Source organism: Lotus japonicus, chromosome 3 (genome assembly GCF_012489685.1).
Source record: "Lotus japonicus ecotype B-129 chromosome 3, LjGifu_v1.2".
In the NCBI taxonomy this organism is placed as follows: Eukaryota; Viridiplantae; Streptophyta; class Magnoliopsida; order Fabales; family Fabaceae; genus Lotus; species Lotus japonicus.
This window is the reverse complement of record NC_080043.1, coordinates 58550418-58622075: the sequence shown is the minus strand read 5'-3', so window position 1 is coordinate 58622075 and position 71658 is coordinate 58550418. Positions and strand designations below refer to the sequence as shown.

The window sequence follows — 71658 nt, the reverse complement described above, 5'->3', positions numbered from 1 at the left end:
GCCCTAACCGTCTATGCCATACCCACTGCTCTTCATTAACAGACAGAAGTCACTTCACATTCTGAGCCTCCAACTCAGATAATCTGATCTTATAAATGTTGTTCTTCCTCTTGCTGTTAAACAGAACAGAGCCATCGATTTGACTTACAGCCCGGCAGGACTTTTGATTGAATATAACATCATAACCCTTGTCAGCTAATTGACTTATAGACAATAAGTTATGTGTTAAGCCGTCTACCAATAACACATTATCAATGCATGGACTACTATCTACACAAATAGTACCAGTACCAACAATTTTACCCTTTTCATTTCCTCCAAAGCCAACTTCGCCTCCAGGCTTAAGTTTTAGCTCTTGGAACATACGCCTTTCTCCCGTCATGTGACGCGAGCATCCACTGTCCAGATACCATGATTGGTGTTTCAGTGGAGCTATCAAGGATATCTGCAACATAGATAATCTTGTCCTTAGGTACCCACTTTCTGGGTCCTTTCTTGTTAGTTACCCCAGAGGTTCTGATCACCTTGGGTGTCTCAACATGATATTTTAAAGGAATATTTGCATGATATTTAGACATAGAGAAAGATCCCTTTTTAAGAGGGTTTTTAGCAACTTTAGCAGGTAAAGGATCAGGCAATATGCTACCAGAGGGAACAAAGCATTCATACAAGGATTTAGCTTTAGACACAGAGGGCTCATTTCTAATTGGTTTAGAATAGCCAATGCCATGCATTCCATTTCTGCTTACGCCATAGATCATTGAAGCCATTAAGCTTCTATCCACGCTTTTAGCTAGGAATCTTTGAAAAGACTTTTCATACTTAGACTCATTTCTACAATCAGAGGCATCACAAGCAACAATTTCTTCTAACTTAGCAATCTGGTTCTTGAGCACAGAGTTAGAATTGATCAAAGCATGATTATCATTTTTCAAATCAGAAATAATTTTCTCATGTTCAGAAGGAGTCTTGGAAACAGCAGATAAGTCATTTTTCAGCTTCTTATGCTTAGACAATAAGGAGTTATACTTATCCATGATATCAGACAATGCATGTTTCAGTTCAGAGGTAGAGAAAGAAGCGAATACCTCATTTACATCGTCTGAGTTAGGATCTCCTTCTGATTCTGAGTCAGAGTCAACAGCTCCCTTTGACTCTGCTTCTTTGTCTTTGACAATAGCCATGAGTCCTTGGACTTCACCATCAGAGTCAACATCCTCTGACTCTGATTCATCAAATGTCACCATCAGACTCTTCTTTGTCTTGAAGTGCTTCTTTGGCTTCTTGTCCTTCTTCAACTTTGGACAGTAACTTTTGTAGTGCCCTGATTCTTTGCACTCAAAGCATGTGACTTCCTTAAGTGAGGACTTCTTCTGACCTGAGGATTCAGACTTTCCTTTTGCCTTTCCAGAGCCTTTGTATTTGCTCTGCCTGTGCTTCCAGATGCGATTGAGTCTCTTGGAGATCAGAGTCAGCTCATCTTCATCAGAATCTTCTGATGCTTCTTCAGATTCCTCTTCTTCAGCTTGAAGAGCTTTTGACTTCTCAGCCTTAGCCTTTTCAGATTTAGATTTCAAGGCTATGGACTTTTTCCTCAGATCTTGCATCTCTGAGCGCTTCAGCTCATGGCATTTCAAAATGCTGATGAGTTCTTCTAAACTCATATTCTCAACATCTCTCGTGAGCTCTATTGAAGTCACTAAAGGCATCCAACTTTCAGGGAGACACCTGATGACCCTTATGACATGATCTTTTGTTGTGTAGCTCTTGTTGAGAGGTCGTATGCCAGCTACAAGCAACTGAAATCTGGAGAACATTTCTTCAATGGACTCATTTGGCTCCATGATGAAGGATTCATACTTTTGGATTAAAGACAATGCCTTTGATTCTTTGACTTTCTTGTTTCCTTCATGAGACATCTTCAGAGATTCGAAATTGCCTTTCGCAAACTCACGATCTGTAATCTTCTGGTACTCTTCATAGGAAATAGCACTTAGAAGAATTGCTCTTGCTTTGTGATGTTGTGAGTACAGCTTCTTTTGATCTGCAGTCATCTCTGACCTTGGGATCTTCTTGCCATCTGCATCAACTGGACGCTCGTAGCCATCCACAATAATATCCCAGAGATCTGCATCGAAACCCAGAAAGAAACTTTCCAGTCTATCTTTCCAATATTCGAACCTTTGACCGTCGAACATAGGAGGCTTTGCATTGTAACCATCTCTTTGAGTTTCACTGGTGGTGGCAGCCATTGTTTTTCACACCGGCCCGGATCACTGAACACTGTTAGGTGTGGTAATCAGAACTTGCGCTCTGATACCAATTGAAGGTATGAAAAACGGTAGAAAGGGGGGGTTTGAATAACGTTTTCAAGATAAAGCTTCCACCTTAAAGATTTTGACAAATCTTTCGAGAACTTAAGTGCTAAAGATAAGAGATAGAAAAGCACACAAGGATTTTATCCTGGTTCACTTGATAAATCACTCAAGCTACTCCGGTCCACCCGTTAAGGTGATTTCTTCCTTCTTAGAATGAAGGCAATCCACTAATCAGGTAAGAGTTACAACTGCACTTGAAACCTACAAGTGACTAACAATTACACTGACTTAGCTCACACTAAGATTCACTCTCTTAGTCTTCTCTAGGATCCGATCAACCTTGATCTCCTAAAGGAACTAAACAAACTGTTTATCAAAGAATTGTTTACAAGAGATTTGCTTCTAAAAAGCTAATAGTAAACTCAATGAATTTCAGATGAAAGAAAGCTTAGAAGAATTTGAATTTGTCTTGCGCGTATGTGAATGCTTCTAGCCGCTTCTTTCAGTCTTCAGCCTCTTTATATACTCCAAGGATTAGGGTTGAGCGTTGCATGGGAAATGCTACCGTTGGAGGGCAGTCCTGGAAAATCCAACTTCTGCTGTGTCTGAGACTGTTAGGTAGGTCGTCAGGAAGGTACAGTTGCTTTTGTACTTGGATAGCGACTTGACCTTTAAACCTAGGAGACTTCTGATCAGGAGAAAGCTTCATGTTGGAACTTGTGAAGCCGGTTGATCAGAGTCAGAGGGAAAGCCCAGATCCTCTGACCATTGTTTCTTCTGATTCTGAACTCAGAGGGAAGTACATGGTCTTCAGAGTATCTTGCTTCTGGACATCAGAATTTCACTAATCAGCTTCTGGATCTTCAGAGTCTTCTACACCATCAGAATATCTGAGCCTTCAGTGTTTCTTGGTTATCAGACTTTCTGGATCTTCAGAACTTCTAGTGACTGAGTCCACATCAGAGTTTGTATAACTTCAGAACTTCTGAAGCTTTTCCACTGTTCATACTGAACATGGTGAATGCGAAAGCGTTGCTTGGGTCGCTCTTTATACACAATGCTTCTGATTTGTGTGAGATTGAGTTGAGGTCAGAGCCTGTAAATAGCACACTCAGAAAAACACGTTAGAGTACCACAATTGTTCATATCAAAAGGTTAACTTGTAATCATCAAAACATAGAGTTGTACTACTAGATCAAAACTTGATCTTACACTTTGGTGCGTCTTCTTCCTCTTGTGGTTATCACGTGGATCATTTGGTTCACCTGATGGAGGAGGACATTCTTACCGACGTGGTTGAGGTGGATACGAGCTTGACTAGGGTTGTGAGCAGGACTATGAGGCGAGAGGTTCTGGACTTGGATGTGGAGGTGATCACTGTGGACTCCGACCCTGAGGATGACTACACCAGTGAGGAGGAGGAGGAGGGTTGGGAGACCCGCTTCCTTATGTGATTTGGGTAGGTGTCAATAGTTGTAGCTCTGATTCGTCATGTGTAGGTTGGGACAGGGTAGGTCCTCAACATATTACTTTTTGTGTGGTTCTCTGACATGGAGATCACGGGGAGTAGTCGGATGTTAGAAGATATGGAGGAGGTCGTTTTGGTCTGACTCTCCCACTTTTTGGAGGATTGTAATTATGATTCTTTCACACTGATCACTGAACTTGTACATATTTGCCTTCGGGCTCACTTTCTGTCATTTGCAGATACTTGTGACACTTTTGGTTACAGCGGGGGCTGTATATATATATTGTATATTAGTATATTGTATATATATATATTGTATATTAGTGTATATTGGAAAAGTCCTGTCCTTTAAAAAGAAAACGGAAAAAAAAATTACCTGCATTTTCCGCTTTATTCTATTTTTTGAGTTACTAAGTGACACCCGAAAGTCGGGATGTTACATTATTCAACATGAGGAGGATACAATCTTCCCTCTTTACTTGCAACATGAGGAATCGACTCCTCACCTCCTTTTCTCTAGCTCCTTTGCTTGGAATATCTGGATGGCTTGCTAGAAGTGGCTTGAGTTATCTACGGTTATCCTAGAAGATGGTAGGATGCACTTTCTTTAGCACATTTACTCTTGCTGGAATGTGAACCATAGAAAAGGGGACTGGGTGGTGTGGATTTCGATTGTATGGTTAATCTGGATACTCCGCAATGCTTGCGTTTTCAGAGCTGATGTTGCTAATATAGGCAATTTGCTAGACTTGATTCAATTGAGATCATGGAGTTGGATAAAGGGAAAGGTGAAGGGGTTCAATTTCTCTCTTTATGTGTGGCAGATGCAACCCTCGCACTTCATTTCTCAGTTGTAGTTGCCACCAACAGGAACGAATCGATTTGGGACTCCCTCTTAGGCAATCTGTGCTTTTTCTTCTCTTCGGGTTGTCCCTTGTTTTCTCCTTCATCCTCTGAAGCCGGTCTCTGTTTCTTGGTGGCAACTTCTTGGTCCTCCTCTACTTTTATTTTTGTGGAATATTTTGGCTAATAGACAAGGGTTTTGTGTTAGTCTTAGATACACAGTGGGTTACTTACTTTTCATTTATTGAACCCTTATTCTAGCTTGTAATTTTGCTTCAATTTCTTGTCAATGACTTTCATTGATGTTGTTTTGTGCCTCCCCTCTCATGTATTTGGGCATAGCACCCCTTATACTAAATCTTAATACAATTCTCTGGCTTATAAAAAAAAGTACCTGAGGTACCTTATAACTTAAAATATAAATCTTATTGAATTAATTTTCATTTTTATCCTAATTATCATGGGTGAATTCTGTTGTGCCCGCAATTTTTTTTGGGTGTGATACCCACATTAGATGATTCAGTAACTAATGACATGTTGTAATTGAATTTATAATTCTCAATGTTATAATTCTAGTCACAATAGTACTCTCATTCATTGGGCAACTCAATTGTCCCCCGACGACCTTTGTTTACGTCCACCATGACCTTGCAGAGGTTGCAGTGAATCTCGACCTTAACATTGAGTCTGAGCGACATGATTTCGATCAAGGGAGATGCTTAACACCTATCTAATTGACGCCATTAATCTTAAGGTACATTATTGAGAAAATACAATTGCTAACTCATGTGATAAATGATGCTTAACACCTATCTTCATCATTACCTTTTTATATTTATAAAAACATAAAACCCTAATTAATTTATTTTGAAATAATTACCATTCACTTTTATTATAAATATCAAACGAAAATAAATTAAAAATTAATATTAGATTTTTAAGAGGATAAATAATTCGAACTAACTTAAAACAGTTAAAAAATATTCAATTTTTTAATTAGATAATTTTTCAGGCTAGTTTGTTTGGTCTTGTGGTGAGGGGTGAAGCTTGGGGTTACTCAAATGTGCCATGTAAATAAAAATTTAACAAAGGGGTTGGGCCAGATACTAACTGAAATTCTGGAAACTCGTAGGACAGATGTTTTACCAGATGTGTAAGACATCTTGTACAACATTATACAAATCACAACAAATAATTAAGCTAGTACAAAAACAGAAACGCTGAAATCACACAAGAGATTGTTAACCCAGTTCGGTGCAATATCACCTACGTCTGGAGGGTTTTCACTAGAGAAAGATAATCCACTATTATAGAGAAATTGTACACAAAGGTCTCAAAAGAACTTCATCAGTTCAACTACCTTTTCTACCTATCTCTACCTGTGGCTTATTACTTAGTCTTCCCCCTCAGTATGAGAGCCCCTCTCACTTTCTCACTCTCAATCACTGCCACAGTGATTGAACTCTAACAAGAGTACAACGACAGATCTCAAGATCACACAACAAACAAAACTCTTAGCTCACAACAATGGCATAAAGCTGTTAAGAGCACACTCACTCTGAACTCAATAAACCCTGATACAAAACACAAGGTGAGAACCTAGCAACTAGGTATTGGGTCTTTATAAGTAATAGTCTTTCAGGCCTTGTCTTCGATGGGCTTGAAAGTACACAGAGTCCACACACAATCAGGAAGTTGTTTCAGAAACAAACTAATAACAAATCTGCACAGAATCTCCAAACCGTGAATTAAGGTGCAGACACAAACTTCCACAATTAACTCAAAATCAAACCTCTGTGAACCGGGTTTGATAACACTTAATATCTCCCTTGACGGTGCACAGAAGCTTCCAACTATTACCTAACTTGATCACAAAGTAATCAACACAAAGCTTCATAAAAACTGCCAAGTACAAAAACGTCTCCCAAGGACAAATGTCATAGCACGATGTCGCAACATCTTGTCCAACAACTTGGCACACACAAACATTAGCTAAAATGCAAACAACCATAACAAAGGAACAACACTAACCACTCACAGAAAGGCTTCAAATAATGGACTTCCCACAAACATACTTTTCCTTTTGGTTATACAAAATAATAGTATTATTGATGGGAGTTGTTATTGAAACCCCCCCCCCCCCCCCACACACACATCTATTCAAACTCAAGAAAAATCCAGAAACCCGAAAATACCTCTTTCGAACGCACTTTCAGAGTGCGTCTATGTCGCACTTTAAATCTCATTTCGTCAATGAATCTGAGATGCAATCTGCGAGTGTGTTGTTGACGCACTTTGAGAGTGTGTTTAAAACGCACCGGCCTTTGACCATAACTCAACAACCGGTAAAAGCCATTAATTCCTCATCACACGTTTATTCCCTGCATTTGTTATTTCCTATGTGATTTTGTTACTTCCTATGGTTGTTGGAGCTCTATAAATTGGATTCTCTAATTGGACTAGGCGAGACCCCAGGGTCCCTCGCCCAGGAGCGCCAGCTTAGGGCGACGGACGGACCAGGGATTTGGGCCTCCTCCCAGAGGCCCAACCGGCCCATTAGGAAGGGTTAGAGGCGCCAAGCCCAACTCCACATTTATAAATAGGAGATGAATACCAATTGTAAAGGAGGTTGGGCTCATTTTAGAAATAACAAGATTGAAATTCAGTTACTTTCTCTCTCTAAAGCGGTTACGCTCTCATTCTCTCTAGGAATCTCGCATCACTTTCCTTACACTCTAGGTACTATACCTCATCTCAATGTTCTTGGATAGAACTTTTGGCGCCGTCTGTGGGGAACGGTAGATTTCGATTCCCGGACTACGTGGATTGTGATCTGGTTAAGTGAAGTTCAATTTTTGGAGGAAATTCTTTTCGGCTTGTGGATTTTCGGTTCCCGATTCTTTGTTTGGATTCCCGGTCCGTTGATAGATCTTGATGAAGCCACGCCGCCAAGGGCGTAGTGAGGAAATGGAGCAGAAGCACGAATCCTCATCGCGCTGCAAAAGGATAGGAGACTGCGCCGCGAAAAAGCGCGACGGGCACAAGCTAGCGACATGAAACTGCAAAACGATTGATTGTAGGAAGAATTGGAGGCTGAAGCTGCTGCAAAAGTCGAGCCGTTCTCAGTAGCGGTGAGAGAGGTGACCCTACCGGATGGCATGAGAAACCTTGCGTTGGAAACGTACGATGGGCGAACCGATCCAAAAGACCATTTGTTTCAGTTCAATGAGAAGATGGCGGTGAACACGGCTTCTGACGCTGTGAAGTGTAGGATGCTTCCATTTATATTTCGAGGTGCGGCAATGGCTTGGTTTATGACTCTACCTCAAGGATCCATAGCGAAATTTCGCGACCTCTCGTCCAGATTCCTTGTCCAGTTCTCTGCAGGAATGATCGAAGATTTGTTCGATATTCGGCAGAGGGAGCGGGAAACCTTGAAGCAGTACATGGAGCGGTACAGTGCTGCGTCCACGAAGTTCGAGGAATTGGAGTCTCGAACGTGCGTGTGCGCTTTCAAAAGCGGTTTGATGGTAGGAAAGCTGAGCTGCGAGCTGAGTAGGAAACCAGCACGCTCGATGACGGAAGTCCGCGTTCGAGCAAGAAACTACATCCTAGAAGAGGAGGACGACGCATATAAGAGGAAACGCGTGAAGGTGGCAAAGGTGTCGCTGGCGAGGAAACGGATACAGGATAAGGAGGTAAGTAATGTGCGAAAGGTTAAGGAAGTTGGCCAATTCATTAAGAAGGTCAAGGGAAAGCTACTCTGTTCGGGAAGAGAGAGCATAGAGTGTAAGCGTCCTCGGCGGACAACTAACTCTCGCCGGCGACGGAGGCCGGGGTGGCACTCGAGTGAGGAATTGGCAAAGTCGCTCCAGGAAGCGACGGTTGCGGAAACGGGCGAGGATGGCAAATACAGAATCGATCCTTGGCACGGGGTAAAGGACCGATCCCGGTGGTGTGAATATCACAACTTGGAAGGCCATAACACCAGTGACTGCTTATCGCTGAAGGGCCAAGTTAGGCAGCTGATTAGGGCGAGGCAACCACGGGTGACAGGTCACGGATTAGACGGGGACCAACGTGATTGCCGAAGGCGAGCGCCAATCGCAGGTAAAGGGAAGATGAATACGGCGAGGGGAAAGGAAGCGGAGGAAGCTGTCAATGATAAAGGCGGGGCGTTAGTCAAAACGGCCAACACAATCGCAGGGGGCTTTGACGAGGGCGACAGCACATCGACGGCGAGGCGGAAGCAAGTAAGGGCGGTAGCATCGGCACAGGAGTATCCAGCTCCACTTGGGTGCCAACACCGGGATATAGTAATATCGTCAGCAGATTTTGAGGGAATCAAGGCCCACACAGATGATTCGTTGGTGGTAATGGTAAGAATTAATGGTTTTAATGTGCAGAGGGTGCTATTGGACCAAGGCAGCTCAGCGGATATCATCTACGGAGACGTATTTGGACAGTTGGGGTTAACAGACAAGGATTTGATGCCATATACAGGAAACCTGGTAGGTTTTTCGGGAAAGCAAGTTCGGGTGCGCGGCTATGTGGATTTGGACACAGCCTTTGGAGTGGGCGAGGACGCTGAGCTTCTAAGGGTAAGATATCTAGTCTTACAGGTTGTAGCAGCATATAACGTCATCATAGGACGAAACACTTTGAATCGCCTCCGTGCAGTGATATCAACGGCCCACCTAGCGGTAAAATATCCACTACTCTGCGGAAGGATAGGGAAAATAGCGGTAGATCAGAGGGGGGAGAAGAAATGCTACCGCAACTGCCTTGATTTGTATGGTAGAAAGGGAGCTAGCGACGGACACGGTGTTGTTTGTACTCCAATCGGACCAAGTTTTGGCAAACCTCCTGCCTCTTAGGACTCTCCGCCATGGCTTCCAGCGAAGCCTCCACCGCTCGAATAGCGGCATAATTGTCCAGCTCCCGCTAGAACAGATCTTGAAGCTCCTCCACACATATGAGGAATCCTCTGAGTTTGATGTCCATCTCTGGGTTTAGGCCCATGCCTAGTAACTGATTGGTCAGTTGATAGACGCTCGGATTCTCTGGATGTCTAACGTTGATAAAGAGATCCTCGTCAAATGCCTTCTTCCTCAGCTCACTGATGCAATTTTCGAAGGATGCCATTGTGATGCTCGAATTCAGAAACAGAATGAGATGTGAAGACTGTTATGGGTTAACTGCCATTGATACACTAAGTTAAGTTTCCAGGAGTTATTGCCAAAGCGGTTTCTCGAGGAGTTTTCCTTGAAAGATGAGGCAAATCGTAATAAAGTCATAAGTGCTCCTAGTCGGTGGTCAACGATAAACCTCCGTTGGAATTTAGAAGAAAGGCACTTAAGGGGCGGGGGTTGGGACTCTATAGGAAGGGTGACTGGCGTGACTCACAGTCTAAGAGTTTCCTCAGTATGATACGTGCGCCCAAGGCTCATAATGGGTACGGCGTTGGCGGAGAAGGAAGGCCTAAGCTCGATTGAAGTTAAAAAAAAAAGGGAAAAGAGAAACATAGCAAGGAAAAACACAAAGGGAACTTGGAATTTTCATTAACAAATAACGAGAAAATAGATCGTTATTACAAGATCGACTAAAAACTGCTAACATTCTTCGTTTCCCTCTACATCTTCTTCATTCAGGAAACGTTCGGCGACAAAGCCGGGAGGATCATCGGGACCGACCAATCCGGCGGGAGTCACCTTCTTGAATGCTCCCATCTGGCTGAGATCAATCTAGGGGTGAAGGCTTTGAACTTGGGTTTTGGCGAGGAAGAATCCACGACCACGCTCGAGGACAGCGGCGACAACGACATCTGACCTCATCTTCTCTTCTAAGGCCTTCGCCTCAAACTAGGCCTGGGCCTTTGCTGCAGACAGAGCCTCATTTTTCTTCGCCAGTTCGGCACGGAGGGTTTCAAGTTCCTCGCCCATTGAAGAAATGGCTTGATCCTTGGAGGCCACCAAATCTTCCTTCGCGTCGGACTCCAACTTCGCCTCCTGCTGGAGTTTTGCTAGGGTCCCTTCCAGTTCCGAAATCTTCTTGTCTCGAAACTCCAAGCTAATCTCAGCACGGTTAGTCTGCTTGGCCAGCTCTTTGGAAAACGAGGCTTCTTTGGCATTTAGCTGGGCAAGGAGCGCTTTGCGCTTCTCAATGAATTCAGCGTTGAGGGCATGGAGGCGCACCACCTCTGATCGCAACGCTCCGGCATCCCGGGCTGACCGCTTGTAGCAATGAAAAGCATGGAGCATTGTCGCCAACGCGCTTTCTGAAACTCTGTCCAAACCCTGCTGCTTGACCACTTCATCCATCCTCACAACTTGCGATGGCGTCAAAGATAGGGAATATGGCAATTCCTGGTTTGCAGAACCCGAGGGCGGGGCGGGATTATGACGCGACGGCGGTACACTAGCAGATGGCATTAAGTTTTGACCAGGAGACGGCAGGATAACCTTCGTACCAGGGAAAAGATCTGTCAACGGGATCACCCTGGGCGTTGGGCGAAGGAACTGGAGTCACCTTTGGAGGTCCGCCGGGCCGGTTCGCCTCGGAAGTCTCCTCAGATTTATAGAAAGCTCTAGAGGTAGCAGGAGTACTCTCCCCGCCAGAGGGTGAAGCGACAGTAACGAGGTGCGGTTTCTTGGGGGAAGGGCGAGGGGTCTCCTCACCGGGGAGCCACTTCCCACTCGCTTGGACCTTCGGCAAGGACGTCTTGTCGCCCTTCAGATTAACCTAAGCAGGAAATGAGACTTTTCTTTTCTTCCCAAAGACGTCCAGAAGACCTTCACTAGCGTGGCGCATTTTTCCTAAAGCAAAGAATAGCAAGGGTGAGTTAGCAGGAAATATGAAATACGAAGTACACAAGGGAAAAATTTACCAATCACATGAGCGCAGTCTAAAACCGGGAGTCTAGCCAGGAAGCTGATGACAACTTTGTCCTCGGGGGTTAGGGAATCCTCACGTGGGTCAACTACCTGGAGCACTTCTTGGGTCCAGTAGAAAGGGAATCGGGCGGTGTCGTCCCTCTGGGTTAAAACCTCGGGGTACTTATGGGACACCACGACCCTGAAGTACTTTCGGACCAGATCAACGGTGATGTTGGACCAAAAAAGGTTGAAGCGCTGACGTCCGGGTCTAGCTTCCAGGAAAACCTAGCTGCGTGGCGGCGATAGCTGGGCGGACGTGGGAGGGTTCAGGTTCTTGTTGGATCGCGTCGCAGATGATTTCAAAGCATCGCAGAAAGGCCCAACTGTTGGGGTGAAGTTGACTGGGAGCGACATTGATACTATGGAGCACGGAGCAAACAAAGGGAGAAAAAGGAAACCTGATTCCCAAACTTGTGAACATGTGCCCATACACATAGAAGAAGTGGGAATCACCCACATGATTGTCTTGAGGACGGAGCCAAGGGCGCTCAAAGGCTGAGCAAACTCCGTAGTACATAAGGTTGTCAAGGGGTTTCTCGTGACAAAGCCCACCGGATTCTGAAGAAATTTCACAAATGGATGACCACTCCTCCAAACTAGACGGTTGGTTAGGCATCGTCCCGGCGGGAAGGGCTCTTACTGCGGGAACTGGCAAGGACTCCCAGGTCCTCGTTCGGAAGGCAACAATGTATTTTTCCTCGAGCGGAGCTCCCCCGGGGGGGCGGGTCAACAGGAGGAACACACCGTAAAGGGGTGGCGACGGTGACGTTGCGATTGGAGTTTCTGGTTTAGCGTCTCGATGTCATTTCTAAAAGGGGATAGGAAGTAGAGGTTATTTTGACGCTGGGAAAGCTCGCCGGAAAAGAGGGCGGCGCGTGGGAAGTTGTGAAGGCAGAGGCAAGGATCTATGAAAGGGGGCTCGCGCGTGAAAAAGGAGGCGGGAAGTCGTGGTCATGAATCATTTAAAGGGTGAAGGGAGCAGCGTCTTTATAAGCAGGAAGTGATGATTGAGGGGAAACGTGTGTAGGGAAGCTGGGGGCAGTTGTTGGGAAATGCGGAGGAAAGGTGGCAGATCGTGTCCCATAACGGAGGAAAATGATTGCAGTTGCAAGATTTTGGGAAGTGGGAATGACACAGTAAGTGGAAATTGCAGCGGTTGAAGATAATTGGTCCAGTATCCAAACTGACAGACTTTATGGGGATTCGAGGGGACGTTTTGGTAGGACAGTTGAGATTTTGCAGACCTCGACTACCATGTGTCATAAGCCCTATGCGCATCAGAATATCACAAGTCAGAGTACGCACGCGACTGTGACAAGGCAAGCAAACCAAGCGCCATCTCCACAAGCCCACTTATGGACTCGAGCCGCCAGTGGAACATAGCAAGAAGTTCAAAATGTTAATTTTTAAAGCTTTAATTACCAAGCCATGTTGGCAGTTATTCTCTGTTGTTAGACCTTAAGTTTTAGCGTTAATTAGCTTCTCATGACCGTCGCCTTAGTTTTTCTACTTAAAGACACACTTAGCTCTCATGCTTCGAGCTCGGTGTCTTGTGGACTTGTGGACTGGGCGAGACCCCAGGGTCCCTTGCCCAGGAGTGCCAGATTAGGGCGACGAACGAACCAAGGATTGGGCCTCCTCCCAGAGGCCTAACCGGCCCATTAGGAAGGGTTAGAGGCGCCAAGCCCAACTCCACATCTATAAATAGGGGATGAATACCAATTGTAAAGGACGTTGGGCTCATTTGAGAAATAACAAGATTGAAATTCAGTTACTTTCTCTCTCTAAAGCGGTTACGCTCTCATTCTCTCTAGGAATCTCGCATCATGTTCCTTACACTCTAGGTACTATACCTCATCTCAATGTTCTTGGATAGAACATTAATCCTTCTTTTTCACACAAATATTTCCCTTCTTCATCTCATACTTTTTCTCTTTCATACCTCTAAGAGCATCTCCAATGCTAGTTCTTACTTCTTAGTTCTTAGCACTATTCATGTGGGCCTGTATTGCCACATGTGTTTAAGCAACTCTCAAGCAATTTTGCTCCGACCATGAGTTCTTAGTTCTTAGTTCTTAGTTCTTAGTTATTAGTTCTTACCATTATTCATTTGGTCCCACCGACCAAATTATTTATACTTTTTATTTTCATAAAGTAATAAAACAAAAGTCATAAAGTAATAAAGTAATTTGGATGAGGGAGAAATAATTAATATTTTAAGCTAAGAACTCAAAAAGCAAAAATCCTTATATAAGAACTGAGTTCTTATTTTTAAGAACTAAGGAGTCTTTGTCAGCACCTCCAATGGTAAAGTTCTTAGTTCTTAGTTCTTAGTTCTTAACTCCAAAATAAGAACTAAGAACCTTGCATTGGAGATGCTTTAATGGTTTAGATTGTTCATTAGATGGAATGATGTGGATATTATCCGTAACATTAGCAAGTTTGAGTACTTTGAAAGTGATATTTCAAATTCAGAGTGTCAAAATTGCTAATGTAGGGGTGATCATCCTTGGTTATTCAAAGTACTCAAACTTTCTAAATAGAATTTGTCCAAGCTCTAGTGGAAAGCGTCTCTTTATAGACCATTGGTGATAATGGAAACATCTAGGCTCAGTTGGCGGCGCTGCTGGATTCCCCAATTGGGTCTAGAGAAGATGGTTGGAGCAGAAGATGAGGAAGAGGACCAGAAGAAGAGGAAGATTAAAATCCTCCTGATTATATCCTCTAGGGGTCATTGTACTTGTATTTTTCAAGTACTAAGTGAAGGGTTTAGGGGTCATTATACTTGTATGTTCAATCTTGTAAGATATCTTAAATATATAATAAATAAAGATTCATATTGGTTTTCTGTTCATTCACATTCATGTTTCATATGTATCTGTTTCCTATTCGTTTCTATTTCTGACAAATTTCGCACTTTTAAAATGCGTCCACATCGCACAATGAACGTGCGACATTCACGCATCGGCAAAGTGCGATAGAGATGTCGCACTTTAAAGGTGCGTCGCAATCGCACTTTCTACGTGCGTTGTGAACGCACTTTGAAAGTGCGACATGTCACAGCCTGCAACAGGCAGAATGAAAACAAAAAAAACAGCAACCCAACACGAAATCACACAATTATTCACAGTCCCTGAAAACAAACAGCAACACATCCATTTCATTGTTACAAAATTCACAAGCCTAGGGCCGCACTTTGAAAGTCACTGATTAAAATCGCACCTTCAAGGTGCGCTAGGTCCGCGCATTCAAAGTGCGGTTCCGTCGCACATTGAAGGTGCGTGTATTAGAAACACGCACATTGAAGGTGCGACACAGATGCATCTTCAATGTGCGACATAAAATCGCATCAGATAGGTCGGGTCGAGTACGTACTAAATCGCAATGAAACTCAAATGAGGTGGCGGTTGGCGCGGCTGCATTGTCGTCGGCGAAGCACTCTGGAGCGGTGGCTAAACTCGAAGCCCGGGGTGGCAGATACAGAGGAAAAATGATGGTGAGGAAGCAAAGACGCGTGAAATGGGAAAGAAATAGGTTGGGGGGAGGTTTGATGGAGGGATTTTTTGAAATGAAATTGGAAAGAGGAAGTAGGAAGAAGTGGGGTAGTTAGTGGGGGGTTTGGGGAGTATTTTAGACTTTTTGCGTATTAATGAGGGTTAGAATAGATGTGGGGGAGGGGGGTGTTCAATAACAACTCCCATTATTGATTACTAGAAAAATCTTTATCATATGCTACATTTATAATTTATTCTACTTTCTAGATAAACACATTGTTCCTATTGGCTATCCTTATTTTTTCGTTTGGATCAAATTTAATGCTTTGTTTGGTATAAGAGAGTTAGAGAAAAGAGAGATAACGAAGAGAGAGAGATAGAGAAGATGAAGCTTTTTCACCTTTGTTTGGTAAGGGGATGGAGAGGGAGAGAGCAGGATGGAGTGGTGGGCCACACCCACTTTTTTGAGTCTTCTCAAAATGGGTAGAAAGTGGGAGAGAGAAGTTTATTTTTATCCCTCTAGCATCATCATCATGGTTGTAAAAACCGGACCGAACCGGTCAGTTTGACCGGTTGAATCGGGAACCGGACCCCTGGTCGTTCCACAGCACCCACAGAACCGCCTAGGTTGAAAACCGTTGGAGAACTGTCCAAACCGACGTTGAACCGTGCGAACCGGTGAAAACCAGCCGGTTGGCAGTTTTGCCGGCTTTATTTTTTTTTCGATTTTTTCCGTTTTCTTGAATAATGGGCTCGGCTCATGCCCAAATTTGGATTCAGAAAAAAGAAAAGAAAACATGTTTGGAAAACATTTTCTGTTTTCATTTTGTATTTCTATTTTCAGAAAATGATTTTCAATTTCAATTTTTAAATATTTAGAAAGTATGTTTGGTTTAATTTCCTTTTTTCCATTTTCTGAAAATGAAAACATTGAATATGTGTTTGATTCAATTTCCAGTATATTTTCACTTATTAGATAAAAAAAATTATAATTTTTTTAAAGTAATTATGAATTACTTTTTATATAAATTTGAAAAAAATATTTAAATAATTATAATAGATATATATTAACGGTTTGTAACTACAGAATTTACTCTATAGTCTTTAATTTTTTTTGGTAAATCGGAAATATAAACTATAACCCTCTAGGTAGATCTCTAGACCTCCTCATCCTCAAGCATTATAGGAGGCTCTTACTACTTGAATTATATTTCTTTCATGACATTAAGGATATATATATATATATATATAAAATATAATATAATATAATAATATTTTTTTAATAAACCTGTACCAAAAAGAAATTAATAAACAAATTATAATTGTTTATGATATATATATATATATATAAATATTTTTTTTTTAATTTAACATATTTTTTCTATTAGTCATCAGAGGATTACGTTTAATATTTTTTTTTGTTACAGTTTAATATATTTGTTTACAATGCCTTTATTGATATTGTTTTAAAAGATTGTATTAAATACTCTAATGATCTAATCCCGTTATACTGTAATATATGCAATTCCATTATCCATATTATTACAGTGCCTTTAGAGCATCTCCAACGCTGGGCTCTTAGCCCAGCTGGAGGTTTTAAGAGCCGGCTCTTAATTTTTGTCTGCACTGGAGTTGGCCTTCAGGCTCTTAGCTACAGTGCAGGGTCTCTTGTGCAAGAGCCCCTGCTTGGTGAGCTCTTAGATTAAAAAATCAATATTTTCTCTCACATGCTGCATCAACTACTTTCAGAGGGAGGAAACAGTAGAGAAGAAGGAAGAACAACGGATTTGAAAGGGAGATGATCAGAACCAAAATCAATTTTTTTTAAAAAAAATCCAAACTATACATAAAAAATCAAACTGAATGATAAAAAATCAAACTTTTACATTGCAACTGATATTTACATAGGAAAAAAAAATCTCAAAATCTCAGAACCAAAATATTGTTTTGCATGTGCAAAAAGGGGCTTCCTTTCCCTTGATCTGATCTGGTGGCTCCGATTTGGGTGGTGGTCAGTCGATTTGGGGGCTTTTGGTGGCGGGGAGGGTTGTTTTGTTGCGGGTCAGTGGCGGTGTGGTGGATTTTGGTTGCGGTGGTGGGTGTTTGGAGCCGGTGAGGTGGGTGTTTCGGTGAGGTGGGAGAGGTTGGGTTTCGGTGGTGGTGAGGTTGCAGGTAGAAGAAAGGAGGAAGAAAGGAGGAAGAAAGGGACGAAGAAAGAAAACGAAGAAAGAAGGAAGAAAGGGACGAAGAAAGGAGGAAGAAAGGGAGGAAGAAATGTTGCGGCTAGGGTTAAGGTTTGGGGGTGAAATGGGTTTAAATATAGGGTGACCGGTTGGGCAGGTCACCCTCCCGTTGTGGACCGGTTTCAGACCGGTTTTGACCGGCTGGAGCCGGTTTTTTTACCGTTTTAGGTTGTCTGACCAGTTTGGCAGGTTATCAGACCGTTTCTCTCCCATTTTCAGCTTTTATACATTATATATAGTGTGAACTTCATCATTTTACACATCAATTTTTACTCCCACGAGTTCTCTCTTGAGGCGTCCGAACGAGGAAGACATGACACGCCTACTTCAATGGGGGGAGTCTCGTGGATTTCCAGGTATGTTAGGTTCCATTGATTGTATGCATTGGGAATGGAAGAATTGTCCAGTTGCGTGGAAAGGTCAATACACCCGAGGTGATCATGGAAGACCCACAATCATGCTTGAAGCAGTGGCATCACAAGACTTGTGGATTTGGCATGCATTTTTTGGCATTGCAGGCTCAAATAATGACATTACTGTGCTAAACCAATCTCCCGTGTTTAATGAGGTTTTGCGTGGAGCTGCTCCCATGGTGAAATTTAGAGTGAATGAAACAATGTATCACATGGGATACTATCTAGCAGACGGTATCTATCCCGAGTGGGGTACATTTGTGAAGACCATCCCAATGCCACAAGGAGAAAAAAAGCAAAAGTTTGCCAAAAGACAAGAAGCAGCAAGAAAGGACGTGGAACATGCATTCGGAGTGCTCCAATCTCGGTTTGCGATTGTCCGTGGTCCATCACGCTGGTGGCATCCGAATGACATGAAGTCAATCATCTATGCTTGCATCATATTGCATAACATGATTGTTGAAGATGAGCGCAACACGTACAAAGGTAATTTTATTTATGAGCAGGTCAATAATGACATATCGGATGCTGAAGTATTAAGCGGTCCTATTCCCGCTTTTAGAAATATGTTGGAAAGGAGAGCACATCAAATTGAAAAGTCAATCCATCGCCAACTTCAAGCAGACTTGGTGGAGCATATCTGGGAGCTTCCTGAAATCGATAATAATGAAACTTAATCTTCACGCCTTAATGTGTATTTCGTTTCAAATGTATTGTTGTTTATTTTTCATTGTCATGTATTTCCTTTCGTATTTATTTTGTTAATGTAATGTATTAAGGTCTCTCTTAGGGATTGTTGTACTCCTTTTCGTTCACTAGGCTTGTATCCCAATTGGGCTTTTCCTAGTAAGGTTTTAATGAGGCTCTCTCTCTCAAGTTTGGCTCTCTTTTATTTCTATAATTCAATACAATGTACTTTTTTTAAAATTTTTAAGTTAACATGTTCAAATTTAAAATTTATTTTTTAAATTTTTTAGTAAAATTAATTTTAAATTAAATTAGTATTAGTAATAATTAAATTAATTTCTAGTTGAAGTATTGATATACTATTAAATTTTAAATCTAAATTAGGTGAAAATAAATATCATTATTTAATGTTGTATGGTGGGACACAGTGGGACCCTTGTAATAGTAATTTAAGAGCCCATGCATTGGAGCAAAATCTGCTTCAGGCTCTTAGCAGGCTCTTAAGTCTGACGTGGCACATGAATAGTGTAGAATAGTGCTGAATAGTGTATAAAAGCCCAAATAAGAGCCTAAACATTGAAGTTGCTCATAGGAGAAAGTGCAGAATTTATATTTTGTTTCCTACGAGAATCAAACTCGTAACATGAATGAAGAAAGAACGTGTTTCATATGAAAGTCAATTTATTCACAAAATTGCCATCATGTTTTCTAGCCTTTTCATTTTCAAAGTGTTTCATTGAAAACAATGGAAACGATAATTTTTTGTTTTCAAAATTAGACTCATTTCCAGAAATGTTTTCACCGAAAACATTTTCTCAAATTTGAACAAACGCATTTTCAGCTCTGTTTTATATTTTCAGTGAAAATGAAAACAGAAAACAAGCAAACCAAACAGGCCCTTAGGGTTTCAAAATAGAAACGTATTTCTATCTCTGTGTTCACGTAATGCTCAACCCTAGTTACCCATCTCCGCCACCCTCCGCCACCCTCCGCCGTGATCCTCTTGCCGCCGTGCTCCGCCAGCCGCCGCCACTGGTGAGTTTTTTTTTTGTTTTTTACCGCCACTGGTGTTGTTCTTGGGAATTACACAGTACTAGACTATTAGAGTGTTGAATTTAGTCATGAAAAAAAAAAACCAGATCTGCCACTGGTATAGACAGAGGTTGTACTTAGCATTTCTTAATTCATGAAAAAGTAAGAAATAAAGGTTGGAAAAAATCAAGAGTAACAACGAGAAGTTATTTGTGTCAAAGTAATTGGGACTTGAATTTGATGAAAATATATTTTTGTATTTCATTGATTAATACTTGACTGAAAACTACAATATATATAGACTAACAAAGAGATAAAAAGAAACTAAATCTATATAAACCTATCTCTATTTAAATAGATATCATCTCTATTTAAATAGAAACTAATCTAAGATATACTAATCTAAGATAGAGAAACAAATCTAAACTCTATCTCAATCAGATAAGACTAATTATAAACTAAATCTTAATAGATATTCAACAGGTTTTTATTTGAAAGTATGTAATTTGGTTATTAACAGAGGCAAAAATTTGTGTCCCAAATACGGAGTTGTTTCCTTATATATTACATATTCATCTTAAAATAATATTATTTAATTTATAACGGTAATACCGGTTGGACCACGATTCAACTACGGTTGAACCAGTGAACCTTGAACCAGTGCCTTACCGGTTTGATCACCGGTCCGATTTTAATAACATTGATAATCATCATAAATATTTATATATGGGGTTTCTTATCTTACGCATGCTCCCAATTTCAAAGGAGCAAGATATCACTTTACACCCTTTTCAAGTGACTAAAAAGCCAGCCCACTTACTTTTCATACAACTCAGTCTTTTGGGCATAAAGGTAATTTGAGTTTTATTTTCTTAATCTGAAAAATCACACACTCTCTCTCTTCTAATGTGATAGCTTGCTCCCGCTTTTTCTTTCCAGTTCCTTCTGGAAGAAGCTGTTCCCTTGCTACCAAATGTGTGTTTGTGGCTCGTTCCCTTTTCTCTGATGCGCATGCCTTCAATCTCTTGTTACTTGAAGGTGAAATCAAGATTCAAGGTACTACACTATTAAATCTACATTTTGCAATCTGTTCACCGTTTGAGTTTTACTTTCCCGTAAATGGGTTTTGTTGTGATTAAATATATTTTAAGTCTCATTCATTTATTGTTTTTTTTTTCATTACACCTCATTTCATTGTTTATAAATATGCAGTAGATTAAGATCTTTCTTCAACTTGGAAATAGTGTTTTTTTTTTCCTATTAAACATGAGGGAAAATCCTAAGTTTTATATACAGATTGCCGTTTTCTTTTTTCTGGCATATGTTGTCATTCTATCTTCATTGTTATGGACTGATGGACAGATGTATGAAATTAACTCTTTTTGGGTTACTTGTAAGTTTTACTTTTCTCCTATTTTACCATTATATAGGGAGAGGTGCGAAAAAATTTAAAGCCTTAGATTCTCTTCCAAAAAAAAGATTAAGATTTTATTTCAGATAATGCTTTGGCTTAATCCTCAAATTAGTCCCTGTCTTTGTTTCGCCGTCTGAACCAGGTCCCTGACCGGAAAAATTTGTGGCATCAATCCCTCTTGTTCAAAAATGTTTGGAGCCAGTCCTCGCCGGAGCTCCGAGCTCCGGCGAGGGATGAAGTGGCATGCTGACTGTGTAAATAAATGTGACGTGGCACTTAAAAAAATAAAAAAATAAAAAAATAATATAACTTAATATAATAAACACATAATTAACCCAATTAAACTTAATCTCATCCTAATTCCCCAGCCAAAACCTAAACTAACTAAACATTCCTAATTCCCCAGCCAATTTCCTAATTCCCAAATCAATCCCCAATTTCCCAATTCATCAACCGTGAAGAACCCTAGTTCTTTCTTCTTCTTCCATTTCGAGCCCTGCAATCAATCCTCTTCCTCTCGCCGATTCTTCCTCTCTCCGATTCTTCCTCTCGCTGCTTCTTCCTTATGCTGTGCTGGTGTTGTTCGTTCGAGAAGGTCACCGTTTAGGACAAGGCTCTTTGTCTTCGATTACTAAGTAAGTAGCCACATTCTCTTCTTCGAATACGAACAAGCTTGTTCGACTGGCTGTTATCTTGGAGGCTTTGGGTTTCCTTTTGGTTTTGTGTGGTTCAGGGTTTATGGTTTGTTTGGGTGGGTTTTTTCGTTTAGGGTTGCTATTTAGGGATAAATGTTTATTTGGCTTCTCTGGAGTTGCAGGATGGTGTTTACACTGATTGTTCGTCATGGTGGTTTGTTTGGGACCGCCCCTTACCTGCATTACTTTGGTGGTGGTCGAACTGAGCTTCTTGATCAAGATGAAGACATATGGTCCTACTTTGACACTGTAGCCATTGTGAAAGGGATGGGATACAAGGAGTTTAAGTTATGGTGGGTCACTGCTGAGGATGGTGAACGACATGTCTTCAGGGATTACAAAACTGATGCTGATGCTCTTGAATTTGCTAAATATGCGAGCACACTTGGTCAAGGTTTGTTGTTTGTAGAAAATCTATCACAAGAGCAACCTAGTGTTGGCAATGTTCCCACTATTGCCATGCTTCCCTCTGTTCCCACTGTTTCAGCACAAAACAACAAGGTACCAGCACAAAATAACAAGGTTTCAGCACAAATGAATAAGGTCCTACCAACAAAGATGAAATGTGTGAGAAGGTCCAGTCGTATACAAGCTGTGGTGACTAGAGCAAAATATTTGGGCAAGCCTTCCTTAGTGGTTCTCTCTGACGATGATGAGATGGAAGTTGAGCTGCCTGTGAATGTCAACACTAGTCCTGACAACAATGTTCCTCAGGTAGATGTTGCTCCTGAGAACATAAGTCCTGAAAATGACAATGTTCCTGGTACAGAGCAGGTCCCTGAGGTAGATGTTGTTGTTGGTCCTGAGAACATAAGCCCTGACAACAATGTTCCTGAAGTTATTGATGGAGATGGGGAAAATTCTGACAGTGATGTTTCTGTGCAAAGAGAAAGGCTTCAGGATAGTGATGAAGAAAGAGACTTAGGGCATGAAGATGTATTGGACAACACATCTTTTGCTGAGGCAGAGGCTCTTTTGAATGAGCATATCAAACAGATGCTTAGTAGTAGAAGTGAAGAAGGTATGGGTCTAGCTTTTGGGGATGAATCAGATTCTGAAGGAGGTTATGAGAGTGAGGATCTAGAGAGTGTGCCAACTGATTCTGAGGTGGAAGATGTTCCTAGAAGAAGGTTCCCTAAGTTTGTTAAGGAAAAAATGGGCCAAGATTTCAAATTCAGCCTTGGAATGGACTTTTCATCACTACTACAGTTCAAAGATGCTCTACATGATCACTTTGCTACTAATGGCAGAGAATTCGAATACATGAAAAATGATAGCATAAGGTGTAGGGTAAAGTGCAGAAGTAAGGGCTGTCCATTTGTCATCTTATGCAGCAAGGTTGGCAATAAAGAGACTTTCAGAATCAAAACTCTAGTTGGAGAGCACAATTGTGCAAGAGTGTTTGATAATAAGTCAGCTAATGTGAGGTGGGTGAAGCTCAAGCTGTTGAATAAAGTGAGTACAATGAATAAAATCAGCACAAATGAAATAGTAGATGACTTCAGATTTAACCATGGCATTGGTATAACCAGATACAGAGCATGGAAGGGTAAGCAGCTGGCAATTCAAGAGGTTGAGGGAGCCATTGAAATGCAGTATACCCTTCTATGGAGATTTAGCAATGAATTGCGGAAGAGGGCTGCAGGAAACACATGTAAAATTAATTTTGAATCACCAAGAAGCACTTTGTTTCCTAGATTCAGCAGATTTTACATGTGCTTGGATGGTTGTAAGAGAGGGTTTCTAGCTGGGTGTAGGCCATTCATTGGCTTGGATGGATGCCATCTGAAGACTAAACATAGAGGAATCTTGTTGGCTGCAGTTGCTAGAGATGCCAAGGAGCAGTACTTCCCACTAGCCTTTGGTGTGGTTGAGTCTGAAACAAAAGATAGTTGGATGTGGTTTATGGAGCTATTGATGGATGACATTGACCCTGAAAGATCAAGAAGATGGGTCTTTATCTCAGATCAACAAAAGGTAATTTTTTTTTCTTTCTTTGTCATGCTTTTGTATAATTTGTCTAGATTTTTGTCATGCTTTTCTTGGTCACTGGTCTGCCTTAATGTAGAAATTGTCATGATTTTGCCAAATTTTATGTGATCATAGGGTTTGATGGAGGTTTTCAAAGAAGATATGCTACATGGTAGTGAACATAGACTATGTGTGAGACATCTCTATGCAAATATGAAAACTAAATTTGGAGGTGGTGTGCTTTTAAGAGATCTGATGATGGGTGCTGCCAAGGCTACATATGAAGCTGCCTGGAAAGAAAAGATGCTTCTGATAAAGGATGCCAATGACAGTGCTTATCAGTGGTTGATGGAGAAGCCAACTTCAAGCTGGTGCAGACATGCATTTAGCCTTTACTCAAGATGTGATGTGGTCATGAACAACCTCTCTGAGGCTTTCAATGCAGCAATTATGTTGGCTAGGGACAAGCCTATTTTAACTATGATGGAGTGGATTAGGACCTATGTAATGGGAAGGTTTCCACAGATGATGGAGAAGCTGCACAAGCATCATGGACAGATCATGCCTAGGCCATTGAAGAGGATATTACATGAGGTTGATCACATTAAGAATTGGATCCCTAGGGTTGTTGGTGCTCAAAAGTATGAGGTTCGACATACTATCACTTTGGAGAGACATGTAATAAGCTTGAAGGATAAGAGCTGTACCTGCAGATTCTGGGAACTTAATGGCTTTCCTTGTAGACATGCTGCATCTGCACTTACTTTCAATGGCAATGATCCTAAACAATTTGTAGATGATTGCTACAAGAGGGAAGCCTACAATGCAACATATGAAAATTATGTGACTCCATTACCTGGCCCTAACCAGTGGATTGTCACCCCTCATGATCCTGTGTGCATTCTACCACCCATGTATAAGAGAAGTGCAGGGAGGCCAAAGAAATTGCGGAGGAGAGACCCATATGAAAATGATCCTAACCCAACTAAATTACAGAGGGGGGGTGCAACTTGGAAGTGTAGTAGGTGCAAGCAATATGGGCACAACAAGAGAGGATGTAAGAACCCTGTTCCAGAAGAGCAATCTGAAGTTGTACCAGAAGTTGATGAAGCTGTACCAGGTGAAACACAAGCTACAACTGCACAAGATGATGGAGTACAACCTTCAACTGCACAAGATGATGGAGTTCAACCTACAACTGCTCAGAAGAAACCAAAGGTAATTAATTCAAACACTGCTTCAAAAAATATGAAACCTATAATGATGGATCTTGTTTATTTCTGCAGAACAAGGGATTTAAAAAATGCAGTAGATGCAAGCAGTATGGACATTATAAAACAAGATGCAAGAACATCCCAGAGTTAATTGTAATGCCTCAGCCCCGCTCTCTTCCTGGGATTGTTATAAGGGAGCCTGTCAATCCTAATGTCACTGCCTCACTCCCTCTTAATTCTGGAAAAATGGTATTATAATAATTCATTTTCTGGTAAAATTATGCAATGAGTAACTGGTAAAAATTATGCTAACAATTGAATTTAATTTCAGAAAGAAAAGGTAGTGGAAGATCCAAGATCTGTGGATGAAAATTGGCATAAGATCTATGCAGGGACTCATGGAGGAGCTACTACTTCATATGTCATGACTGGGAATCAGGGAGGAGCATCCACTTCTGGTTCTGTCCTTCAAGTTCAGATGGAGATTGAGACTTCCAGTACTGTTGAGAGGGTTGCAACTGAGATTCCAGAAGCCACAAGAGACCAAGTTATTGAAGATGGAGAAACTTTACCAACACAGTGCAGTGTTGTCCTTGACACAGCAATGGGGGAATCAACTTGACCTTGCATTGGATGAAGGGAAAGCTTTTTGAGTGTATGAAAAAAGCAAGGGAATCTTTCAAACTTTTTTAATGGTTCACATGGTTCTGAAGCAGTAGAATATGGACCACATGGCCACTATGGTCGACCCCTTACTTTTTTTGTATTATTTATGGGTGTATGTAGACCACTTACTTTGGCCACCAACTTGCTGAATTATAAGTGTTTTGATTATGTTTTAGGCTATGTTTTATCCTAGCCTTTCATCTTTGTTCAAACAATGACTAGTGGAGTAGTTTAACTCCTTATGTATTGCTGTTGATGGTTAACCTAATTCTAATTAGATGCCTCTTTTTGCTGTGTCATTTTAATCTTATTCAATGAGCCTATTCAATGTGTATAATGAATGAAGTTCAATGTGAACCAAAAGAAATAAATGACATCAATAGTAGCCCACCAACTATTCTTCTTTTCATTAACTTCAGGGAATCCTTGCAATAAGTACATGATAGATATACAAAATACTTCATTAGCCTACATACTTCCATACACAAGATACAGGCATACTCCATACTTCCTTAGCCTACATACTCCATACTACCATCCCTCAACTAAACTTTTCAACCCTTTCTAATACATAAACTCCACACTGCTACCATCATTGCAAGGACAGTGAACAAGCATGCAATCTTCTTCTGGAATCTCTCAACTTCAAGCTTCTTCTTGAGTTTGTTAATCTTTTTATTCAAATCAGGAAGAACATGCACAGAGGTGACAGGACCATTACCAATCTCAGAATTTAAACTCATTGCATCACTTTCAACTTGAGCATGCCTTCCCTGAGCTGCATTTCTTCCCATAAGTGGTTCATCAATCCAGAAAAAGAAACCACAAGAATCTGGAAACTGCAGCAGACATTGCAATTGGGTTACAAGATGAATACCATGAGATTAAAAAGCCTCAATTAAATACATTCATTCACTTACTTGCCATCTTCTGCACCTCAAAAATCTCCTATCTGGGTTTTCTCGAGTACCAGCTGTGTAGATGATGAGAGTGAGACCACATTGACACCTGGCCTTTCCACCTGCAGACATTGTCCTGGAACGGGAGGACGAAGCGGATGAAGAATTCATTCTTCAAGGCTCAAGACAACAGGAACGCACGCGATTCAGGGAGAAGAGAAGAGGAACTGGTGTGAAGAGGAAGTAGGAGAAGAGAAGAGGAGAACGCGATTCAGAAGAAGGAGAAGAGAAGAGGAACCCGATTCAGGAAATGGGTAATGGTTGGGGAATTGGGGAAATGGGTATGAACCCTAATTTCATTCACTTTCTGATGAATTGAGGAATTGGGAAATTGGCTGGGGAATTAGGAATGTTTAGTTAGTTTAGGTTTAGGTTTAGACTTAGGATGAGATTAAGTTTAATTGGGTTAATTATGTGTTTATTATATTAAGTTATATTATTTTTTTATTTTTTTAAGTGCCACGTCACATTTATTTACACAGTCAGCATGCCACTTCATCCCTCGCCGGAGCTCGGAGCTCCGGCGAGGACTGGCTCCAAACATTTTTGAACAAGAGGGATTGATGCCACAAATTTTTCCGGTCAGGGACCTGGTTCAGACGGCGAAACAAAGACAGGGACTAATTTGAGGATTAAGCCTAATGCTTTTTATGCTTAACATATTCCATGTTTTGCTATGCAATGTAAAAATGTGCTTTGTAAACTCTTCAATTATGCTTGCTAACAATGAATTTTTTAACTAAACATGTAAAATTCAGAGCTGAACTAAGATCAATATGACATCTGAAGAAGAAAACGATGTCACTGATTGGCCCTTAGAGCTTTTTAAAGATCATGCTTCTATGTGTGAGGATAATGGAAATACAAACTCTTCAACCTGTCAAGAGCCACAACTTGAACCTATTTCTTTAGCTAATAACAGTGTTGATTGGATTCCTTATGAAGGGCAAATATTCAATAGTGAAGGTGATGCATATGACTTTTACTGCTTATTTGCACGTAAAAGTGGTTTTTCTATTAGACGTGATCACATTTACAAATCTACAAAGAATCAATCAGAGAATAATCCACTGGGTATTTATAAAAGGGAATTTGTTTGCCATCGTGCTGGTATTACTAAACAGTGCAAAGTTAGTGAAGTTGAAAGTCAAAGAAAACGAAAACTTCAGGATGCAATTGTGGTGCAAAAATGCTGGTCACTACAAGGACAATTGGCTTTGAGGAGAAATGGGTGGTTAAATATTTTCACAATCACCACAACCATCAATTATTAGATGACAAAGAGGTTCGGTTTCTTCCTGCTTATCGTAGCATCCCAATTGTTGATCAAGACCGTGTAATGTTGTTGTCAAAAGTCGGTTGCTCTATAAGTCTTATAATAAGAGTGCTTGAGCTAGAAAAAGGAATAGATACATGCACTCTACCATTTTTGGAGAGAGATATTAGAAATTTTATTCAATCTCAAAGTGGTATTGGTAAAGAAAGTGATGCTTCAAATGTCCTTAAATTATGCAAAAGATTGAAAGATAGTGATGACTCATTCAAATATGATTTCACATTAGATGAAAATAACAAATTGGAGCATATTATATGGGCTTTTGGTGATTCAATTAGAGCATATGAAGCATTTCAAGATGTGGTTGTTTTTGATACCACATATAGAATAAATCGTTATGATATGCCTCTTGGAATATGGGTCGGAGTTGATAATCACGGAAGTTCAATTTTCTTTGGATGTGTTCTATTGCCAGATGAAGAGATTCCTTCATTCTCATGGTCTTTAAAGGTTAGTACTATTTATGTGAAGTTGTTATTAATATTGAATTTCTAATTTTCATATTTTAGTTAACTAATTTAACATTTTCACTTGTCCAGTCTTTCCAATATTTTGTCAACGGCAAGCATCCAAAGACAATTCTTACGGATCAAGATGTGGCACTTAAAGAGGCAATTGCAATGGAGTTGCCAAACACAAAACATGCATTTTGTATATGGCATATTGTGGCAAAGTTATCAAGTTGGTTTTCTTTTTCATTGGGTTCAAGATACAATGACTTTAAATATGAGTGTCATAAAGTATATCATTTAGAATGTCCAGATGATTTTGAGCATAAATGGACCTTGATGATTGCACAATTTGGTCTAGGCATGGATAAACACATTTACTTGCTCTATTTTAATCGTCAATTTTGGACATTAGCTTATTTGAAGGACTACTTTTTTGCTGGGATGACAACAACTGGATGTTCAGAATCTATTAATTCATATATAAAAAGATTCTTACATGTCAGAACAAGTTTGACAGATTTTGTAAATCAAGTTATGAGATCCTAATGGTCTAACCTGCTCCAATAATATGTTGGTAACAGTTCATCATTTTCTTCACTATACCTTCCATTTATCAATTTATTATAGATCTTAGAGAGAAACGCAAATTGGAATTATTTTACATTAGAAAAAAAATAACCACAAAGACAAGGGAACAAGAAGCTCAGTGATGAATTGCTTTGACTCAATTTTGCCCCAAGGGAATTGAGTTTTCACTGAATTTAGCAGTTTGTGCACTCAATTGAAAATAAATAATAGATCTGAATTCCACACACCAACAACCCCTTTCGATCGAACAGTTTAACCAATTTAATTGCACTGGTTTTTATGACCATATGAAAAAGGTGTAACATGATAACATTAACATGCTCCTTCTGAAAATCTAATTCCCGTAAGTTAAGAAAGCCCATTATATATTTATGGTTAAAATGCCATTTTACACAAAATATTCAATTATCTCTCTTCTCACTCTCTATTCAAACCAAACAAAGTGAGAGATAAGTCACATCATTCTTACTCTTCTCTTTCTCTTCTATCTAAATCATATCAAACAAGTGAAACAACCTACCAAATTTACTCTATTTCTTACATATTTCACTCTACTCATCTTCTCTCTTCTCTATCTCTCTCTTTGCTACCAAATTGAGTGTAAGTGTGCTAATGTATATTTTAAGTTGTGGTGCCCACTAGGGTGGGCAAGTTTCAAACTGGTCCACCGGTGGACCATTATCATATGCCGTTGGATCTAGGATTATTGGAATATTCTTTTATTGGATGGTTAAGATTAAGTGATGATAAAAAGGGTAAAAATGTAAATTATCCTCTTCATCTTCTCCCATCCTGTGTTTTTTGTCCACCTGACCAGCTGCTGCCACGTACCGCCGCCACCCCTTGACCTCACAACTCCGGCGATTTCCAGGTTCAGAACCTCTCCCCCACCTCATCAAAACCCAGAACGGAGATGCAACAAATATCCACAGAGGTGAAGCTCTGCACTTCTCTGTTTCCTCACCCATCCTCCATATTCAAAGCTCAAAATTTAATCTTTGGGTGAAGCTTTGCGGTGCTTTGCATCTTCTTCCCCACTTTCTCATTCTCACCCTCTGAGTGTGTCAGTAGTGCATGTGAGTTGAGAAGTCTGGGTTGAAACTTGAGAGGCTCCATGGAAGAAGACATGAAGAAGACAGAAAGGAGATAAAGGAAGGGATGGGGATCCCGTGAGAGGCTTCGATCTGACCCAGAAGCCTTCGATTTGGGCCAAAACCCCTTTGATCTGAGCGAGAAACCATTCGATCAGAGCTGTGAACCCTTCGATCTTCGATCTGAACCTGAAAATTCTTGATCTGAACCAGAAACCGGGCGGCGTTCGCAGATGTGAGGCGATAGTGTGGTGGTCCGACGGCGGATCTGTGATGGCGCTTCAGTAGATAGCAGCAATTTTGGCTGGATTTCTCAATGGAGTGGTGTTTTGGTTCGATTTGGGTTTGTGGCGTCAAGAAGCTTCGCGGTGGCGTAGGAGGAGCCACGGTGGCTGTTGTAGAGGCGGAACGAAGTTCAGGTTTGCTTTAGGGCAGTTTGGGATTGCAATGGGGCTTCAGGTTTGCTTCAGGGCATTCACGCTAAGTTTGATCGGACATGGGCCTCCGGTGGCGCTTCGATCCAGTGGGTTCAGAGGGTTTGTTGAGCGCCACCGCCCACCGTTTCTCCGCCGTTCCTCCGGTGGCGCTACCATGGTGGTCTTCTTTCTCAACATAATCACTGCAACAAATTGTCCACCGCAAACTCAAACTCAGCGCACCATGTGAAAAATCACTGCTAATGGATCTCTGTTTTCATGAAGCTTATGGTGAGAAGAGAGATAAAAAGCTGAAAAGCTGCTTCTGGATGGAGAGTCGGGAGGAGGAGGGGAAAATGGTCTGGATGCAAAGAGGGAGGAGAAAGTGGGAGAGAAGAACAGGAAAGGGAAAAGTCTAAAATAACCCCTGGTCCACCGGTGGACCAGTTTGAAACTTGCCCACCCTAGTGGGCACCTTAAGTTGTAAGGTGTCATCTCATTTGAGTATTTTTCTGTCAAACAAAAAGTGTTTTTAAATCTTAAAAAGTGTCTTTAGAAAAAGTGTTATAAATATTTTTTTTTCTTCTGAAAAAATGCGTAAAGCGTTCATTCATAATATCACTCTTTTTGAAACTCCACATTTATATTATACCTATCATATTATGTCTATTATAGTGATTTTATACATTAAAGGGATTTATTTTATTCTCTCTTTTTTTTACGAGAGGAAAGCGTACTTTATTTTATTCAAATAACATTCATTTTTTTAAACTTGTTATTACATATTGTTTCCAAACACAATTTTTTTTTTCAAATTTAATTATATCAAACTTCATTTTTTCTCGATGTCATTTTGTCCAACAATATATTAAACGGACTCACAATTTTTTTCTATTTATTTTGATTTAAAGGTTTGACATGCTTATAAGTTTGTTAATATACTCCAACAAATTTTTCCATTTGTAACAAAAAAAAAACACTCAAACAAATTTCGTATTTCCTCTACTTATAAAAATTATTAAATATATATCAATTGATTTGCACATATAGTGTTTGCGAAAAATATTATTTCTTTTTACTAGCCATAATGCATGTCTGGATACATAGTAGAAAACCACAAAAGATTGACACAATTTTCCTTAACTTTTGCTTATGTCCATTATAATTTCAGCTTCATTATAATTCTTTACCATTATCCAAACATATTCACAATATTTTTTATGTCGGCCTCCCCCTTCTTAAAACCATGACTCTGCCCTTGCTTGTGGTTATTTGGACCGTCCAAAAGAAATAAAAATTTCTCAGACTCAGGAACTTTAAAAAAAAAAAGTAACTTGGGACCTTGCTTAAGGAGATCGGATATATCACTTAAAACATCCATGTGTAGCTATTCATAACTTTTAATAGCTAATTAGTGAGACAAAATTAAATTTTATATTCTTTCTCTTACATCTCTCTCCTTATCTCCCTCCACCTCTTCTTTATCGCTCACCTTATTCTTTATTTTTCTTTCTTTTCTTAAGCTTACTCTTACATTTCATCGTATTAAATAATATTTCTTGTAAGAAATAAGATCAAGAACAATCACTTGCACCATCCGTCTTTCACTGCTGGTATTGAGGTTGAGTGGATTAGAAGCCTAGTTCTAGTGGACCACTACTTACTGCAGGAGGTGGTGTAAGGCTGTGTTGCGCTCGGAATACTTTCTGCATAAAGTAGCGGGGTGATCCATGATGATTCCGTGCTTACGTCGATTTTGGTGCAATAAGACAGCTTCAAGGCTGCCTGGCTTGGTGGGCAAGGTGACACTTCAGTTCGCTAGGTCTGTTGGACTCCTCCCGAGGCGTCGGTAGTGGGTATTAGCTGCGAGGACAGTTGAGGTTGTTCTTCTCCTAGCTCTAGTTTTGGTGATTGTCTTCAAGATAGTATTGGCAAGTGGCTGGTGGGTTTTATGGAGAACATAGGTTTCTCTAATATTCTCCATATGTAGTTGTTGGATATTTGGTTCTTGGCTTCATGCCTGAAGATGTCTTCAGATCACGGGAATCGCAAGGTTCGCTGTTTCTTAGATTCTCTCCATGCTGCGAAATTAGTCCTAAGACCCTCTATGTCCCATCATGTGTATGCTGCATTGATTTGGAATATCAGAGATTTTCTTTGTCGAGGATAGAAGGTGAGTCTATCTCATTCCATCCAAGAGGGCAATGCTTGTGCGAATTTTTTAACTAAAGCGGGTGCGCGTTACTTGAAAGACCCAAGTTTTTAAGCTTAGAATAAGTGGAAGAGATTTCCATTTACGATTAGGCTTGATGGATCGTGAAGGAAAAACCTGAACTAGAGTTTACCAAATGAAATAAATTTATGAAGGAGAAAGTTCAGGAAAAGTCTAAGGATTGTACCAGAATCGATAAAAGGTATAGCACGATCGATATACGCTTAAACCTAGGTCAGAAACCCTAGTAAATAGCTAGTTTTCACTTAAAGCCACGATGGAAATTAATTCCAAAAATCTTCAGAGAAATGTTAGAACTTCTCTTATTCCGTGTACGACAATCGTTTCGAGGCGAAACCTTAGGATCTACGAACGTCCGATTCCAATCCTCGGAAGTTTGCCGAAACTAAAACCCTGATAGTTCAAAACCCTAAAATCAACCGACAATGAAGACTTTTTCTATTCGGAGCTTCAAATGAAGATTCTACACGCGTACACCCATTTCTCTTGATGATTTCAATCTTTCTTCAGAAGGAAGTTTTCTATTCCGACATCCGATGCAAAAAGTAACTTATCGGGTAAATTAGTTTTACACCGACTTTGCATTAGTCACTTAAAATACTAGGAAACCTCTTTTGAGTTTTGGATTTATGTTGCCAAAAACTATCTTAGAATTCACGGAGAATGAAGCCGGAAAAATCAGATTCGCGAAACTTCCATTTTACCGCGTTTTTCCAACCTCTATATATAGCCAAGAAATGAGAAAAAAACACAAAAATCTTCACCATTTTCTCTCCAAACCCGCGAGCTTCACCAAAGAGGAAGGAGGAAGAGTTTTTCTTCATTTCTTGCTTGATCGTTGATTCGACAGTTGCTGCTTGAAGGTATCGAGGTATAGTCGCTAATCTTTACCTCTGATCGTCTTTTCCATAGCTTTTCTCTATATCTTTCTGTGCTCATAGTTTTGAGGTTTTTGCAAAACTATCCTGATAACTTCATTTTTGATTCTAAACCTCTTCCTTATGTGCACAAGAACATGTTTATCTAATAATACTGCGCCGATTCTCGAAAAACTATCGTCGAGTTTCAATTCTGCTTAAAATACCCATTTTGGGGCAAAGCTTCGTCCTTTGGGCTGAAAACTGTCGCCTTAGCTTAGTGCTAGTAGGATTAGTTGTCATAAACGTCGTTGGTGACGTCCCCATCCAATTTGCTTTTCGAAATTTCAGTTTTGAAATTCTGAGCTAAAATATTAACCAAAATACCCCTGCGACAGTTTTCGATCCAATAATTTTTCCGAGTTTAGAAGACCCTTAGTTACGGCTAATGATAGCATAGGAACCAAGTTTGATCGAAGAAAAATCGAACCCTACAATTACCAAAAGTGGTCGAGCACTCTAAGGGGGAGGGACGAAAATTCCTTTTTCGAAAACTTGTCCTTTCGCGCTAGATTATCGTACCTCGGAGTATGTATTACTTCGGGTAACCTTAGTGAGCATTGATAGCTTAGTTTCCGATAGATTTTGATAGAATTCTGTGATTTTACTTTGAAGGTGCTTTTGAGGATTTCCCTGAGGAACAACGTTTTGACTGTGAGGAAGTGTTAGAGGATCATCCTGGAGAATCTACAGGTGAGGGCTACTCACTGAATCTCTAGTTAATGCTTAGGGTCGATGCTTTCGACATTGTTTACTGTTTATGCACTTGTTTGTGTTTGATTGGAAAAATGTTTTCTGAGGCTTCGGCTGACAATGTAGATGATTCATCTACTGAATGTTTTTGAGAGTGAATTACATGCTAAGTGCTAAGTGGGTAATTTAGGATGTGTGATGCATGCCTTATATGCTAAGTGCTACGTGGTTATTGTATAATATGTTGATATATGACATGTTGGTTGATTGTGCTGAGTTAATTATGCTTTTGCAATGAAATCTGAGATTCTGAGTAGTGAGAATAGCGGGCAGGTCATGCCGATTTTATTTTGAGAGTTTTGAGAAAGTTTGATAGGACGAGTGAGATTCGGGCCTTGTTATGGTGTTTTATGGATCGAGACATTCTCTGGAGTCAGTTGGGGATTAGGAGATCCCGAGAACTTATAAGATTTTGCGATAAGACTAAAAGGATATTATTTTGTAAAGAAAACTCATAAGACATTAAACAACCTCTAAATCTTCAAATAATGATAACAAACTCGAAAGGAAGCTTAGGATGCAAATCTTAGTTTTTGGAAAACGAGAAGTGTCGTCGGATCCAAGTGTTGAGGAAGTTGAGAAGTATTGAGTATGTTGATGCTCTTGTGCTGTTGGAGCAGCTGTGTTGTTGGGCTATCCGGGGGATAAGTCCGGGAAATTGATAGTTTCCGAGTATGTTGATACTCTTGCTCGTTGAGCAGTTTTGACCATCGGATTGAGATGAGTCGGATGATTTGGAGATCATCATGAGTTATGTGTTGTTGTGAAGATGTGTCTTCTGTCGCAGAATCGACTGTTACCTTAGGGTAAGCTTTTAGAGACTTTAATTTAGCTAGAACACGTGGCGACGTGTCGAGTGAGATTCGGAGACGTTGTTTGACTAATCATCCTGCATTCATGCAACATTAATGATTTATTAACACAGGACGTACTCTGGACCTCGTCGGTTTCCAAAATGGTCATAAGACCCGGAATGCCGTGTAAGAGCGTTTGTAGACGACTCTTGTAGCAGACCGAAATGGCAGACCTTCGGGTTTACTGCTGATCTGACTACCGTTGTTGTTGGAGTAAGAGGCACGCGGGCCGAAATGGTCCCACTGTGGCTGGTGTTAGGGCTGATCCGTTTGATGTCCATCCCTTTCCGGAATGCATGTGGTTAACTGGGTTAACCGTCATTTGCATATCATGCAACATGCATACTGACTTAGTTGTTGAGTGTGATTGATAATTGTTAATCTTACGTGATGCATGCTATTTGTTATTATTGTTGTTTATAATCATTGTGGAGTATGCAACCCTAGGATGTTATCACTAGTTATAAGCCTAAGGGGCTATTCTCTTATCTGTACCTATTGGGTGTAATATTTACATAATTCTTTGGAGTTGACCCTCGCGTCTTCTGTGTGTGTTTTGGCGGACAACGCCTTTGTCAGATGTCCATTGCGGACTGGTTCACAATGGTCCACCCTTCGGGGGGGATTAGATACGAGATGATTGACCAGGACGACCCCGGTTCGTGGGTGGTTGACCCCGCTAGCCATCGAGCGACGTACTCGGGGCGGATTATGGAGGACCATGTTGATAGGGTAGGAGTCTTGACGTCAGGAGTGCTGAGGAGGAGCACTGTCAGCTTCAACTTGCCGCCAGGAGTGCATTGCGGACCAGGAGTGGGAGCACCACCGCCACCGTCGTCTTCGGATGATGAGGACCCCTCCGAGGAGGAGCCTGTGGGAGTGCATTCATCAGAGTCCAGCACACCCACCGTTGCGATCATTGATGATCATGGTTCGGGCCCAAAGCCCGTTAGTCCAGCACCGGAGCGCATTGCGGTTGCAAGGGGAGGACGGATAGTGTTTGTAGACTTGGTCGTTCTGGATTCGGATTCAGACGACGATCATGCTAGCACGTAGGTTTAGTGCTGGTGTGAGCTCCTCGAGATTAGGATTAGTGTAGGAGTAGAGTCTTAGCTCTGACTGTCAATTGTTTCCTTTGGGACAGGGTAGTTTCCCACCGATAGCTTTTTGTGTGGTTTCTTTATGGGAATCACAGAGAGTTGGTTGGACTTAGGAGGTCTTATTTTCAGACCATTGGGTCAGCTTATTCTCAGTTTTGAGGGAGGGTGTTGCGGACACTTCACCTTTATATTTGGTTTGTACATATTGCCTACGGGCGCTACTTTTCTTCTTTCCGTCACTGGAGGTTACTCGTGACGAGGTTGCTACTTACAGCGGGGGCTGTTATATATATTGTATATTAGTTCTGTTGTTTTTCGCATTTGGGTTTTATTTATTTCAGTCTTGTCTATGTTATCGACGAAAAAAAAATATTCACGTTTTTCCGCATTAAGTTTATTTTGGATACTAAAGTGACGCCACCTAAATCGGGGTGTTACATTGTGGTATCAGAGCACGGTCGAGTCTTTCGGGAGTTGTTGGGGAATAGGTCTTCTGTGCTAGGTTGTGTGACTCTGCAAAGAGTGAAAATTGATTGTCTGCAAGCGATTTTTCGCTTAGAATTGATTGAAGTTATTTCTTACTCATATTGTATAGTTATACTAGATGCTATCTTATGATGAGTACTAACTGTTTGTTTAACTTAACAGAACATGGTGAACACTAACCAATTAGCTGAGATGATGGCCACTATGGCTCAAGCTGTGACTGCACAAGCAAACGATAATGCTATGAGGCGTGCTGCTGAGGAGGCACGTGATCAGCATCAGAGTCAGAGAGAAGTGACACTGGACCAGAACAAGTGCTTGAATGACTTCAGGAGACAAGATCCACCAAAGTTCTCGGGTGGTACTGACCCGGACAAAGCGGATCTCTGGATCCAGGAAATTGAGAAGATATTTGGCGTATTGCAGACGGTGGAGGGTGCCAAGGTGGGCATGGCAACTTACCTGCTGCTGGGTGATGCTGAGTACTGGTGGAGAGGCACCAGGGGGATCATGGAAGCCAACCATGAAGAGATTAACTGGAACTCTTTCCGGACCGCATTCTTGGAAAAGTATTTTCCAACAAGTGCCCGGGATGAGAGGGAGGCACAGTTTCTGACACTTCGTCAGGGAGGTATGTCTGTACCAGAATTTGCTTCGAAGCTGGAGTCTTTGGCGAAGAATTTTCAATTCTTTAATGATCATGTTGATGAGCGCTACATGTGCAAGCGCTTTGTTAATGGACTGAGGCCTGATATTGAGGACTCAGTGAGGCCATTGGGAATTATGCGCTTTCAGTCGTTGGTGGAGAAAGCCACAGAAGTGGAGCTGATGAAAAACAGGAGGTTGAACCGTACGGGAACTGGAGGGCCGATGAGGTCGGGCTCTCAAAGTTTTCAAAGCAAAGGAAAATTTCAGAGCAGGAGGCCTTATCAACGTCCTGCTGGAGAAGGGTTTACTTCAGGATCTTACAGACCCATGACGGGTACTGCTGGTGGTCCCGGAGATCAGACTTTGAAGAGGGAGATGACCTGCTTCAGATGTGGGGAGCCGGGGCACTATGCTAATGCTTGTCCCGACACGAGACCAAAATGCTTTAATTGTAACAAGATGGGGCATACTGCCGGTCAGTGCCGAGCACCCAAGACGGAACCAACTGTCAACACTGCTCGTGGAAAGCGTCCTGCTGCTAAAGCAAGAGTTTACACCATGGACGGTGAGAGAGCTGAGGGGTTTGTCAGAGGAGAGCGCAAGAACGATGGTAACCTTCTAACCATTCTTTCTCATTCTAGTATAATATGTTCCATTACTCTCGTAGCGTGTGCAAACACACCTATCTTACTTATATGGTTTAAGCTTTGACCTTATAGTTATTACGCCTATTAATACTTTATTTGACCGTTGCTCGTATTTAAACTATAGAAGCTACACGAGGTTTAGGATAACATGCTAAGCCTAGGAAGTAGTCTTCCACCGATGCGTTTAAACGGAAGTATATTGCGGATCCGACACATGCTATCGAGCTGGATGACAGTAAGTTGAAGGATGAGATAACGAAATGACTAGTTAAGTCCCTTGAGGTATAGTTATGATTTGATCTTCTAGAGGTTAAGTCTCGATTTATGCGAAGTGTTAGGGATTTCAGTGAGTTTAAATTGGTTTGAGTGAGGAAGGTTTTGAGGACGAAGACAACAATAATGGATTGTTCGATAGTAAGAGGATGATTAGCTTATGAGTGGTTGAAGAATTTATGATTAAGGGGATGAGTCTTGTCATGCACGAGGTATTAAGACTCAAGTCGAGTTTTAATTTGATTGGTGACTAAGAAGAAGATCCAAGAACAATATTCAGAACTTTTACTGACCCTTAAGTTTCGAGGTCGAAACTTTCTTTTTGGAGGGTAGTAATGTAAGACCCAAGTTTTTAAGCTTAGAATAAGTGGAAGAGATTTCCATTTACGATTAGGCTTGATGGATCGTGAAGGAAAAACCTGAACTAGAGTTTACCAAATGAAATAAATTTATGAAGGAGAAAGTTCAGGAAAAGTCTAAGGATTGTACCAGAATCGATAAAAGGTATAGCACGATCGATATACGCTTAAACCTAGGTCAGAAACCCTAGTAAATAGCTAGTTTTCACTTAAAGTCACGATGGAAATTAATTCCAAAAATCTTCAGAGAAATGTTAGAACTTCTCTTATTCCGTGTACGACAATCGTTTCGAGGCGAAACCTTAGGATCTACGAACGTCCGATTCCAATCCTCGGAAGTTTGCCGAAACTAAAACCCTGATAGTTCAAAACCCTAAAATCAACCGACAATGAAGACTTTTTCTATTCGGAGCTTCAAATGAAGATTCTACACGCGTACATCCATTTCTCTTGATGATTTCAATCTTTCTTCAGAAGGAAGTTTTCTATTCCGACATCCGATGCAAAAAGTAACTTATCGGGTAAATTAGTTTTACACCGACTTTGCATTAGTCACTTAAAATACTAGGAAACATCTTTTGAGTTTTGGATTTATGTTGTCAAAACCTATCTTAGAATTCACGGAGAATGAAGCCGGAAAAATCAGATTCGCGAAACTTCCATTTTACCACGTTTTTCCAACCTCTATATATAGCCAAGAAATGAGAAAAAAACACAAAAATCTTCACCATTTTCTCTCCAAACCCGCGAGCTTCACCAAAGAGGAAGGAGGAAGAGTTTTTCTTCATTTCTTGCTTGATCGTTGATTCGACAGTTGCTGCTTGAAGGTATCGAGGTATAGTCGCTAATCCTTACCTCTGATCGTCTTTTCCATAGCTTTTCTCTATGTCTTTCTGTGCTCATAGTTTTGAGGTTTTTGCAAAACTATCCTGATAACTTCATTTTTGATTCTAAACCTCTTCCTTATGTGCCCAAGAACAAGTTTATCTAATAATACTGCGCCGATTCTCGAAAAACTATCGTCGAGTTTCAATTCTGCTTAAAATACCCATTTTGGGGCAAAGCTTCGTCCTTTGGGCTGAAAACTATCGCCTTAGCTTAGTGCTAGTAGGATTAGTTGTCATAAACGTCGTTGGTGACGTCCCCATCCAATTTGCTTTTCGAAATTTCAGTTTTGAAATTCTGAGCTAAAATATTGACCAAAATACCCCTGCGATAGTTTTCGATCCGATAATTTTTCCGAGTTTAGAAGACCCTTAGTTACGGCTAATGATAGCATAGGAACCAAGTTTGATCGAAGAAAATTCGAACCCTACAATTACCAAAAGTGGTCGAGCACTCTAAGGGGGAGGGAGGAAAATTCCTTTTTCGCGCTAGATTATCGTACCTCGGAGTATGTATTACTTCGGGTAACCTTAGTGAGCATTGATAGCTTAGTTTCCGATAGATTTTGATAGAATTCTGTGATTTTACTTTGAAGGTGCTTTTGAGGATTTCCCTGAGGAACAACGCTTTGACTGTGAGGAAGTGTTAGAGGATCATCCTGGAGAATCTACAGGTGAGGGCTACTCACTGAATCTCTAGTTAATGCTTAGGGTCGATGCTTTCGACATTGTTTACTGTTTATGCACTTGTTTGTGTTTGATTGGAAAAATGTTTTCTAAGGCTTCGGCTGACAATGTAGATGATTCATCTACTGAATGTTTTTGAGAGTGAATTACATGCTAAGTGCTAAGTGGGTAATTTAGGATGTGTGATGCATGCCTTATATGCTAAGTGCTATGTGGTTATTGTATAATATGTTGATATATGACATGTTGGTTGATTGTGCTGAGTTAATTATGCTTTTGCAATGAAATCTGAGATTCTGAGTAGTGAGAATAGCGGGCAGGTCATGCCGATTTTATTTTGAGAGTTTTGAGAAAGTTTGATAGGACGAATGAGATTCGGGCCTTGTTATGGTGTTTTATGGATCGAGACATTCTCTGGAGTCAGTTGGGGATTAGGAGATCTCGAGAACTTATAAGATTTTGCGATAAGACTAAAAGGATATTATTTTGTAAAGAAAACTCATAAGACATTAAACAACCTCTAAATCTTCAAATAATGATAACAAACTCGAAATGATAACGAGAAGTGTCGTCGGATCCAAGTGTTGAGGAAGTTGAGAAGTATTGAGTATGTTGATGCTCTTGTGCTGTTGGAGCAGCTGTGTTGTTGGGCTATCCGAGGGATAAGTCCGGGAAATTGATAGTTTCCGAGTATGTTGATACTCTTGCTCGTTGAGCAGTTTTGACCATCGGATTGAGATGAGTCGGATGATTTGGAGGACATCATGAGTTATGTGTTGTTGTGAAGATGTGTCTTTTGTCGCAGAATCGACTGTTACCTTAGGGTAAGCTTTTAGAGACTTTAATTTAGCTAGAACACGTGGCGACGTGTCGAGTGAGATTCAGAGACGTTGTTTGACTAATCATCCTGCATTCATGCAACATTAATGAGGTATTAACACAGGACGTACTCTGGACCTCGTCGGTTTCCAAAATGGTCATAAGACCCGGAATGCCGTGTAAGAGCGTTTGTAGACGACTCTTGTAGCAGACCGAAATGGCAGACCTTCGGGTTTACTGCTGATCTGACTACCGTTGTTGTTGGAGTAAGAGGCACGCGGGCCGAAATGGTCCCACTGTGGCTGGTGTTAGGGCTGATCTGTTTGATGTCCATCCCTTTCCGGAATGCATGTGGTTAACTGGGTTAACCGTCATTTGCATATCATGCAACATGCATACTGACTTAGTTGTTGAGTGTGATTGATAATTGTTAATCTTACGTGATGCATGCTATTTGTTATTATTGTTGTTTATAATCATTGTGGAGTATGCAACCCTAGGATGTTATCACTAGTTATAAGCCTAAGGGGCTATTCTCTTATCTGTACCTATTGGGTGTAATATTTACATAATTCTTTGGAGTTGACCCTCGCGTCTTCTGTGTGTGTTTTGGCGGACAACGCCTTTGTCAGATGTCCATTGCGGACTGGTTCACAATGGTCCACCCTTCGGGGGGGATTAGATACGAGATGATTGACCAGGACGACCCCGGTTCGTGGGTGGTTGACCCCGCTAGCCATCGAGCGACGTACTCGGGGCGGATTATGGAGGACCATGTTGATAGGGTAGGAGTCTTGACGTCAGGAGTGCTGAGGAGGAGCACTGTCAGCTTCAACTTGCCGCCAGGAGTGCATTGCGGACCAGGAGTGGGAGCACCACCGCCACCGTCGTCTTCGGATGATGAGGACCCCTCCGAGGAGGAGCCTGTGGGAGTGCATTCATCAGAGTCCAGCACACCCACCGTTGCGATCATTGATGATCATGGTTCGGGCCCAAAGCCCGTTAGTCCAGCACCGGAGCACATTGCGGTTGTGAGGGGAGGACGGATAGTGTTTGTAGACTTGGTCGTTCTGGATTCGGATTCAGACGACGATCATGCTAGCACGTAGGTTTATTGCTGGTGTGAGCTCCTCGAGATTAGGATTAGTGTAGGAGTAGAGTCTTAGCTCTGACTGTCAATTGTTTCCTTTGGGACAGGGTAGTTTCCCACCGATAGCTTTTTGTGTGGTTTCTTTACGGGAATCACAGAGAGTTGGTTGGACTTAGGAGGTCTTATTTTCAGACCATTGGGTCAGCTTATTCTCAGTTTTGAGGGATGGTGTTGCGGACACATCACCTTTATATTTGGTTTGTACATATTGCCTACGGGCGCTACTTTTCTTCTTTCCGTCACTGGAGGTTACTCGTGACGAGGTTGCTACTTACAGCGGGGGCTGTTATATATATTGTATATTAGTTCTGTTGTTTTTCGCATTTGAGTTTTATTTATTTCAGTCTTGTCTATGTTATCGACGAAAAAAAAATATTCACGTTTTTCCGCATTAAGTTTATTTTGGTTACTAAAGTGACGCCACCGAAATCGGGGTGTTACATTGCTCATTGGATTTCTTTCTTGTTCATGATCATTCGCTTGATCTTGTGCCTCTTTTGATTACGGATTCAATAGGAACCAATTTTACTAGCTTGTTTTCTTTCTTTTCAGCTTGTAATAATTATTTCTTAATAGTTCAAGAAAAAAAATTATTTTTTAATAAATATTTATAAGTTATGAAATTTAATAATTTATAGCTCCTTTCGTCACTAGACAAACCGACAGAGTCAGCAAATCTGTAAGGGACAGTAGAAACTAGAAACTAGAGCATATTCTTCTTCTTGTTCTCCTATTAGGGCCAGCTCCACCCTATTCCCATTCAGTTGCGGCCATCGATTTCCGACGACAACAATCACATTTGGTACGCGATTGAATCACCTCACAGTTCGCTAGTTGCTCTTTTCAATTCTCTACAATCTTGTATTGTTTTTCATCAATTCGTTCTTTGTTCTTCTTGACTGTGTTTACAGTTTCCATTTTTCACACTATTCAATTTAGTTTCTTGGCTATTTGCTTCTTCTGAATTCAATTAATCAAAACCAACCTTGATTTTAGATGTACATTGAGTAGTGAAATTCCCCCTTTTATTAGGTGAATCAAGCTTGGGTTTTGGTCTGCTTTGGTGTGGTATGTTTGATTGAATTGCTATTAGTTTTTAGAAGTTAAGAAAATAGCACATAAGGGTGAAAGCATTTCAATTTTTAAACTGTTCAATTTAGTTTCTTTGCTATTTGCTTCTTATGAATTAAATTATACAAGTCAACCTCGATTTTATATGTGCATTGAGTGAAAGTCCCCCTTTTATCAGGTGAATCAAGCTTAGTTTTTGGTCTGGTTTGTTGATTGAATTGCAGTTGGTTTTTGGAAGTTAAGAAAATAGCGCGCCATGGTGAAAGCATACCGACAAGAACACGTTTACAAGCACCCGTGGGAGCGTGTAACGTCTGCATCATGGCGCAAGTTTGCTGACGCAGAGAACAAGCGCGTGTTATCCCATATCCTAGAGGTTGACACGTTGAGTCAGAGCATTGACCCTTCGTCCGGGAAGCTTTACACCACACGTGCCATCACGGTCCAGTGTCCGTGGCTCGTGCGTAGGCTCATTGGAGAGGATATCTGTCACTGTGTTGAATCCACGGTTGTGGATGCCCCTTCTCGCTCTATGCAACAAGTCTACCGCAATGTCAGCCTCCAGAAGTTCATAGAGGTGGAGGAGAAGACCCGGTACGATCCTCATCCGGATAACACCGCCGGGTGGACGGTTTGTCAGCAGGAGACTCGCATCCGGATCAAGCCGTTGTCGGCTCTGGCGTCCATGGCGGAGAAGGTGGAGCAGCGGTGTGCTGACAGGTTCCTTCAGAATAGTGCCAAGAGTAGGGAGGTCATGGAGAGGATCTGTAAATATCTTGAAGCAGAGTCTAGTTCCTTTTCCTTGTGATATACTGTCTTTCTCATTTCAATTTTAGGTTTCTGAATCTTCATCAGGCCCTCTTGACATGGCTCTGTTAGATCAAGATTTCCTACAGTTTTAATTACAAAAACTGCTGGAATCTCAGCCATTGAATATCATTTGAAACATGGTAAATTCTTGATTAATACAGTAGTTAAGTTACTTTTAATGTTGAAATCTAGAATGCCATACACCGTGGCGTGGGTATTTTTGTGACTGTTAGGCATGGTTTTAAATTGCAGTCGTGGCTGTGGTTGCATTTGCAGTTGCATCACGATCCTTGAAATTGTGGATAAATGCGGCTAATGCAGCTGCAATTGTGATTGCAATTGTGGCTAAGAGCACTAATAAAACCTGATACCGCAGCCATAATTGCAATTTCGGATTACGTTTTCAACCATAGCATTAGGGATCTACATCTTTATGTTCATGTTTTTCACCTTTCCTTATTTACAAAAGCATTGATTACGAGCCTTATTTTAATATCTATAGCTGGAGACAAAACTATTAACCATGGAGGCTTATCAGGCATTCCTTGGTTATGGATGACTTTGTGTTTATCTGCTTTTCACTTTTTATGGAATGGTAATTGGTTGTTACTTGTTTAACTTTAATAACCAGTAACATAGGTCCTTGTTTTCATTTCAAAACACATGATTGTCAGTCTGAAGATGAAGTTACTTTTAATTTCTAAGAAATCATCTTGTTGAATAGTTTCACTTGCGTGGTAGCTTTTCAGCTATAAAGATGAGTTTAATGGTCAAATACTGAATCCTGTTAACTCAGTCATCCAGGCTTCATTGAGTGTTAATATATTGATTGTATTTGTATCATTTACCTAGTTGGATTTTGGAGAGGTTTTAATGGTGGGATTAACTCCTTTTTTGGTAGAGTTTATTGATCATATATACTAGAATGGTGGTTCATGTCAAGGTAAATGGACTAAATAGGATAAAAAAGCAGCCAAACAGTAACCTATATTCATTATAACATTTTTCTCAAGGGAACTGTCCACAGGTTTTACCAAGTACTCTCTGCATACCTGCGCCATTTTTCCTTTATTCAGTTCTCAACTACTGTTGCATATTAATGCTGCTTCATGGAAGCTAACTGTATCAAACTCCAGTGTCCTTTTATAGTGTTTCAAGGTAAAGGTAATTTTCTATCCTGCATAAGAACGGTCATCTTATGAAAAGTTCTACATATCAATTGTGTCTCTCATAGACAGTCAGGAACAACACTGAAATAAACCATTTTTCGGTTTCCTTTAGATTATAAAGCTACACAAGCCCACTCCACTTTGATTATGATCCTCTTTGGATGCAAACCAAAGAGTACCATTGGCGTTTATCTAATGCTTTTTTTTAGTTGATAAACTCTAATAAGTCTGGATTGAACGGGCTCTCGGGGATGTTTTAGCCACTGTGTGATTGGTTGGGTTGTTGTTTTTACAGTAGCTGTTGGGAGATGCTTCTTTGTTGATTAATTCTGGTCTCAGTCTCGCCTAGGTGTGCTGCTCAGTTGTGGGTTTGTGAGTTTTCTAGTGCTTTTGGAGGGTGTTGCTTTGGTCTCATGATGGGTTGGCTTTAGGATTTGGTGCTTATTATTTTTTGTTTTTGTTCTTTGCTTTTTTTACTTTGTTCTTGTATTTGTATTTGGGTTGAGTACCCCTTGTACTCCCTTTAATGCAAAGTTTGGCTTATCAAAAAAAAAAGTGTTATGTATTCCAACACCTCCACATTGTTGACATAAAATGAATGAAATCTCCTGCAATGTTTCTCTTAATCCAGTCCATCACCTCTTCATCTTGCCAAAAGGAAGCTGAGTTGGTCAATGCTTATCCTACTGCATTTAGTGGTTCTACAATTATGAAGAGAGTGGAGAATAGATTTTTCATAGACATGCATCTTTGGCAGCAACTTTTAGGGGCCATTGATCTAGCTTGAAGCTTCTTAGGGGGAGTGGCATTGTGATTGATGAGCCAAAGGAGGAATCTGATGTTAACACTCACTTTAACACTCTTATTTATTGGTTGAAATCCATGTGGAATCCATTCACTTATATGGGTCTCACTCTTAATTTGGTGGGATCCAAGTAAATTTTTAACTAATCAAAGAGAAAGAGAATGTTGACAGCACAACTCATGCTTCATTTACAATCCTTAAACCCCCAATCCAACCAAGTAGCGATTGGTTCAAGTAAGTACATATTTAACCATTAATCAAAGTATCATCCCATCTTGGGTTGTTAATAGCGTGTGATTGCGGAGCCGTCAACACTTAATTAACACCCATCTTAAACCACAACTGTAGCAGCTTTCATGGCAGGATCATCTTTAGATATCTCTGATCATATTTAATCATTTCAAAGGTAATAAGAACAGATCTCAATATATGATGGAATGTACCAGAACAACATAACCTATCCGCATATAGCCAATTGAAGCCTGCTAGAAGGGCCCACGAAGAAACGGTTCCATCATAAACATTGAGATGAGGTATAGTACCTAAGGTGCAAGGAACGTGATGTGAGATTCCTAGAGAGAATGAGAACGTAACCGCTTAGAGAGAGAGAATAACTGAATTTCTAGCTTGTTATTTCTCAAATGAGCCAAAAGTCCTTTACAATTGGTACTCCTCCCCTATTTATAGTTGGGGGAGTTGAGCCTAGCGCCTCTAAATCATCCTAATAGGCCGGTTGGGCCTTTGGGACAAAGGCCAAAGTCCTTGATGCACTCCTTGCCTTAGGCCAGCACCCCTGGGCGAGGGACCCTAGGGTCTCGCCCAGTCCACAAGACACCGAGCTCGAAGCATGAGAGCTAAGTGTGTCTTTAAACAAAAGAGCCAAGGCGATGGACGTAAGAAACTAACTAATGCTAAACATTGGCACGGAAGTAAAGAGCAATTGTCAACATGGCTTGGTAACCTAAAGCCTAAAAATATAAAATTTTGAACGCCTCGTCACGTTCCCTTGGCAGCTTGAGTCCACAAGCGAGCGTGCGGCGGTGATGCTGGATTTGCTCGCCCCGCCATAGTCGCGCACGTGCCCTAAACCGTAACTTTTGACATGTGCCGAGTCTGCGCCACGTGTTGCGTCATGAAGTGACATAAAGGTCAGCAAATCCAAGGAATCTCAACCACTACCTTTGAAACATCCCTTCGAATCGTGGTAAATCCTGAAAATTTGAATTTAAACCAATAAGCTCCAACTGTCGTAACTTTTCATTTAATGCGCTGCCTTCGTGTCCCGATATTCGCGCCGCACTCCCTTGAGTGATCATTCCACTTTTGCCATGATGAGGCACGACTCCCCAATCGCTACTTACCCCAACTTTTAAAATCTCCTTCCCCTACTCATTCACCACCTCTAGAATTCCTGCAATCCGCTAAAATTGAGAAACTAACACTCTCTTCCTTTTAGCAAAAATGACTCCCCAACGCCGAACCAAAGGATCCTCTCGATCTCGCAGCGCCGCTCCCTCATCTCCTTCTCCCGTTAGCCCTCCCCCCTCCGATGGCTTTCCTCTTACTGAAGATGAAAAGAACGCTTTCTGGCACAAAATTTTCTTCACCCTACCCTAGTCCATAACTCAAGACCCTACTCAGGAGGCCATCTGCCAACCCTCTGAGCAGTCCACCGACAAGTCTATCGCCGAGACGGTCCGCCAGACTCTGCCACGAGAAATCCCTTGAAGATGTCCTCATCACCGATCGGGACTCGGAAATCCGCCGCCCCTGGCAACACCGCACGATCGAACAAGGCGTGAAGCAACCCCATTTCTTTTATGTTTACGAGTACCTCTTCCTCGACCTGGGGATCAAACTACCCTTCTCCCCTTTCGCCTGCCAGGTTATGAGGGAAATCAATGTAGCCCCAAGCCAACTTCATTTGAACGCTTGGACCTTCATCCGGTGCTTTGAGATTCTCTGCGACGCCGTTGGTCTTGAAGCCAAAGTCTCCCATTTTTTCTACTTCTACGGTGTGGAGCCCAAATCCTTGAAGACCCCGACTCCTGGGTAGATCTCTCTGAAATCCTGTACAGGCCGGCAGCGCCTTTACCCTTACAAGAGCAACATCAAGAAGGGGCTCGGGCGCCGGTACTTCCGTGTACTCGTACATCCTACCTACCCTGAAGCTTTCACCCGCCGGGATGGGACCGCTTTGTTTCCTTTCTACTGGACCGAGAGTCCTCGCGATGTCCTGCAACCATCTGATACATCGCTGAGTGATGAAGATAAAGCCATCCTTGGCTTTTTTGCTGGGCTCCCCATCCTTGAGTGTTCTCAGTTGCTTGAAGCCACTCGCAAGAACACCCTCCGCTCATTTCTAGGAGGAATGAACTTCACCGAAGTCGCGCTCAAGCGCGCCCTAGCTGCTGACTCACTTGAGTTTCCTCCCGTTTTCAATACCAACGGGGTCAAGAGAAAACGTGCTGTCGCAGATGCTGATGCCGAGGTCGCCGCCTTCCCTCAAAAGAAACGGACCAGGAAATCTGGTGCTGCCCCTTCTGAAACGGCCGTGGTAGCCCCAAACGTCACTGCCCCGGGGCCTGGCGATCCAATTCCTGACCCCATCCTTCCGCCAAAGATTGACGAGCCGGCTCCGGCGTCCACCGGCTATGCGGTCCAACCTTCCCCAACTAGAAAACCTCGAAAATCCAAAAGGGTCGCCCTTAGCACAAATGAAGAAACGAGGGTCGCGACCCCCTCGCCTCAAAAGTCAAAGAAGAAAAAGAGGAAAACCAAGAGACCTAGGGCTGGCGAAACATCTGCCCCTCGCCAAGATCTGGCGGGCGGGGAAAAGCCAGACCCCATGGGCGATGCGGGGTACTCGCCCCTTCCTGAAGGAGTCATCGCCAATCAACATGCTTCTGAAGACGTTCCCTCGGGTGCTCCTCAAACAACCCTCTCCCCTGTCCGTTCATGTCGCCAAGCTGAGGCAAGTCCACCTAAGGTCTCTCCCGTTCCCACCAAGAGTGACGGAAATGAAGACCAAATTCCCACTGCTTCGCTTCCGCTTCGCCATTCTTCCCCTGCCACTAGCCAGCCGATTGGTGATGAGCAGACATTCTTTGTCCCACATCAGCATCTCTCCCTTGTTGACTTTATGCTAACCGACCCCTTCCTTGACAACATGAGAGGAGCTGAAACTCCTGACCTTGATGGGGTGGTGCGAGAAGCCATCTCGTGCCTTTTGCTTGCGGAGTGTCTTTTCGCCAGGTTGTCGTAGGATTCAGCCACAGCTGCTAAAGTTGAAGAGCTCCGCCAGAGGGCTGAGGGTTACCACCGTGCCACACTCGAAGCGCATGGCGAGCGTGACAAGTTGCTGACCCAAGTTGCAGCCCAAATGACTAAACTGAACAACTTGGGTATCGAGATGAGTCATCGCGAGGAGGACTTGTCCGCTTGTGAAGAGAGAATGAAGGAGCTGGAGGGCGAGCGGGACGATTTGCAGCAGGAATTGAAGGCCAAGGCTGAGGCGATTGCCGCGGGCAGGGCTGCCTGCCTCGTCAAAGACAAAGAGATCGCGTTCCTTCAAAGTGAATTGGGGTCGACAAACGAATCTCTCGCCGAGGTGAAATCTGAATTAGAAACAAAAGCCACAGTTTTCGCGGACGCGGAAAACCGTGCGAATTTTGAGGTCAGAACTCTCCGGGCACGACTGGCGACCAGGGATGCTGCTGATGCCGTGGAAGAGCGTGGTCGCGGCTTCTTCCTCGCCAAAGCTCAAGTCCAATATCTTTACGAGGGGATTGACCTCAGCAGGACGAGAGCTTTCAAGAAGGTCACCCCCTAGGGATTGGTCGGCTCGGACGATCCCCTGGGCTTCAATGTTGCATATTTCGCTGCTGCTGAAAACGCAGGAGAGGCAAAAAACGTTAGTGTAGTGTGAATATTTTGTATTGATTTTTCTTACCTTCCTTTTTTTCTTTCTGTAATCAATATCGTTCGACGTTATTTAATGAAAATTTGCTGCGATTTCGTTTGTTTATTTCTTTCCTCGTTCAAGCCCTCGTGCCCTTCGGGCTTTGCATTTTGTGCTCGTGTAGCGATTTTGAATGTGTGCTAGTGAAACTAGGACTTTAGCTCAGCCTTCGGCTGAGGCTTTCTCCTCGCACCAATATTTCCCGTAAGAGCAGGTGCGGCCTCACCGGTTTTATCCCGGCGAGGGCTTACAGTGCTAGGGGCCCAATGACCATATAGGTTTACCCAGACTTATGCCTAGTTTTTGTTCTCGCCCATATTTCGGGGAGGTCTCGTTGGCCCATATTTCGGGGAGACTTTTGGGGATAAACTGCTTGCCCTTGGACACAGAGCTTTCCCGCACACATCGCCAACGAGAGGTCAGCGATTCGCGCCAGAATTTCTGGAGCAATCCCCAGACATCAAGGTCGTGTTGGGATTGCCACCTTCAGGGAATTTTTCCCACCGGGCGAACGTGACATATTAGTTGAGTTGCTATCCGGGTAGCAGCGGTTCGCGTCGGACTTTCCCGGAGTGATCCCCAAAGATCAAGGTCGTGTTGGGATCGCCACCTTCGGAGAATTTTTGCCACCGAGCGACCGTCATATTGTAGTCCAGCTAGGAGTATTACTTGAGAATATCCTTTTGTATTTGATTTGTAAAAATTTTACATGGGAGGGATGCCTCATTAAAAAACTTCTGTGGCGGAGAAAAAGAATGCATCTTTATTTTTGGTCCTAAGTTTTTTGTTTTGTTGCTGTGTTCCCGTTCCTGCCTCCTTTGCCGCGTCCTCGGCTCCGCTTTCCACACGCTTCTGCTCCCCACTCCTCGGGTCAAAGTATCATCCCCATCACCACCTCTTTCGAGCCAGTCGTGCTCGCTAGCCATTCATCATTACTTCTGGGCTGGCTTCCTTCCTTGCCTGCCCCGTGGTGATGAGGAACTTCTCCCATTTTGCCTTTCTGCCTGTCGTACTTGGACGTCCCTGGCTTAAAAACTACCGAACCTACAGGCTTCCAATATTTTGATTCTCTTTTTGCTTTACCCGGGAAACGACTCACTAGTTTCCCTCTCCTCGCCTTCTTTCTGTCCTTAGACCACTCGCGCGCCTTATCATCTCTTTTCTCGCCCCTACCTTGCTGGACGATCCGCTGGCCCATTTCTTGAATCGCAGTTCCCTTTCCCTTCTCCTCCTCTCGCCTTGAACTCAAGAGATTCAGTTTCCCAAACATCGGCAGTTCCCAGAATTCTGGGTCTTTTGAGCTCCAGCTGAAGAGGTCAAAGTTGTCCTCTACCAGCTTCTCCAAGCGTCTCTCCTGATTAACCGTAAGCCTGGGCTCGATCGCCAACACCCCCTGCTAAATTTATATGCTTCTAAGTCTGCGATCACATTTGCCCAACGCTTCTCTGCATGAGCGTCCATGAACTGTCCTTCCTTACCCGTTCTGCCATCTACCCCGACCCGTCCTGCATTGCTCCTTGATCTTGCTATCTTCCTGTCAACCTCCTACTTCGATCCCCCTGGCCTGCCCTGATTACCTTGGATGACCTCAACCTCATGACACCTGTGTCCCTCGCCAGCTCCTTTCTTTCCATACAGGCTGAGACAATTGTTGTAACATTCTCTCGCCCTCCTTTGATCAACTACAATCTTTCCCACTTTTCCGCTTATCAGCGGATATTTCACCGTCAGGTGTGCCATCGAAATTACTGCGCAGAGGCAATTGATTGTGTTCCTTCCAATGATGACGTTGTAGGATGCCACAACCTGCAATACAAGATACCTTACACGGAGTAGCTTGGCGTTATCGTCGATACCAAAGACTGTGTCCAGATCTACATATCTGCGCACCCAGACTTGCTCGTCCGATAAGCCTACCAACGTTCCTGTATAGGGCATTAGATCTTTGTCCGTCAATCCTAATTGATCAAAAGCATCCCCATAGATGATGTCAGCGGAGCTCTCTTGGTCCAAAAGAACTCGCCGCACGTTAAAACTGTTGATCCTTATCATCACAACCACATGATCGTCTTTGTGTGTCCTGATTCTTTCGAAATCTGCCGACGATATCCCAATATCTGGATGCTGGAAACCGAATGAAGTTTCGTACTGTTGCACTGATGTCACTGCTCTCACGTGCCTTCGCCTCGCCAACGCTGTATTCCCGCCCCCGCCAAAGCCACCCGCGATTGTGTTTATTGTCCCAACTGGCGGCTCAATGTCTTTATTAAAGGTTTCCTTCGCCCCCTTCTTCCTTGTTGCCAGTGTTTCCTTCTTGTCAACGGTTGGCATGCGTCGGCGGTAGTCCCGCCTGCGGTCATCCTGCTGACGGCCCCCTTTATACCGATTCCCTTGCTGCCGCTCTCCATTCCACATATCGCCACGATCGTTCATCTGCGATCGTCCCGCTCGAATGAGCCTCTCAATCTCGTTCTTCAGGGCAAAACAATCTCCTGTGTCGTGGTCTGCCGAGCGGTGGTACTCGCACCACTTTGTTTTATCCAACGTCACTCGGGGCGGATCGGCCTCTTTCTCTCCTTCCTCAACCGCGTGAGTTGCTTTGACCTCCCGAAGCAACTCCGTTAGGTGTGCATTAAGACTCTTACTTGACTCCTCTTGCCGGCGAGGATCAGCTTGATGCCACGGTCTGCGACGCTCAAAATTTTCCCTCTTGGGGTACAACGGCTCCTTCACAGCCTTTTCTCCTGTCCTCACCTTCCTTTCCCGCTTTCTGCTGCCCTCTCCCCTCTCCTTATTCCGCTTTTCTTCCGGCGAAGCGTCCCCTGGTTCGCCGTCTTTCTCCTTTTTCGCGCGCCTTCGCTTGAAAGCATCATCTTCCTCGTCCAGGATTTAGGTGTTTGTTCGCGTCCGGATCTCCGCCATGGACCGAGCCGGCTTGCGACTCAACTTGCTGTTCAGCTTCCCCGGCTGCAACCCGTTCTTGAAAGCCCGCGCACAGGCGTGCGGCTCTGACTCCTCAATTTTGACTGATGCTGCGCTGAATCGTTTTACATACTGCTTCAGAGTCTCACCCTCAGATTGGCGGACATTGTAGAGATCCTCAATTGTCACCTGCTTGGTTTTACTGGCGGAAAACTGGACGAGGAATTTTGATGAGAAGTCACGGAAATTAGTGATGGATCCTCGGGGTAGCGTGGTAAACTACGCCATGGCTGTGCCTTTGAACGTAGCTGGGAACATCCTGCACTTCACAGCGTCGGAAGCGGCACTGATCACCATTTTTGTGTTGAAATATAGCAGGTACTCTTTGGGATCAGCTTTCCCGCTGTATTTCTCAAGGACAATATTCTTCATGTTATCTGGTATGGCAACCTCCCTTACTGCCGCTGAGAACGATTCGAAACGATAATACTCTAGTTGTTCATGCAAGTAATTGTTCCGCTGTCGTATATCATCAATCACTACGGATCAAACGCCTCCAGTCTTGGCCAGAAATCGGTGCCTGAGGTGCCGTATTCTCCTCTCCCGAAGCTCCGGGTGAGTGCGCTGGTGATCTCTGCTGCTCCGGTGAAGTCGGCGGAGAAGGTAACAAAGGCGTTGGAGAAGGAGGTGGAGGAGGAGTTAACTGATCGGTTTCTTCACGGCGAACTTGCTCACGTCGCGGCCTGCCTCTCACGCGACGTGGAGGCGAACCGCGCCGCCGTTCCTGATCTTCGTCGCGTCGTCGACGACGTGTTTCCATCGGTCCTGATTGGTGAACCGAAGAACTTCAAGTAAAAAACTGAAAACTGAATAAATTCACACAGAGAATCAGAATTCTCCAAATTCAATTGCAATCCACGTAGTCCGGGAATCAAAATCTGCCGTTCCCCACAGACGGCGCCAAATGTTCCATCATGAACATTGAGATGAGGTATAGTACCTAAGGTGCAAGGAACGTGATGTGAGATTCCTATAGAGAGAATGAGAGCGTAACCGCTAAGAGAGAGAGAATAACTGAATTTCTAGCTTGTTATTTCTCAAATGAGCCAAGAGTCATTTACAATTGGTACTCCTCCCCTATTTATAGTTGGGGGAGTTTAGCCTAGCGCCTCTAAATCATCCTAATGGGCCGGTTGGGCCTCTGGGACAAAGGCCCAAGTCCTTGATGCACTCCTTGCCTTAGGCCAGCACCCCTCGCCCAGTCCAGAAACAAACAAATGAAAAAGAAAAGAGGAGACACTAAAGATGAGCTGTATCTTTCGTGCACAAGTCCAACTCCAACCATTAAAGAACAAAGACGTTATCATCTTAACGTTTAAATTAATCCCAATTTGTATGTTTAAGTGAAAAAAACATCTGTACAGAGTACAGACAAAATGATTTAAGGCGAGTTTGGTACGCCGTATTAGGCATGATAGTATAAGCTTATACAATACATTATGAACTTATCCATTGTTTGGTGCTCACATTGTATTGTATAAGCTTATACATTAATCTCCTCTTATACATTTAAATGATCGATTATTTAATCCACCCTAGATGAATAAGACATGATAAGCCGTATTAGACATGATGTTATAAGCTTATACAATACATTATGCACTTATCCATTATTTAGTGCTTACATTGTATTGTATAAGCTTATACGTCAATCTTCTCTTATACATTAAAATGATGGATTATTTAATCCACCCTATAGATGATGGATACGACATGATAAGAGTGTGATGTATAAACTACTTGAATATATTTAATCAATCGCCACTACCACCACCTTCCACCACCGCCACCGCCACCACCCTCGACCACCACCGTTGTCACCGTCAACTCTACCGCCGCTGCCACCATTGTTGATATCGTCATTGTTTTTGCTACTACCACCACCGCTAGTCCGCCACCACCACCCTCCACCACCACTGTCGCCACCACCCTCCACCACTGCCACCATCGTTGCTACCACCGCCACCGCCACCATCATCACCTTCCAATACCACTACTACCACCACCACCACTGTCGCCACCAAATTATACAGTGTATGACCAAACATTGTGGAGTATTAAAATTTTATCAGGTCTTATCCTATCAGGCCTAATATAATCAGGTCATATACATAAACCATACCAGACGAGCCCTAAAAGAGTGACAACAATTCTTAGTTGTTTACAACAATAAAGTGGAGCCTATAAATTGGTGACCATTCCTGCTCTTCAACATCACAAGAAACTTTGCATTTAGCAACCTCAGAGTTCTTCAAGCAATTATTAATATAGTTGCATACATCTGTTTGTGTGAAAAATGGCATCCACTAAGGGTAGAGCAATGTTGCTGATGATGTTTGTTGTGGGGCTTGTACTGGCTACTGAAGCCATGGCACAAGATGGCGAGTTCACTGAAGCCATGCCAGCCCCAGCACCCGCCACAATGGATGCCGGAGCTGCATTTTTTGTGACTTATTCTCCAGCATTTGTTTGCTCCTCTCTGCTTCTCTCTCTCCTTTCCATTCCCTCCCATTAGACCATTTTTTTTTTATCATTTTAGTGGTGATCGATGGATGGTGAGTAGTTGTGATGACATTCTTTGTTTCATTTTTATTTCATTGTTATTGCATTATCTTAATTTTTTTCCTAATCATTTGTTGGGTGATTCCTTGCAATATTTACTCATCCGAAACATTATAAGCTAATATCTTGAGCATTCCTCTTTTTATTTTTTGTCTAAAATTTCTTGTGTTGTACTCAAGTGAGTATTATTTATTTATTTCTCATTTTTGGGGACGTGTATATTGAGCATTCCTCTAGTAGTGTAGTGTAGCTTGTTGTTGTCTTTCTATTGTATCTTGGCTGCTTTTTTGTTTCTATTTTGTTTTATTTCGCGGTAAGTAGAGTCCTTCTTGGACTGTAAACTCTCATATTTCCATAAGAAGCTTTCTCTCATGGTTGTATCTATAATATTTCTCTTTTTCGAAAAAAAATTATTAGCACTCAAATTTCGCTCGAATCCCTTTTAATTTAGTAGGTATTTATTTGAAAAAACTATAAAAATTAAGAAATCTAGCTTAAAATCAAAAAAATGATGCTGATTTTTTGTTTTGGGAGAGATGGGTTTTTTTAGTGGAGAGAGAGACAAAATATTTCTATTAACTAAACACAATTAGAAAGAGATTAAACAAAATTCTAATTTTTTAGATTAATTATTTTTATATTTTCATCCTTTTAAATTGCTTAGCTATAAAAATTTGATTGAAATTTATTTTTTAAAATTGTTTTATAGGCTGGGAGATGCCCATAAAGAAGAAAAATGATAAAACAAATCATAACCTAATACAACGTATATAAATAAAATCGTTGTAGAAGAAGAACAAAAAGTATGGACCTAACTACCTCTGATGTATAGAAGAAGAGCAAAAAAAAGGGAGCTAATATTGTTGTTCTGTGTCGAACCATTGAATTATCAGCATCGCTATCTGGACCGAAACGAATTTTGTAAAAAGCTTATGGAACCAATAAAAAAATCAGCCTCCAAGTAAAGTGAGGCCATATAACCATTCATGGGTGGGTAGGAGTAAATAATTTATTGCCTAATATAATTTCGTAGCATTCGTTTGGAGCCAAGAAGCATTTCTGCTATAAAACAATTGTTATAAGCAAACCTACAAACCTATTACATTAGTGCTTACGACATAACTATAACTATGAGATATAATATTATGATTTGTGTGTTCTCGTAGTAATAGCTCCAACATTATACATCACAATACAACGGTTCCACCATCGTTGCTACTGCCATGAGGTTGCACTAACTATTGACACAAAACCACAATAACATGTGCTTTCTATAGTAGTAATGATCACTATTTTCTTTTTAAAATATTTCTCGTGCAGGTAGTTAGGAAAAAAATCATCTCATTTGATCATGAAGTCATTAACATACCAAAAATCATCATTTTTATCTAAAATGTGTATTTTTTTAAAAGCAAGGAAAAAATTCATAAAAATGAGAACTTTTATTCATAATTTTTTTATCTAGTATATATATATATATATATATATATATATATATATATATATATATATAATTGAACAAGTCAATTGTAGAGAAGAAAGAGGCTTTCATGCTACTTCTTGCTACAATCTGCAGATGCAAAAGAAACTGTTTTTGCTTGTAGGTCATACAATACCTTGAAGTCGACTTGTGCTATGTTGCCAAAGATGGAGTACCCTTCTTTAGGGGCCATCATAAGGCAAATCAAATTGTTGATCTTTTGAAATACATTAAATACATTTAACCGCAACCCTTTGTTAGCCCTGAAAAAAATGAATATAAATTTTGGGACGAACTTAATTGTGCCATCAAGATAACACAACCTAAGCGGCGTCGGTGGATTATTTATAGGTTTCGGACCATCACTGTTAGCCTCAATCACGGCAGCTTCAACACTCTCATACAAACTTGTCTCAAGAAAAGTCAACGTAGCCCCAACATCTATTATAATATCTGTAAAATCATGCTACTTAATAAGAGAACAATTATACAAATACATTATCAAAGAGAGAATAACATAAATTATGAAAATGGTATAGAATTCGAGCTTAAGTGCACCAATATTCTTTGTTCCTATTTGGTTTCCTTTCCTTTTCATGTCTCACCAATGAAATTGTGTCATGTAGGTATGAATATGAAATTACAACATTACATGAGTGATTTTTTAAATCACATGACACAATTTGATTAGTGACACAAAACATGACACTAAATGGGGGCATAATATTTCATTATAGCTCAAGCCTCACTTTAGATTAAAAAAAAAGATATTCTATCATTTACCGGGGTTGGGGGCTTATGTGATAATATTTTTTGTCAATATAAGACCTTAACACAATGATAGCAGTTCTAATGGTCTGTTTTCAAATTGATTATGATACCATGCTAAAATTGAGCACTTACTCGCCAAGTTTTTTAGTTTTTGAATTAGAAGTTTATGTGAGAATTTTCCTTGGTAGAGTTAATTTCTTTCTACCACACACTCATGTTCGGGGCTCTATATCTAAAGTGTAGAATATTTACGAGGGTGAGAGGTCCAATAACAGACTTGCGATAGATTTTGATACTATATATTTATAATTTGAGCTCTCTTAACTCTTTTCAAAAGTCGGCTTAGTGATGAGATGACAACAATAAGTTAGGGATGAGAATTGACCTACAATTTACAATATCTAAACTAAGTGGATGCTGATACATATTAAATAAATCAACCAATTTATGTTGGCTATCGAAGGCCTAACACAGCCTTCATTCTTTACTCTAGTTTAGATCTGACAATGAAAATGAAATTATAGATGAAGTTAGAGATGAGAGTTGACCTACAATTCTTAATGATATTTTTGAATGTATCTCATGGACTTTTAAAAAAGTTAAACGGGAAAAAAGTGGGTAGTTCAATTGCAAATAAAGATTCACATAAAAGTTATGAATTACTTTTCCCATTAACTATTACCTGAAGTCGCTGGAGGTCGCACTACTTTTCTGCCAATGTAAATTTTGAAAAGACGAAGATGGTAAAAAGAGTATGGATATTTGTCCACCAAAGGGGCTGTAACAATTCTACTTGCAGATATATTTGCTTCCCACCCAAACTTGAGTTTACTATCAATTTCTGAATACCGAGGAACCAAACAATATGAGAATTTGTGATCATCTAGATCACCTAGTCGCGAAACCAACGACAAAGGTCCTTGTCCAAGACCAACTATTCCTGTGCTTGCTGGTCTGAATATCCCAGTGTTGACATGTCCACACCCGAACACAATATTTGGAATAACCACATGTCGTAATGAACCAAAAGAAATTGTATCACTACCCAACTCACCTGAAGTCATGGAACCGTCCCCGTAAGTGATCTCATACTTGCACACGTCTGAAGCTCCACAAGCATGTACATGGACCAAGTCACAAGTATTCGTATGACAAGAAACCTTTTGGTAAGTGGAAGATTTCATTGGATCAAAGATTTGGGGGTTCTGGTAAAAACAATCTTCACAGGGCTCACATTGCATCCAAATAAGCTCACTTCCTGTGTCTACAATACCAAATGAGTCTACGGGTGGGTTTCCCATGGAGTATTTCATGAGATAATTTCCTTGGGTTTCAAAAAGCAGGGCTTGAGATTTAATTCCATATGCAGTGGTGGCAAGATATATGGTGTTGGCTCGAGAAATTGAGCGCATAGCTGCATTTATGAGAGCCTCAGATTGGTTCATTGAAGAGTTGTAGAAAGGGGACAAAGGTGAGTCCCGGTGAATTAGATCAATGGTGAAGCCATAGGGTAGTTTGGCTTCGGTAGAAGATGATATTAAGACTATGATGAGGAGAGGAGAGATTTTTTTTTTCACTTGTTAGTTAACATTATAGGGTTATTTATATGTTTTTTTTTATAGTAATATATTATTAAAAACATGTCAATTATTGTAGTTTATTTTTCTAAAACAAATTAATTTTCAATTATGAAAAATAATGAAAACAAGATAATTGTAGTGAGATACTATATTAAATAATTAATACTAAATAAGTTTTTTTTATGTAGTGTATACATTTTTTAAAATTTATTTCTGAAAAAGGTTTCAAAATAAAAAAATATGTTAAGGAAATTTAATAAACATATTAATTAAAAATATTACTATTTTTAGAAAGGAAAAAATTATTATAATTTTAAAATGTAACTTTATGATAAATTAATTTTTTAGAAAGCCAAAATTATTACAATTTATAATGTAATTTTATGACATTTCAAAAAAAAAAACTTTATGATAAACTTTTTAGAGTTTTTTCCTTGTTGGGAGTAAATGAAAGAGTTATAACAATAAAAAATTACAAGGACATCTTCAAAGTATCATAAAACATGTTTAAATATTTTTCGTCAAATAGTAATTTTTATATTTAAATAAATATGTGAAACAATTATTAACTAGTTTAAAACATTATCTTATATGCTCTTTTATTTTGTCAACATTTGTTGTGCTTAATGTTGAAATAGAAAGTGACTCCCTCCTTGTTGTTGGTTGGGTAAAGGGTCTCAAAACAAGGCCTTGAAAGCTGAAAAATGAGCTGAACATGATTGATTACTTGATGACGGTAGTGTCTTATAGTGGGGTGAGCCATATCTCAAGGGAAAGGAATGAGGAAGCGGATGCATTGTCGAAGGAAGGTTGCTCTCTTTTGGATCCGGTGTGGATTTATGATGGTCAGCCTCTGGTTTGAGTGCAGGTTTTGGTGGTATTGGAACATGGGTGTGCGTTTTTTGTATTTTAATGCAAGTTTTGCTGCTGTTGAATTTTATTGGTGGTGGGTGTTGTTGCTGCTGTAATTCATTTGCTGGTGTTGTTGTTGTTGTTATTGCTGGTGCTGTATGCTGCTGTTGCGGTCAATTGTTGTTGTTGTCGTTTTGCTGTGCTGTTGTTGTTTGTTATTGCTGTTGTATCTTATTTGGTGTTGATGTCGTTTACTGGTGCTGGTGTTATATTTATTTGTTGTTGTATGTTATTTTCTGCTGCATGTTGTTGTTGTGGTTTTGCTGCCGCTTTTTTGTTGTCCGATGTCATTTACTGCTGCGTTTGTTGTTGCTGATGTGTTTTGCTGTTAATTCAGCAGCATTTTTGGATGGACGATTTGGAGTTTGTTAAGTGTTATGATTGTGATTTTGTAACAAGGATGGAAAATTGGCTATTTTAAGGATGTGGTACTCTTTTTCCTTACTAGGTTTTTTCCCACTCGGTTTTTCTTTGCAAGGTTTTAATGAGGCTCATTCTTAAGATTACGCTTAGACCCGTTTTGCGGGGAAGTCATTTGGGAGTTGTTTGCTTATTTGGGGGGCACAGTCTTTTGTACTTTGTAATAGCCATGGGAACCTTTTACTCAGGCTTGAGTTATTGTTAATATTTAATAATATTACTTTCATTTTTAAGAAAAGGAAAAAAAAGCATTATCTAAAATTATCATTAAGTAATTTCAAGGCTTAATACTTATATTGTGTATAATAGTTTTGCATTTAACAATTAATTTTTAATGATTTGTTTCTCCAAATTTATTCAATAATTTATGTTTTCATAAAGTATTTTTAATATTCAAATTTTTAGTTACAAATAAGTAGTTTTATATTTGATGTTTAAAATATTTATTAATTAAGTATTTTCAATGTATAAATTTTCGCTCACTTTACAATTAGTAACGATAATAATTAATAACTTTTAAGTGACTTTTACATATTTTTTCAAGAGTTTAATGGATATGCACTGACAGTGTAAAATAGTTTTACACAGTCATCCAATCAAAGCATGCCACATAGGAGAGATAATTACATTTAGCTTTAATTTTAATTAAAAGAATAAGAAATTTTCTGATTTGGCGGAATTCAATTGGATGTCTGTGTAAAACTATTTTACACTGTCGGTGCATATTCATTAAACTCTTTTTTCAATATTATAATAGTTTATATTACTTTAGATATTTTTTCTAAGTGTCCTCGAATGAAGGCTCAAGTGGTAAGAGTAAGAGCTAGGGGACATATGTGTTGGGTGGGGGAGGTCCAAGGATCAATCCCTGGAGGGTGAAATTTATCTTTCCGATATACTAAAAAAAGATATTTTTTTTCTCACGATGTTTTTAATAATTAATTTTTTCATAAATTAAATTATTTTTTTGAAAATGAAAGATGTATTATTGATAGTGGACCTCGCCCAGGCGCGCCAGCCCGGGGCGACGTACAAGCCAGGTAATTGGGCCTTCTCCCAGGAGGCCCAACTAGCCCATTAGGAGAAATTAGGGGCGCCAAGCCCAACCCCCGAATCTATAAAAAGGGGACGGTTACCAATTGTAAGGGACTCTTAGCTCATTTGAGAAATAAAAGCTTGAAATTCAGTTACTTTCTCTCTCTAAGCGGTTACGCTCTAAACTCACTCTAGATTCTCACATCGCGATCCTCTCACTATGGGTACCGTACCTTATCTCTATGTTCTTGGATAGAACATTTGGCGCCGTCTGTGGCGATCGAACTCACGACCACGTGGTCCGGGGAAAGTCCCAACACGACCTTGATGTCTGGGGATCGCTCTGAAAAGTCCGGCGCGAACCGCTGCTACACAATTAGCAAGTCAACCAAAATATCACGGTCGCCTGGTGGGAAAAATTCCCTGAAGGTGGCGATCCCAACACGACCTTCATGTCCGGGGATCGCTCCGGAAAGTCCCGTGCGAACCGCTAATCACTCGTTGGCGATGTGTGCGGATAAGTTACTTATCCTAAAAGCCTCCACGAAATATGGGCGAGAACCCAAAGCTAGGCTAAGTCTCGGGCAACCCATATGGCCATTGGGTCCCGAGCAGTCATAAGTCCTTGCCGGGACAAAACTGGCAAGGCCACACCTGATCTTACGGGAAATACGGTGTGAATAAAGCCTCGATTCAAAACTGAGCAAAAGTCCTAGTTTTCTTTGGCACACACTCAAAATCGCTGGACGAAGTCTAAACCCAAAGGCGTAAAACGAACACATGGAGGAAATATGGCAAGGCGATGAATAAAATAAGACAAGCAAAACTGCAACGAAATTCTGTTCATTAACACAAAGCAATATTAGTTACAAAAGGGGTAAGGGAAAATCAATACAGAGTATTTAAATTATATTAGCATTCTCCGCTTTCCCGGCGTTTTCAGCAGCCGCAAAGTATGCAGCATCGAAGCATGGAGGATCGTCAGGGCCGACCAAACCCTCGGGGATGATCTTCTTGAAGGCTCCCATTCCGCTGAGATCTATCCCCTCATAAAGGTACTGAACCTGGGCTTTGGCAGGGAAGAAACCGTGGCCGCGCCCGTCCACCGCCTCAGCAGCAGCTTCGACCCCCAACCTCGCTCGAAGGGTTTTGGCTCCGGAGGCCGCCCGAGTTTCCATCTCCGCAACAGCTTTGGTTTTTGCTGCAAGTTGATTCCTCACCTCGGCGAGAGACTCGTTCGACAACGACAACGCTCTGCGCAGTGACGCAATCTCCTTATCTTTGGCAATACATGCTGCCTTACTCATGGGGATTGCCTCGGGCCTCGCCTTCAACTCCTTCTGCAAGTCGTCCCGCTCGTCCTTTAAGTCCTCCATTCTCTCTTCACAAGCGGATAAGTCGGCCTCGCGGCCGCTCATCTCGATACCTAGGTTGTTCAGCTTAGTTATTTGGGTTGTCACCTGAGTCAACAACTTGTCACGCTCTCCGTACGCCTCAAGTGTAGCAAGGCGATAACTCTCAGCCTTCTGATGGAGCTCTTCAACTTCAGCGGCAGAGGCCGAATCATGGGATAACTGGGCGAAGAAGCACCCCGCGCGCAGGAGACTCGAGATGGCTTCTTTTGCCACGCCATGAAGGTCAAAATTCTCAGCTCCTCTCATGTTACCAAAGAAGGGATCAGACAGCATAAAGTCGACAGGAGTAAGTTGCTGGTTTTGAGGAGAACTCTCTTTCTCGTCAGCGTTCAGATGGCTGACGGCAGGAGAACAGGGGCGAGGAGAAGGTGAGATGGCAGGAGCTTGATCCTCGTCGTTACGAACCATTTCGTGGATTGGGGAGGCCCTGGGTGAGCTTACCTCAACTTGTTGGGATGTATGGTCAGAAGGGGATGTTGTTTGAGTGGGATCATAAGCGGCGTTCTCGGCGGCACCTTGACCAATTGGAGTCTCCTTGAGAAGGGGCGAGGGTTCCACCTCGCCCTTGGGGTTTGACTCGTCCTCGCCCACCATGCCATGGCGAGGAGCGGATGACTTGTCGGTTTTGACCCCCTTGGCTTTCTTCTTTTTCTTATTTAGCAGAGGGATAGCGGCTCTAGTTCCTCCGTCCGTGCCAAGGTCAGCCTCTTTGGATTTGTGTGATTCCTCCACTAGGGAAGGGAGAGCGGAGTTGTTGGTAGAACCCGGCGCTGGCTCGTCAGCCTCAGGAGGAATGACGGCGTCAGGCGTTGGCTCGCTGGACCCAGGAGCAACAATGTGTGGCATTGCCCCGCTGATGACCCTATTTTAGTAGTGTTTTTAGGGTCATTTCTTTGTGAGTTTTTAGTCTTTTTGTTGAGTCTCATGTAGTGTTTCATGCATTCTCATGCATTTTCATCTTTATTTGTGTTTTTACTTTGTTTTGGTATTTTCATAGTTTTATAGGGACTTTTCTTGCATTTTAAGTAAGTTTAGGACTTGCATATCTTTTCTACTTGAATTGAGGGTCTTTTGTGCTAATAAACTCTTGGAAATCCTAGATATTTTCCTTGCTTTGTTCCCAAGCAGCTAGGTCTGAAAACTGATGAAGAAAGAAGGTCAAAAGGCTTGGAAAATTGAAGGGAGGCTTAAAGGGGAGTTAAGAAGAAGGTCAAGAGGCTTTCTAGCATGTAGAGAGCGCTCAGGCGCTCGTGTTGAGCGCCTGAGCGCCAATTGATTCGCTGTTTACATGATGCTAGAAAGGAATTGGCGCCTGAGCGCTCCTGTTGAGCGCCTGAGCGCCAATTACCTCCAGAAGCTGCTTTTTCCACTTGGAATTGGCGCTCAGGCGCTCTGAATTGGCGCCTGAGCGCCCAGACTCGACCTGTTTGCCTATAAATAGGCTTTTTGTCATTTCTTTTGTATCTTTTGTCATTTTTTCATATTTCAATAAGTTAGAAGAGTGGGTTTGGGTTCTAGAGCTTGAGGAGCTTCCTCCAAGTCCTATGATCCAGGTTTTGTCTTTCTTTTCTTGTATGGATTTCATAGCCATGTTTGGCTAAACCCCTTTTGCTTTGGGTTCTTTGTAAGACTTATGATGTTTTAATCTTAATTCCTATTTCTATTCATGATTCCTCTGAGTAAACCCTTGAATCCCATATCCATGCTTTATGTTTCAAGTTAGAACATGTGCTAGCTTTATACTTTTCTATAATAGAACGGAAGTTTGTTATAGATTAGGGACTTGTTGTGGGATTACCTCTTCTATACTTGCTACTAGGAATAGAGGAAGGGTTGGGGTTTGTTGGCCTGAATTGCATGCTTAATGCCTTTAGCAAATGTTTAGGTTATCAAGGAATTGGGCTTATCTTTTGGCTTGAGAGGATTGTCTATGCGAGGCATCGATAGATGATTGATTAGGCTAGAACATCAAGGAGAGACTCGGAGTTTTGTGGATAGAATAGGTTGATTAGAACTGAATTAGTCAAGCAAGAACCCAAGGCATTCTCACCATTGATTATCACACACTTATCTTTGTTAGCTTTCTAATTAAGTATCACAACAATCAATCAACCTTTAAAATTGAATTTTACTTGCTTTCCTACCGTGAACTCGAGGCTTAAACTGAATTGCCACACCAATTCCCTGTGGTTCGATAAATTAAAACCGGGTAGATTCTGTACACTTGCAGATTGACCAACACCCGCCGGCCTCAGGAGAGGCAGTGTTGACTGTGGATTCTGGCGCAGGCTAAACCGATGTGGACCCTCGTACCTGTTTCTTTGGGGAAGGGACGGTGGTCTCCGTGTCAGCATCCACAGCGGTGCGTTTTCTCTTACTTCCGCTAGTATTGAAGACGGGAGGAAACTCGAAAGTTTTGGCGTCCAGGGCACGCTCCAATTCGACTTTAGAAAAATTCATTCCTCCCAGGAATGAACCAAGGGTGATCTTGCGAGCGGCCTCGAGCAATTGGGAGCACTCAAGGACCGAAAGCCCAGCAAGAAAGCTAAGGACGATTTTATCTTCATCACTCAGCAGCGCATCTGGTGGCAGCGGAACAACGCGGGGGCTCTTGGTCCAGTAGAAGGGAAACAGGGTAGTCCCGTCCCGAAGTGGGATGCACGGTTATGCGGAAGTACCGGCGCCCAGGCCCGATCTTGACGTTGCTCTTGTAGGGGTGAAGACGTTGGTGGCCTGTGCGTGATTTCAGGGAAACCCACCCTGGGGTTTTGGTTTTTAAAGACTTCGGCTCTACGGCGTAGAAGTAAAAGAAGTGGGTGGTTTTTGGTTCAAGGCCAACGGCATCGCAGAGAATCTCAAAACAACGAATGAAGGCCCAGGCGTTCTGATGGAGTTGGCATGGCCACATTGATTTCCCTCATAACTTGGTGTTGGTCAATCTACAAGTGTATAGAATCTACCCGGTTTTAATTTATCGAACCACAGGGAATTGGAATGCGAATTCCATTTAAGATTCAAGTTCAAGGTTGGAAAGCAAATAAAATTCAGTTTTAAGGATTGATTGTTGAGTTGATTAATTATAAAGCTAACAAAGATAAGTGTGTGAAGAACAATGGTGAGAATGCCTTGGGTTCTTGCTTAACTAATTCAGTTTTAGTCAACCTATTCTATCCACAAAACTCTGAGTCTCTCCTTGATGCTATAATCTAAACAACTACCTATCGATGCCTCGCATAGGTAATACCCTCAAATCAAAGGATAAGCTCAATTCCTTGTGTACTTAAACAATTGTTTGAGGCTTTAAGTTTTCAATTTCAGATCAACAAACCCCAACCCTTCCTCTATTCCTAGTAGCAAGCATAGAAGAGGCAATCCCACAACAAGTCCCTAATCTATAACAAACTTCCGTTCTATTATAGAAAAGCATAAAGCTAGCACGCGTTCTAACTTGAAACATAAAGCATGGATATGGGATTCAAGGGTTTACTCAGAGGATTCATGAATAGAAATAGGAATTAAGATTAAAACATCATAAGTCTTACAAAGAACCCAAAGCAAAAGGGGTTTAGCCAAGCATGGTTATAGAACCCATACAAGAAAGAAAGGATAAAACCTGGAACATGGACTTGGAGAAAGCTTCTCCTCAAGCTCCAGAGCCTAAACTTACTTCTAACTTATTTAGGAATGTATAGAAATGACAAAAGTTACAAAAGAAATGACAAAAAGCATATTTATAGGCAAACAGGTCGAGTCTGGGCGCTCAGGCGCCAATTAAGAACGCCTGAGCGCCAATTCAAAGTGGCAAACAGAAGCTTCTGGAGGTAATTTGCGCTCTGGAAAATATCTAGGATTTCCAAGAGTTTATTAGCATAAAAGACCATCAATTCAAGTAGAAAAGATATGCAAGTCCTAAACTTACTTAAAATGCAAGAAAGGTCCCTATAAAACTATGAAATTACCAAAACAAAGTAAAAACACAAATAAAGATGAAAATGCATGAGAATGCATGAAACACTACATGAGACTCAACAAAAAGACTAAAAACTTACAAAGAAATGACCCTAAAAACACTACTAAAATAGGGTCATCACACCACTATACTCAACGACAGCTCGCCCTCGAGCATAAAAAACACTCGCTTGCCCTCAAGCTGAAGAAATGCTCTCAAAACAAGTGCCCACCAACTAATACTTATCACAAAACTGGGGGATTTAGCAACTACAGCTGGTTCTAAAAGAAAGACACAACAATCCACTTCATGCAACTTTTAGACAAAGGAGAGTGTAAAGTCCATCATGAGAAGCTTATAGATCTAAAATTCCTAGGATGACATATATATATACAGCACTGAGCACACCAGTAGTTCATAGGTTATGGATATCATTCACTCAAGAGAAACAGAGATCAAACAAGCACAAATTCAAAGAGACTTCACAAGGGTTGTAGTGTTGGCCAGGTAAAGCACAAGGTGGTTGGTCCCTGAAGTAGACTAAGGCTTCAAACATATTGAGTGTGGTCCAATCACATAACCCCGGGGCTTTCATCAACAAAATTTACAAGCACCAGTCTCTTGACCCCTTTCTCAACTTTCTTTTCTTTTCTTTTTTGCACTCCAACTTTGATTAGGAGTTCTTTTTCTTTTTCTTTTTCTTTTTCTTTTTCTTTTTCTTCTTTTTTTACACTGGGGGCAAGAGATATTTCCAACTTTAATTACTAGCTCCAACACAATGCAAGGACCAACACTCCCCAAAATCCAACCTATCATCCATCCCAATCATTTGGCTAACAAAGAAATCTTCAATAGGCTCAAAAGGGACAACTAGGGACAAATGTTCAAGCCAACAAACTCTGAAGCTCAAAAACCTACAGGTCTCAAGAATTGTGCAAGTATCACAAAGCATGCAAAGAGTGAAATCAATACGGAACAAAGAAGTGCGAGTGAGTCAGGATCATCCAGGGAAATTTTATGGCGAAGGGTCAAAGATGAACCCTTATGGACTCACACCAACTCTATCCTTAAGAAACACTCGGAAGACCGAAGTCTCCTCCTCTCTTCCCCAAAGCATGCAATCACTCATCCCCAGAAGATAACACAAGTATTCACAAAAACATTTTCAAAACTAGCAACATGTTAGAGAGCATAACTACGGGCAAAAACATGTGAGTATAGGGAAGTAAAGACCCAAAAACGACTCTAACAAAACAATGCATGATTAAAAGAAAAATAAAAGCTACAAAAGAAAAATATGCAAAAATGCATGAGGTAAACTAAGGGAAGTGTCAACCTTCTTTTACAAATTACCATGGAGGCCTTAGATACACCTCCTACTCCAGAATTCATGCTCTCATTCCCTGTAAAATGCAACAAACCAACAAACGAAATAAAACAAGACTTGGGTTGTCTCCCAAGTAGCCCTAAGTTATAGTCCTAGGTGGACTCTTCTTCCTTTGGTGTTAGGAAGGAAATACCTTACCATCAATCTTCCTTCCATATGTACAAGGTAGGAACCTTGCACAAAACTTTTGGAACAACTCCTCCCAAGAGAGGGTATCATCTAAACCATCGTACCAAATCCTTGCTCCCCCCTTCAAGGAATGAGGGAAGAGCTTCATCTTGAGCTCATCACTAGTCACACCTTCCATCTCTACAAGGTGACTAGCTTGAATGAATCGGGCCATGTGGGCTTGGAAATTCTCATCTTTAGACCCCCCATACTTGTTTTCACTAACAACCTTGATGAGAGCTTGATTAGGCTCAACATCTTTTTCCTTCACTTTGGGGGTCTCTTTTGAAGACCTGGACAACCTTTTGATCATATCACAAACAAAATCATCATTAAGGTTAGTTTACAAATTAGGATTGAAAACCGAAAATCTTACCTTGTCCTTACCAACTCAGAGGATGAGCTGACCCTTATCAACATCAATCTTAGCCCTACCAATGGCTAAGAAGGGTCGGCCTAGAATGAGAGGAATCTTTGCATCCTCCTCCATGTCCAGCACCACAAAGTCCACGGGGAACACATACGTGTCCGCCTTCACCAAAACATCTTCCACAATCCCATATGGTGTTTTTAGGGATTGGTCCGCCATTTGTAAGGAAAGCATGGTCGGGGTGACCTCTCCTAAGTTCAGCCTTCTAAACATGCTAAGCGGCATCAAGTTGATGCTCGCTCCAAAGTCACAAAATGCTTCAACAACAGTCAACCCCTTAATCTCCACAGGGATGGTAAAACTCCCAGGATCCCTTCTCTTCTTGATAGTTTCATCATCCTCACTCAACTTCCTTATCTTACTTAAAATGTCCTTCATAAACTTAGCATAGATAGGCATTTGTTCCAAAGCATCGGAAAAAGGGATATCGATATGGAGTTTCTTAAAAACATCCATAAATTTTGAAAACTTTTTATCCAAATTCTTTTTAGCCAATCCTTTAGGAAATGGAACTTTGCTAAGCTCAGGAATTGGATCATTCATCACTCTAGTTTTAATAGGAACACTCCTTTCCTCCTCAACTATCATCTCACTTTTTTCTCCCTCTGCTTTCTTTTCTAACCCATTCAACACTCTACCACGTCTAGTAGTCATAGCAGAAGCACTTTCTTGTTCGGGATTGGGGATAATATCGGAAGGAAGTTTACCTTGAGGCCTTTCGGCTATTTTCTTGGCTAGCTGGCCAATTTGGTTCTCCAAGTTCTTGATAGCCGCCTCTTGGTTCTTATAGTTGCTCACCGTGCAGTTGATGAAGCTCTCCAATAGTTCCTCTAAGCTCTTCTTGCCACCATTTTCACCGACTTACTCTTGCTCTTGGTGAGATAGTCCAGAGATTTGATCTCGGTAACCTTGATTAGTCATGGTGCAAAATTCACTAACATGAGGCCCTCCAATAGCCACACACTCCGCCTTGCTACACTCGAGGCGTACGGAGAGCGTGACAGGTTGCTGACTCGGGTGACGGCCCAAATAACTAAGTTGACCAACCAGGGAATCGAGATGAGCGGTCGCGAGGCCGACTTATCCGCTTGTGAAGAGAGAATGAAGGACTTAAAGGACGAGCGGGACGACTTGCAGAAGGAGTTGGAGGCGAGGACCGAGGCAATCGCCGTGAGTAGGGCAACTTGTATTGCCAAAGATAAGGAGATTGCATCTCTGCGCAGTGAGTTGGCGTTGTCGAACGAGTCTCTCACCGAGGTGAGGAATCAACTTGCAGCAAAAACCAAAGCTGTTGCGGAGATGGAAACCCGGGCGGCCTCCGAAGCCAAAACCCTTCGAGCGAGGTTGGGGGTCGAAGCTGCTGCTGAGGCGGTGGATGGGCGCGGCCACGGTTTCTTCCCTGCCAAAGCCCAGGTCCAGTACCTTTATGAGGGGATAGATCTCAGCGGAATGGGAGCCTTCAAGAAGATCACCCCCGAGGGTTTGGTCGGCCCTGACGATCCTCCATGCTTCGATGCTGCATACTTTGCGGCTGCTGAAAACGCCGGGAAAGCGGAGAATGTTAATATAATTTAAATACTCTGTATTGATTTTCCCTTACCCCTTTTGTAACTAATATTGCTTTGTGTTAATGAACAGAATTTCGTTGCAGTTTTGCTTGTCTTTTTTTTTATTCATCGTCCTGCCATATTTCCTCCATGTGTTCGTTTTACACCTTTGGGTTTAGTCGTCGTGTAGCGATTTTGAGTGTGTGCAAAGAAAACTAGGACTTTTGCTCACTTTTGAACGAGGCTTTATTCACACCGTATTTCCCGTAAGATCAGGTGTGGCCTTGCCAGTTTTGTCCTGGCAAGGACTTATGACTGCTTGGGACCCAATGGCCACATGGGTTGCCCGAGACTTAGCCTAGCTTTGGGTTCTCGCCCATATTTCGGAGAGGTTTTGCTCGCCCATATTTCGGGGAGGATTTTGGGATAAGTAACTTATCCGCACACATCGTCAACGAGTAATCAACGGTTCGCACTGGCCTTTCCGGAGCGATCCCCAGACATCAAGGTCGTGTTGGAATTGTCACCTTCAGGGAATTTTTCCCACCAGGCGACCATGACATTTTGGTTGAGTTGCTAATCGTGTAGCAGCGGTTTGCGCTGGACTTTCCGGAGCGATCCCCAGACATCAAGGTCGTGTTGGGATCGCCACCATCAGAGAATGTTTCCCACCGGGCGACCGTGATAATTTAGTCAAGCTAGGGGTATTGCTGGGAATATCCCTTTTGTATTTGATTTGTAAAAAGTTTTTACATTCGAGGGATGCCTCGTTAAAAAACTCTCGTGGTAGAGAAAAAGAGTGCATCTTTATTTTTATCCTAGTTCTTCAATCCTCTCGCCGCGTCCTTGCTCCTGTCTTTGGCCTTCTCCCAGATCAGAGCACCACACCGAGCACCTCGCCCTTCGTCCCCGATGTGCTTGCCTCCCATTCGTTGTCATTGCGGGGATGGTCCCTTCGCCAGCTCGCCCCAGCGTAGTGCGGGACTTCGCCTATCTTACCTTTCCCCTTGCCGCGCTTAGCTGCCCCAGGTTTAACAATTATCGCCCCTACTGGTTTCCAACATCCTGCTTTCCCTTTTCCCTTGTCCGCGCGGCGGCAGGCTGAGCTCCTTTTCCCTACCTTTGGCTTTTCTCAAGGTCGCTCGAGTGCCTTGTGACC

General features: G+C 41.7%; 4 protein-coding genes and 1 pseudogene across 4 annotated transcripts; 3 read left to right on the top strand and 2 right to left on the bottom strand.

The window, feature by feature from the left end:
- Positions 1–23390: 23390 nt before the first annotated feature.
- On the top strand, positions 23391–25358 carry LOC130743870 (uncharacterized). The gene is made up of 3 exons (XM_057596092.1): positions 23391–24731; positions 24800–24976; positions 25059–25358. Exons 1-3 carry the CDS (start codon positions 23655–23657, stop codon positions 25347–25349), a joined length of 1545 nt encoding a protein of 514 aa, XP_057452075.1. The 5' UTR covers positions 23391–23654; the 3' UTR covers positions 25350–25358.
- Positions 25359–25790: 432 nt separating this feature from the next.
- LOC130743869 (uncharacterized) lies at positions 25791–26980 on the bottom strand. Its single transcript, XM_057596091.1, has 2 exons — positions 26314–26980; positions 25791–26232 (listed from the first exon to the last, which is right to left on the bottom strand). Exons 1-2 carry the CDS (start codon positions 26461–26463, stop codon positions 25948–25950), a joined length of 435 nt encoding a protein of 144 aa, XP_057452074.1. The 5' UTR covers positions 26464–26980; the 3' UTR covers positions 25791–25947.
- A 148-nt stretch (positions 26981–27128) lies between these two features.
- On the top strand, positions 27129–28686 carry LOC130744409 (protein FAR1-RELATED SEQUENCE 11-like; annotated as a pseudogene).
- A 14017-nt stretch (positions 28687–42703) lies between these two features.
- On the top strand, positions 42704–44105 carry LOC130743853 (uncharacterized). The gene is made up of 2 exons (XM_057596075.1): positions 42704–42847; positions 43341–44105. Exon 2 carries the CDS (start codon positions 43373–43375, stop codon positions 43922–43924), a length of 552 nt encoding a protein of 183 aa, XP_057452058.1. The 5' UTR covers positions 42704–42847; positions 43341–43372; the 3' UTR covers positions 43925–44105.
- A 12853-nt stretch (positions 44106–56958) lies between these two features.
- LOC130744407 (aspartic proteinase CDR1-like) lies at positions 56959–59101 on the bottom strand. The gene is made up of 2 exons (XM_057596596.1): positions 58339–59101; positions 56959–57338 (listed from the first exon to the last, which is right to left on the bottom strand). Exons 1-2 carry the CDS (start codon positions 59099–59101, stop codon positions 56959–56961), a joined length of 1143 nt encoding a protein of 380 aa, XP_057452579.1.
- Between the last annotated feature and the right edge of the window lie 12557 nt (positions 59102–71658).

Coding starts and splice junctions, on each gene's coding strand:
- LOC130743853 (XM_057596075.1), top strand. CDS start 43,373: ATGGTGAAAGCATACCGACAAGAACACGTTTACAAGCACCCGTGGGAG.
- LOC130744407 (XM_057596596.1), bottom strand. CDS start 59,101: ATGAACCAATCTGAGGCTCTCATAAATGCAGCTATGCGCTCAATTTCT. Junction 57,339..58,338: donor GCGACCTCCAGCGACTTCAG/GTAATAGTTAAT, acceptor ATGATTTTACAG/ATATTATAATAGATGTTGGG.
- LOC130743870 (XM_057596092.1), top strand. CDS start 23,655: ATGGAGGTTTTCAAAGAAGATATGCTACATGGTAGTGAACATAGACTA. Junction 24,732..24,799: donor CTGCTCAGAAGAAACCAAAG/GTAATTAATTCA, acceptor TTATTTCTGCAG/AACAAGGGATTTAAAAAATG. Junction 24,977..25,058: donor CTCTTAATTCTGGAAAAATG/GTATTATAATAA, acceptor ATTTAATTTCAG/AAAGAAAAGGTAGTGGAAGA.
- LOC130743869 (XM_057596091.1), bottom strand. CDS start 26,463: ATGAATTCTTCATCCGCTTCGTCCTCCCGTTCCAGGACAATGTCTGCA. Junction 26,233..26,313: donor TGAGGTGCAGAAGATGGCAA/GTAAGTGAATGA, acceptor TGTCTGCTGCAG/TTTCCAGATTCTTGTGGTTT.